The sequence below is a fragment of the Ceratotherium simum genome, chromosome 39 (assembly GCF_057802395.1).
Source record: "Ceratotherium simum simum isolate JZ-2026a chromosome 39, ASM5780239v1, whole genome shotgun sequence".
Taxonomy (NCBI): domain Eukaryota; kingdom Metazoa; phylum Chordata; class Mammalia; order Perissodactyla; family Rhinocerotidae; genus Ceratotherium; species Ceratotherium simum.
In genome coordinates, this window is record NC_141938.1 from 8,169,156 (window position 1) to 8,241,244 (window position 72,089).

Genomic DNA, 72,089 nt, shown 5'->3' on the forward strand with positions numbered 1-72,089 from the left:
TCACGGTAATCACTAAACAAAATGTCAGAGGATAGCCACAATTCATAGAAAAAGAGAAAACTGAGATAACCTTCACAGAAAACCACCAAAATGAAATGGCAGTCAGAAATAGAAAGAAGAGAAACAATGGCAACATAGAACAACTGGAAAACAAGAGAAAAAATGGCAACATTAAGCCCTCACTTTTCAATAATAACTCTAAACATAAATGGATTGAATTCTACAATCAAAAGAAACAGGGTAGCTGCATGGATTAAAAAGCAAGACCCAATAATATGCTACCCCCAGGAAATACATCTCAGCTCTAAAGACTAGCATAGGCTCAGAGTGAAGGGATGGACGACAATACTCCAAGCAAATATCAAACAGAGGAAAGCAGCTGTGATACTTACATCAGACAAAGTAGACTTCAAGATAAAAAAGATGATGAGAGACAAAGAGAGGGAGTATATAAGGATAAAAGAGACATTCCACAAAGAGGTCATAACACTTATGAATATATATGCCCCTTACTCAGGGAAACCAAAGTACATAAAGCAATTATTAACAGAGCTAAAGGGAAAAATCAACAGGAACACAATAATAGTAGGAGACCTCAAGATCTGACATCATCATTGGACATGAATGGACAGATCATACAGACAGAAAATCAACAATGAAATAGTGGATTTAAACAAAATACTTGATCAGATGGACCTAATAGGTATATATACAGCATTTCATCCCAAAAAAGAAGAATACACATTCTTCTCAAGTGCATTTGGAACATTCTCAAAGATACACCATATGTTGGGAAACAAGGCAAGCCTCAATAAATTCAGAAGATTGAAATCATATCAAGTAGCTTTCCTGAACACAAGGCTTTGAAACTAGAAATCAACTACAAGAAAAATGCTAGAAAAGTCAAAATATGTGGAGACTAAACAACATGCTTCTGAACAACCATTGGACCAATAAAGAAATCAAAGGAGAAATGTAAAATACCTGGAGACTAATGAAAATGTAAATACTACATACCAACTCTTATGAGATGCAGCAAAACTGGTTCTAAGAGGGAAACTCATAGCAATACAGGCCCACCTCAATAAACAAGAAAAATCTCAAATAAGTATTCTTAAGCTGCACCTAACAGAACTAGAAAAAGAAGAAAAAACAAAGCCCAAAGTTAGCAGAAGGAGAGAAATAGTAAAAGTTATAACAGAAATAAATTAAATTGAGACTATAAAATCAGTAGAAAGTGTCAATGAAACCAAGAGCTGGCTTTTTGAGAAGGTAAACAAAATTGACAAACCTTTAGCCATATTCACCAGGATAAAAAGAAAGAAGGCTCAAATAAATAAAATTAGAAATGAAAGAGGAGAAATTACAATAGATCCTGCAGAAATACAATGGAATATAAGAGAATACTATGATGAACTATATGCCAACAAATTGAATAACCAAGAAGAAATAGATAAATTCTTAGACTCATATAACCTCCCCAACTGAATCAAGAAGAAATAGAGAATATGAATACATAAATCACAAGTAAAGAAATTGAAACAGTAATCAACAACCTCCCCAAAATCTAGAGTTCAGGACCAGATGGCTTCTCTGGAGAATTCTACCAAACATTCAAAGAAGATTTAATACTTATCTTTCTCAAACTATTCCAAAAAAATGAAGAAGGAATGCTTCCTAACTCATTATATCAGGTCAACATTACCCTGATACCAAAGCCAGACAAGAAAAGCACAAATAAGGAAAATTATAGGCCAATATCACTGACGAACATAGATGCAAAAATCTTTGACAAAATACTGGCAAACTGAATAAAGCTAGATGTTAAAAGGATCATACGGGGGCCAGCCCAGTGATATAGCGGTTAAGTTCACATGCTACACTTCTGCATCCCGTGGTTCATGGGTTCAGATCCTGGGCACGGACCTACACACCACTCATCAAGCCACGCTGTGGCGGTGTCCAATATAAAAAGTAGAGGAAGATTGGAGCAGATTTTAGCTCAGGGACAGTCTTTCTCAAGAAAAAAGAGGAAGATTGGCAGCAGATGTTAGCTCAGGGCCAATCTTCCTCACCAAAAAAAAAAAAAGTATCATACACCATGATCAAATGAGATTTATTCCAGCTATGCAGGGATGGTTCAATATCTGCAAATCAATCAATGTGATATACCACATTAACAAAATGAGGAATAAGAATCACATGATCTCAATAGATGCAGAGAAAGCATTTGACAAGATCTAACACCCATTTATGACAAAAACTCTGAGCACAATGGGTACAGAAGGAGAGTACCTCAACATAATAAAGTCCACATATGACAAACCCACAGGCAACATCATACTCAACCTTGAAAATGTGAAAGCCCTGTCTTTGAGATTAGGAACAAGGGTGCCCACTCTCATCACTCCTATTCAACGTAGTACTGGAGGTGTTGGCCAGAGCAATTAGGCAAGAAAAAGAAATAAAAGGAATCCAAATTGGAAAGGAAGAAGTGAAACTCTCATTGTTTGCAGATGACATGATTCTATATAGAGAAAAACCCTAAAGAATCTGTCAGGAAACTATTAGAAATAATCAACAACTATAGCAAAGTTGCAGGGTACAAAAATCAGCTTACAAAAATCAATTGCATTTATAGACACTAACAACAAACTAGCAGAAAGAGAAGTTAAGAATATAATCCCATTTACAATATCAACAAAAAGAAGAAAATGGGAATAAATATAACTAAAGAGGTGAACGATTTATACCCTGAAAACTACAAGACATTATTGAGAGAAATTGAAGAAGATGTAAAGAAATGGAAAGATGTTCCATTTCTTTAAACATAGTTTTATGTTTTAAAAATTTCTATAAACATAGTTAGAATGTCTGTACTACCTAAAGCAATCTACAGATTCAATGCCACCCCAATCAGAATCCCAATGACATTCTTCATGGAAATAGAACAAAGAATCCTAAAATTTATATGTAACAACAAAAGACCTTGAACAGCCAAAGCAATCCTGAGAAAAAATAACAAAGCTGGAGGCATCACAATCCCTGACTTCAAAATTGACTACAAAGCTATAGTAATCAAAACAGCATAGTACTGGCACAAAAACAGACACACAGATCAAATGGAATGAAATTTAAAGGCCAGAAATAAAACCATGCATATATGGACAGTTAATCTTCAACAAAGGAGTGAAGAACATACAACGGAGAAAGGAAAGTCTCTTCAATAAATGGTGTTGGGAAAACTGGACAGCCACATGCAAAAGAATGAAAGTAGACCATTATTTTGCACCATACACAAAAATTAACTCAAAATGGATTAAAGACTTGAATGTAAGACCTGAAACCATGAAAATCCTAGAAGAAAATATAGGCAGTACAGTCTTTGACATCAGTCTTAGCAGCATCTTTTCCAATACTATGTCTACTCAGGCAAGAGCAAGTCAGCAAAAGTCGGATGTCAGCTACCACAATTGAAAATCCTGATTCTTCTCCCAGTCTCCAGAGCCAAGCCTGTTTACAGACTCAAAACCTAGAGATTAAAGGACATGTGGGTTGCCTTTTTAGAAGCCCATTATATTGTTCTTCAAAATTGTAATCTTCCTCAAGGACACCACTTGGTGGCAAGAGAGTCCATCAGACTCCTTCCATCCTGGAGCCTTTTCTTCTGGCAGTGCCTTGACAAACACCACACTGCAAAGACTTAACACATTATCCAATTTCTTTATATTTAAAACACTTATCAAGAGATCCACTGGTCCTCACCATTCTGCATCACCTGAAGCTCATCAAAACATACCCAAAGGGCAGCAAATCTGTGATTCAATTCTTACTCTCCTGAATTGTAATCCAGTGCTCTGTCCTAACAACATAGTTGAAGATATGTCCCCTTTCAGCTAGATTTTGTCACTCTCTGAACTCCTGTGTTTGGGCCTTGGTGAATTCACCTGCAAAATGAAGTAACTAGACCAAACAACATCTTGGAGCCTTATCACTTCTAATATTCTGGACTCTGTGGTTTTTCTGTCTCTAGTGATATATTTTTGTAGCTTCTTTGGAAATGGACTAAACAAACAGATGGAGAAAAGTTCAGCCTTGCTAGTCACCAAATAAATAATGTATCCATCAAGGTATTTTCTGTTCAGATGTAAAATGCAATCTGATAAACTCTGAGATCCAGGATTTAAGCTCTATGAGGGCAATTATTTTTGACTGTTTTTACTTTTTTTTTCTTCACTACCATATTCCAGAACAGCTACAAGAGCCTGGCACACCAAAAGTGCTCAGTAAATATGGTCAGATGGATGAATTTGTTAAGAATTAGCAATGGTTGTCAATACAATGCACTATTTTGTAATTTTTAATCAACTGTTCCAAGTTGGTACTTGAAGTGGCTGGAACCAACCTGCAGGACTGGAAATCCAAGCTGAGGTGCAGTATTGGATAAGCAAAAGGAGGGATTAAGAGAGCAGAACTGAGAAAAACAGGGGAGTCACCATAAGAGGTTAAGACAAAGTACTCTCAAGGCAATTCTGACCAAAACCACACATGGAGGAGGGTGAGGACAAAATTCCATGTGATTAAGAGGCAGGATGTCTTCAACCAACTGCTGCTGCCACTGTCAGCTCAAAAATCTTCTCATTTTTGGATGAATGTTCTCCTCACTAAACATAGAGTGTTCTCCTGAGAACATGTTGTAGAGCCCTCTTGATGTCCCTGTTCCACAGGTTGAGCATTGGGTTGACCACAGTGTACATCAAAGAGGCAATCATGCCCGTCCAGGGAGATGCATCAGGACTGAGATACACACCCAGGCCTGTCCCAAAGAATAAAGAAACCAGAGACAGGTGAGACACACAGGTAGAAATGCTTTATATTTCCCAATAGCTGATGGAATTCTCAGGATTGAGGAGACAATTTGGGTACAGGAGATAATGATCCCTGAGAAAGGAAAAATGTCAAGAAGACCAGTCATCATATATTGTAGGACATGATTGATGAGTGTGTCTGAGCAGGCAAACATGAGGACCTGAGCAAGTTCACAGTAAAAGCGTGGAATTACCCAATTGGTACAGAAGGACAGCCGCAATATCAACAGAGTCTGGATCAGGGAGTATGACAGGCTGATGAACCAGGACACAAGAACCAGCAGGTCACAGAGGTCGGGGTTCATGATGACTGGGTAGTGCAGTGGGTGACAGATGGCCACAAACCAGTCATAGGCCATCACAGTGAGGAGAAAAGTGTCCATACCTCCAAAGACCATGAAAAAATATATCTGAGTGATGCAGCCTCCGTAAGTGATGGATTTGCTCCGTGTCTGGATGTTCAGCAGCATCTTTGGGACAGTAGTAGAGGTGAAACAGATGTCAGCAAAGGACAAGTTGGAGACGAAGAAGTACATGGGTGTGTGGAGGTGGGAGTCAGAGCTGATGGCCAGGATGATGAGTAGATTCCCAAGCACGGTGACCACAAACATGGACAGGAACAGCCCAAATAGGATGGGTTGATGCTCTGAGTCCTGCAAAAAACCCAGGAGTAAAAATTCAGAAACATTTGTTTGATTTCCTGGTTCCATGTTGCTGACACATCAGCTACATGGTTGAGGAAGGGAAATAATGTGAAATAGACACTGGACAGACTCTAGAGTCTCTCTACTTTTTTTATTTCTTGAAGTGAAGGATTGGGCATAAACGCCTTAACATGACAAAATTTAGGAATCCTACATGCTCTTATTTGTTACATGCAACATTTCATAATGTTGATCAACCCCTGTATGTTGGCCTCTGGGACACTCGTCTATCCTCTTTATTTTTGGCTTAGGATCATCAAATGTAAAAAGGTAAGAGCAACTTTGAACCTTAGAGATAAAATGGTCCATGCTCACTCTAACACAAATATGGAACATGAGGTCCAGTGAAGCTCAGTAACTTGATCTGGTCTCAGAGGTGAGAAAATTTGAGAGAGTATCGCAAGTATCTGGACAGAGTATTGCAGGATGAGTAGAATGTAGGTTTACTTCTCAAGGGGAAAAAAAATAAAGAAAGAAAAATGTTTTCACCAAATACTAAACCACATTCTCAAACACTTAATGCATCTTGTACCAGGAACCATCAACATCCTGCAGGAACAAGGCCAGATACTTCCTAGACATTTACCACCTGACAAACCACCCTTCATCTGTGAAGTTAATGGATTCATTAAACGGTCCAAGGAAAGCATGGATATCAAGGCTTAAACCATTTCAGTACCATAAAGTAAGATCCTACAAACGTCACAAACAGAATTTGGAGTAAAATCCTCTATGGTGCTCATTAAATACTGGAGGGAGAGAGAAATTGCAGCAGGGTGTTTGCATATAAGCCTGAAACGATGAGGGTCAGACATGCAACTCATATTAAGTTGGTGCTTAGAATGGGGCTAGAAATACGGGGACACTCATGAGAGCCCACCCACCCTCTGACTCTCCCACCTCAAGATCCTGAGAGTCCTATATCCTAATACAGAGGAATGGGTCATGTAACCAGGGACAAGAAAAACACAAGATCATAAAATGACCTTCAGTGTTCTGTTTTGCCTTGTTAGAAATATTTTTGCATACTTCCTTTTTTGTAATGCCCCAACTAGAAACGAAAAAGGCCACTATTGGCTGTCATCACTGTCAGTCTTCATAGGTATAAAATACCAAAGCAGATAGCAACTCTAGAGTGATAAAAATAGCCATGTCTTACACAATTATTTAATAAAAGGATGAACATCTTTGTTCTAACCCTTTGGGGCATGGACAGTTTGTAATCATCTCCGGTGGTTTCTGATCAGTTGAGAGATATTCTAAGCAATTGGAATGATGCATCTTCAAAATACGATAGTTTGTAAAAGATTCTCTTGACTTTTAGTGAATGTGACTTGCTCTCATGCATTCCAATTTGTTTTATTGAGCAGAAAAAGTAGAGTGCATGGGTAATACCCAAGATTCTGGGTCTTCCTTGGAATGTGCTGTGCATGTTAATGGCATCAATTGCATTGGAAAAGAGGAAATCAATTTCATTTCCTACTAGATCTATTGCAGGGCTTCCCTCCTGGTTGGAAGTCTCACCTTCAATTCCCCCACAGCCACTTGACTGGTATTTCCAAAATGAAAATCTTATCATATCACTACTCTACTTAAACACTTAGAATGCCTTCCTGCCACCTTTTGAAAACATGCAAATGCCCTGGTGTATCACAGCTCCACTCTGACCCTCTAGCCTTATTTCTCCACACTTCTCATCTCTTACGCTAAATTCTGTCATTGAGAAAAGCTTCCCTCTGCCCAAATGGATCATAAACTCTGAAGTCTCTGCAATTTTTCAAGACCTACTCCCTCTACCTAAACCTCTCTCTACTTTCTTCTCTTAATTCCTACCTGTCATTCTATATTGGCACAGCTCTCACCTGTTTAGGTGATTCCTGACCTCCTCAGGTCTCAAGACAAGCTGAGTTCTTAGCACACAGAAAACTCTCCATATTGTTTTGGTGGCTGAGTTAATAAATTGATAAGAAAACAAACCAATATTTTTCCATTACTGCAGCTCATCATATAGTCCCTGGGTGTCTATTACTCCAAAACTTTCAGCAACATTTGCCTTCAAGGAGGTTACTATATGGAGAGGATAAAAGAAATAAGATGGTGATGGAAGAAAGGTAGAAAGAGAGACAGAAAGAGAATATAAAGTTTCTGCTCATTAAATAGCCAGGCCCTCCTCTTGCATCTACCAACTCTCTCACCTGGGCTCTTTAACCGTAGAAGTGTCAGCAACTGCTTTTCCCTAGTCTTTGTCTGAAATACCTATACGCATGTCCCTGATTTCTGTCCCAATTATCTAGAGGCACAAACAGGATGTAACTGAGAAACTATGTAGGGAGATTACACGTTTCCAAGATATTTTGTAAAGGATTAATTGTCACAGTTATTTTTCTGGGATTATAAATAAGGACCCTCATTATTTCCCAAATTCCCTTCCTGGAAATTTCTCAACATTCATTTTCTGAGTCCTTTCACTTGCAAGTAAATTTCTAAGCACCCTCCATCCCTGAGTGACGAGACTCTGTGTCCTTTGTGTTCTCTCCTCAAACACTTGCAGATGCACTTTCCACAAGAGAGCAACAGCAGGAAAGTGGATAAAGACTCTCGTTCCTTTATCTCTGGTTACAGGACCCTCAGGGCCTGGAAAGGAGAGAGCCAGGGGATGGGCAGACATTGGACAGATGCCCTCTTGTTACCGTCCAAAAAGGAGGTTCATCTGCCCACTGCAAGACAAGCCAATAGTCAAGAGACAAGGTGGTAGGAGAAAAAGGACTTTATTTTATTACAGCTTGCTAGCAAGAGGGAAGATGGCCGACTAATGTCCAAGAGAACTATCTTAAAAGGGCACAAAATCTTACAACAGTTAAACGGGCCGGTGGGTTATAGGGGAGGGAGTTAGGAATGTTGACATTCTAGTGTTCCTGACTGAGAGTTGCCACCCCAGATCTTTTGGTTTTCATTGGTGATGGCTATTAGCATAGATTCTCTATTGGGGGTCATCACATTCCTAAGGAACTCAAAAGAACAAAGTTATCATCTTATCACAGCTGGGAGGTATAAGCATAGGCAGGGGTTGTAAAATCAACATAGCAGTTAGATCTCCCTGAGGGTGCATATCCAGCTTGGTTAGTTTGTCAGAGGTCATTCAAAGTTACAATAGGTTTCTTTTCTACAACATGGCTTCCCTTATGTCAACCTTGTCTTGAGCCAGTATCACACTCTCTTTTCCTCCCTGGTGATATTCTAAGCATCGCCTCAGGTCTGTCCCTCATCCTTTTGGGCTCATGTGTAAACATTCTGGTGCAATATCTCTCTTAGAAGTATTTAATGAGCACCATAGAGGATAGTGCTGAAAATTCTCTTCATTACCTTTGCTAATGTAAGAAATAGTTAAAGAAGGACTCAGCCTCTGAAGCTGGAATGTGTTCTCAGCTGCATATTGCTTCCCCTGAGAAAGAGATAGACAGTCCATGAAACCCTTCAAGGTTTAGAAAGTAAGTGTGTTTGGCGAAAGTAAATAGATAATGATTTGGCCAGAGAGATGGTTTTATTCCTAGGATAGTCAAATATTACCTCCTCAAGCCAAATAAAAAGATTGAGACAATGAAAAATAGTCAATGAAAAAATTAATGGGCATGAGGGAGATAAATCAGTGAGAATCAATCTTGTTCTGCTGGACAAAGTTGGAAGTCTGTCTGTTGCAATGTTTGTCCTTAGGTTCTCAGCATTCAAATCCACTGCAATGATTATTTCTTTCATAAAGTCCCACCTGGGTTTGCAGCAGTGGCCGAATTGTGATTCAAATGGGTCATGAAATTATGAATAATAACATTCATCTTAGAAAGAAGATTCCCACAGGTTAGAAACCTTTTACATTAGGACCAGAGGTTAGAAGCTAGAGTGGAGGATACAGCTATGTGACACTTGCACTTGCCCCTTTATCCATGCACCAAATAAATATGTCCTATTCTGTTTCTAGTGTCTAGTGTTAGTGCACAATTTTGTTGAGCTATCCTGGAAGTAGAGAAGAATTGAAATAGACTATTTGTCAGTCACTGAAAAAGTCCTGGATGTCCTTCTGCAAGAGGGGCTTCTTTGAGACCGGATGAGTGTTTGCTGTTGGGGATGTGAAAATTACTGGTATGATCTTTTTCTTCAGGCAGTCCACCTTCCGAGTAGAGATGGAGGCAGAAACCAGTTATTGTAATAGTGAAATAAAAGCTAAAATAAAGGAAGTCTGGAGAGTAGTATACAGAGAGGAGTCGTAAATCCAGCCTGGATTGATGGAGTCAGGGAAGGACTTTTGGAGAAAGAGATCCCTGGACAAGGAGTTATCTAGGTAGATGATTGAGTAGAGACTTTTCTGGCAGAGAAGACAGCAAGAGAAAAGGTTCACAAACAAGCAGCAGGAGACAGAATGCTCCTAGCAATTTGCTGAAGCACAAAGTGGGAAATGGGAATGGTGAAGAATGAGGTTGGAGAGGCGGGCAGGGACCACATCTCTGGGACCCTTGAAATGAATAATGGATAAAGGATGGGAGCTCTGTAGGGACTGCAACCAAAAGAATAATATGACCCATATCACAATTTTCTCTGGTGTCTGGAGTTAAAGACGGATTTAAGGCAGGCAAAACTAAGGGCAAAGGGAATTTGTTGGGAATCCTCACATCATTAGAGTTGAAGGGACCAAGCCACTCATTTTTTGGAAGGGGAACAAAGGCCAGAAGTGGTGAGGAAATGATTCTAATGTCTTGCTAATGATTCTACGTCCCTGATTAAGGATAAGATCTGAGACCCAAGAGGAATTAAGGAGAACTATGGGGAAGGGATATGTGAGTTTCAATGTTTCCCAAAATGCTCCCAGATTAAACGGGTGAGATATCAAGTGGGGCCTAAATCTTGGACTTTTCTGTGTCCTTCACTTTCCCTCTTTCATCCACCCCACCCTAGAGTTTAGATGTTGAAGCCCTACATACCAGGAAACACAGATCCTCCTCTTTTGGAGGTCTCTAATCAGAACTCTGGATACAGTGCAGAAGGAGGAGGAAGGACAGATTCTTTTGGAGAAGGAGGAAATGTTCCCAAGCAAATGAGGGTGACAAAAAGAAGTCAGAAAGATTTGTGTAGGCTGAGTGAAATGGAGGCTCTGGAGTTCTTCGGCTAGGTAGTAGAAGAAAATGACAAGAAGAGATAAAGACTTCATTGTGAAGGATGGAAAGCTCTATCAATACCTGGTGGCATCCATTTGTACACCTCAGACTGGGAAATATATCACTATACAGTTTGGTCCTGGGAAGAGCCATGGGGTCAAAGAATGGATTGGAGTTTAACCTCTTACTGCCGCTCCACATAATCTCCATCAACCAAGGAGACTGTAAAATCTCACTATGCCATGGCAACTTCAAACAAGGAGTCTAGCCATTCACCATCCCAAACAATTAGCCCTTAGAGCTCCTTCTCCATAGACAACATTAGGTTTCCCCTGCCTTCTGCTTAACAATAGTCAATGCTCACTTTACTCAGCCACCTCTTTTCCCTATTTCACACAACACTTACTGGGCTATACACTTGGCAATGTGGGCCCACTGTGGTGACCAGCTCTTCTGAATCTTTCTGGTGGAGGGTGGGTGATGAAGAAAGAAGGTCTGTGTCCCAACAGAGCAAGGACATAGAGCCAGGCATACGATATGAGGCCTGACTGATTTCTCCTGGAGAAGGCATGAGTGTCTGGAGCCTAGTACAGGGAGGCCTTGGTAACTGTAAGTTGATGTGTTACAAGTTTTGTGGCCCTGGGGGTCTGGGTTTGGGTGTGATCCCCTCCGAAGCTTGTTAGACAAATTGAGAAATGGATCTTCCATACCTTGATAAGTTTGACTTCTCAAGGGCAGGAACCACACAGGAAGAGGTCTCTGACTTGCCAAGTCCTTATCCCTGGGAGACAAAGAGTGGGGTCAGCTGTGATTCCTGTCTCCTGGGTCTTTTTCCTCTGGAAAGAATCACTCTAGTCTTCCTTGGACCTCCTCTTGGGGACAAGCGTCAGCATTTTCTGACTTGCAGTTTCCTCCTCAGGAAGATGGCTGAGTAGCAAAGGGTCCCAAGATTCACTAGAGTAATGCTTCTCAAACTTCAGCCTTGACCAGGATGAACTTGAGGATTTGTTTAAACACAGACTTCTGGGTCCAACCCCCAAGTTTCTACTTCCTATTTCAGTGGGTCTGGGTTTGGGTGTGATCACTTTGATTTTTCACAAATTCCAAATTCTGCTGGTATCCATGACAATCTTTTGAGAACCATTGCCATAAGGCAATGTTTCATCATTTTAGCTTTGTCAAAATTATTAATTGAGGCTTTTGTTAATATATAGCTTCTCACCTTCTCCCAGACTTTACTGGTCAACATCTCCAGGGAAATGGCCTCAGAATCTACTTTAAAAAAATTACAAGAGTTTTTATTTGTTTTGTTTTTTATTTATATTTTATTTTGTGTATATATATATGTATGTATATGAAAATTTACTATTTTAACCATTTTGTAATTGTACAGTTCTGTAGCATTAAGTACCTTCCCAATGTCGTGCAACCATCACCACTATGCATCTCCAGAACTTTTTCATCATCTCAAACAGAAACTCTGTCTCCATTAAACACTGACTCCACATTCCCTCTCCCCCAGCTCCTGGAAACCTCTATTTACTTTCTGTCTCTATGAAATTGCCTATTCCAGGTACCTCATCTAAGTGGAATCATATAATACTTTTCTGCCTTTTGTATCTGGCTTATCTCACTTAGCAGAATGTTTTCTAGGTTTAACCATGTTGCAACATGATGAGAATTTTATTCCTTTTTAAGATTAAATAATATTTCATTGTATAGATATACCACATTTTGTCTATTCATTCATCTGTTGACGGACACTTGGGTTGTTTCCTTATTTTGGCCGCTGTTATTAATGTTATAAACATATCACATAAACATTGGTGTACAAGAATCTATTTGAGTGCCTTCTTTTAATGCTTTTGAATATTTACCTAGACATGGAATTGATGGATCTTGAGAATCTACTTTTAAAAGCGTGCCAAATGATCAGACATTCTTGGACTGAATAGGAGAAACACTCTCCTAGGACACTGAATAACAAATCCTGGAAATCCCCAATGACACCTATTCTGCCTTTGGTAGTCCTTAGGAGAAAGTGGAAGAGGCAAAGTGTCAAGATGTTCGATTAGCAGGTTTGAAAGATTTTGATAGGGGCTTTGCACCTAGGTGTCATCAATTAATTAATTAGTCAAATCTTTACTGAATGATTTAAGCCAAGTACTGTGTAAGATCCTAGCACTAAATGGTAAATAATACACCACATGGAACTCCACCATAAAATGAAGAAAGATCACTGTCTAATTCCTTGAGAGTGTTTCTCAAAGAACAATTTGTGTTCAAATGGCGACTTCTCTAGTATATGTCAGATAGAATTTTTCTTTATTAAATCACAGCAAAATTCTAAAAGTGAGCAAAAAATACACTTATGGGAGGCTGAAATGACAGAGGATATTGTACAGTGGGAGAAAGAAAGTACAGCAAATTATCACAGGACTCCAAGACATCTAGGCATGTCTAAGTAATTCTCTCAGATGCCCAGGATGTGTTTTATCTTCAAATCGCAAACCACCAAGATAAGCGCAGATATCTCATTGTCACGGAAGCAAAGGGATGAGTTTACTGAAAGGATGATTATACCCCATAGGTTACAGAGACAAAACCAGGCTATGTAACCCAGCTGTAGATCACCAATCTATAAATTTTCAGTACAAGATGGAACAAAGCTGATACAGGGGCTTCTGAGGAGGTTTCTGTATTTTAAACAGCACATTATAAATAATTACATAGCTATATTTCATTTCTGTCTTGGACAAGAGTTAACATCTTGATTCCAACTGACCCTGGAAATAGACCTCATTCTAGTAGTATTACCAGTTACAAGTTAATCCCATCCTTCCATGCCCATCGACAGAGAAATAACTGAATAAGCTGGCAATCATACTTTGGAATTCTGTGTAGCATGTTGATGAGGAAAAACAGCCAAACAATATAATCAATGCAATTCCATCTGGGTAAAAAAAAAAATACAAAATTACACATTTTCCATGGTTATACATTTATGTATGTGGAAGGATAAAAATGTTGTCAAACTAGATGAGAGTTGGCCACGCCTTCCCTCCAGCATGCAGGAGGTTTGGAAAGTGTAATTGATGTCTAGAGAGGGCTAGGTTGGACAGTATATGAAACAGAGGGACCATCTCTTTCCTATCTCTCCCTGAGAGTTTCATCTCCTAGGATTGGGCAGAGAGAAGAAGGAACTGGATATTTTGAGCTGTGGAGATTGCATCTTGCTGTGATGTGATGCCCTAGAAATAGAAAGACTTTTAACTGGCGTAATTAATTCCTATTAGGGCTAGAATGAAGTCAAGCCCTGTAGCCTTGGGGAAAATTGCAGAGACATCGACAGGGAAGGAGTGCAAATTCAGGTGAGGCAAAGGTGGGGCCATAATGTCCAGAAACATGGAAGGCCATCTACTTCATGGATAGAAGATAAAGAAAGTGGAATCTAGTGACTGCCTTTATCACCTTCTCCCTTTCTTTCTGTCTCCTTCTATGTGTTAATTATTTAAGAGCTACTCAGGCACACTATGATTCTCCATGCTGCACCCTCAGTAAAAACATGTAGACTCAAATTGTAGCAGTTTTAAAACATGGCTCTCAAATAATACCTCCTATTAAGAGGTTATTTTAGATATTCCTCTCAAATATCATGTCCACTGTTTTGACTCTTAACCTGTGATGCTAAGTTTGAGTCATAGTTGAAACTACTTACCACGTCTGTAAACTTTGGCTAAGTTCCAGCCTCTCAAAACATCAGTTTCTGAGTTGTAAAATGGGACCAATAACAATTACAATTGTCCAGACTTTTTTTTTTTAATTGAGAATCAAATAAGGTGATCACCGAGCTGTTTATTCCCACATCACAAACCAAACCAAACCAAAATTTAATTGCTTAACGAGAACCACTTTTTGTTTACCTCATGGGTTTGTGGGTCAGGAGTTCAGGAAGGGCTCAGCAGTTCCTCTGCTCTACATCACATGGTGCTGTTCAGCTAGCAGTTTGGCTGCTTGAGAAGCCTAAGATGGTGACACTCACATGTCTGGTGCCTAACACGGAGGAACAGAAAGTTGACCTTAACTGAGACAGGAACAGAACACCTTCACATGACCTCCCTAGTAATCCAGTCTCAGAGTAGTCAGAACTCTTATTTGGTGGCTTAGTGCTGCCAGAGTCAACAGTCAAAAAGCCCAAGGATTTAATAACTTAGTCTTGTAGGTGAGGCAGCATCACTCTTGCTGAACTCTCTTGGTTCAGTCACTTGCTATTCCAGATTAAAGGAGAGAAGAAATACACATCACCTCTCTATAGGAGACAATTTGTAGCCATCTTTAATTTGGCACAAGTAATGAATGTGGTCTTAGTATTAAATGTAGCACATGGCAAATAATTAATAAATGTTGGCTCCATTAGTATTATAATGGTCTTAATCACCGTATGTTCAGAAATAAAAATGTATAAATGGAAGCACCATGCATAAAGGCACACTCAATTTTTAAAGATGTAACAAAAGCACTAATTAAGATTTAAGTAATACTTTTAGGTCATTATTACTATCATCATTATGATCATTATCATAATTTGAGATACTTTTTTTTTTTTTTTTTTTTTGAGGAGGACTAACCCTGAGCTAACATCCAATGCCAATCCTTCCTTTTTTTTTTCTTGAGGAAGACTGGCCCTGGGCTAACATCTGTGCCCATCTTCCTCCACTTTATATGGGACACCGCCACAGCATGGTTTAACAAGCGGTGTGTCAATGCGCGCCCGGGATCCGGGCCTGCGAACCTCGGGCCTCCGCAGCAGAGCGTGAGCACTTAACTGCTTGCGCTACCGAGCCGGCACCCAATTTGAGATACTTTTATTTCATGGCATGCCTAGAGATGCTTCAAGTCTAAGCTTGGTATCTCACTGGTGTAGATGCAGTAAAGTTGATCAAAGATAGAAATCTACAGCAGCAGAAATGATAGTAATCTTAAAGAAATTACCTAAGGAAATCTTGATTTTCCTAATGTATAAAAATAAAGTTGTGTGGCCAGCCTGATGGCATGGTGGTTAAGTTCACACACTCCGCTTCAGCAGCCTGGGGTTCATGGGTTTGGATCCAAGGCCTGGACCTACACACCGCTCATCAAGCCATGCTGTGGTTGCATCCCACATACAAAAAATAGAGGAAGATTGGCACAGTTGTTAGCTCAGGGCCAATCTTCCTCACCAAATAATAGTAATAATAAAGTTGTAGATGCCCAAGGAATAGTGGGCAAGAAGCAAAGGTATTGAAAGATGAGCTAGGTTTTACCATTGCTACCTACTGATAGGGTCCACTTAAGTCCCAAATTCCTCCTGGACAAGAGGATGATCTGCTGAGGAATGTTCCCAATGCTCCCATGCAGAATATTAGTATGTTTCTCCAGCATTCCCAGCCCCTGGCATGCATACTTTCTTCCAGTTATTCAATCAAACCCTAATCGCTTCTGTGAAGGGAGACTGCAGATGAAATGAAGGTCCCTACTCAATTGACCTTAAAATAGGAGATTATCTGGATGATCTTAATCTAATCATACGAGCCCTAAAAAAACAGAGTTTTCTCCAGCTTGTCTAAGAAGAGGAAGTTAGAGATTTAAAATGCCAGAAGGATTTGACATGCCATTACCTGCTTGAAGAAGGAAGGGTAAATGTGTTGAGGAATGCTGGGAGCCTCTAGGAGTGGAGAGTGTACCTTAGTTGACATCCACTAGGCAATAGGGACTGTCGCAGACAGAATAATAGAGCCCAAAGATACCCATTCCAGAATCTCTGAAACTTGTGAATATATACCTTACATGGCAAAAGGGACTTCGCAAATGTGACTAAATGAAGGAACTTGATATGAGGAGATTATCCTGGATTATCTAAGTGGGCCCAATTCCAGTGTAATCACAAGGATCTTTGTAAGAGACATCAGGAAGATCATGGTGAGAAAAAGAGATGTGAAAATAGAAGTAGATGAGAGAGAGAGACAGAGAGACCACACTACTGGCTTTGAAGATGTAGGAAGGGGGACAGGGACCAAGGAATACCAGTTGCCTCTAGAAACTGGAAAATACAAGATAAGAGACTCTCTCCTAGAGCCTCTGGAAGGAGTGCAGCACTGTTGACCCAATTTAAACTTCTGACATCTAGAACTGTAAGATAATAAATGTGTGTTGTTTTAAGCCACCTAGGTTTTGGTAATTTTTACGGCAGCCAGAGAAAATGAATACAGGGGCCTCAGTCCTACAACTGCAAAGGACTGCATTCTGCCAACAACACAAATGCATTAGAAGTGATTTTTCTCTGGAGCTCCGAGTTGAGAATTCACTCTGGCTGTCATCTTGATTTTGGCCTTGTGATACCCTGACTAGGGAACCCAGTGAAGCCAAGCCAGACTTCCAACCTACAGAACTGTGAGAGTTTTAAAAAGTACATTGTTTTAGGCCAGTAAACTTATGGTAATTTGTTATACAGTCTGCTACATCTAGCTGTTGATGAAGGGTTTCAGCATGAACATGACCCTGGTACACATCACTCAATCTATTGAGCTTCTCTGGGAAGAATGGGTTACAGCAGAACTGAGGTAGAACCCCAGGCCTGTCCCATAGAACAAGGAGCCCCATAGACTTGACTCTCAAAATCCCATTGTAACAAAAATGAATTGCAGGAAAGTGAAATAAGTCAGAGGGAGAAGGTCAAATGCCGTATGATTTCCTTCATTAAGTAGTAGATAATAACAACAATAAACAAACACATAGGGACAGAGATTGGATTGGTGGTTACCAGAGGGGAAGGGGGGAGGAGGAGGGTGAAAAGGATAATTAGGCACATGTGTGTGGTGATAGGTTGTAATTAGTATTTTGGTGGCGAACATGATGTAATCTATGCAGAAATAGAAGTATAATGATGTACACTTGAAATTTTTACAATGTTATAAACCAATGTTACTGTAATAAACAAACAAAAAAAGAATATGATCACTGGAAAATGAAACAGAAAACAAAAATGAATTGCATGAGAAAGTTTCCTATTTCCAGAAGGACGAGGCCATCATTAGTGACATTGCTACTGAAAAATAAAGCATTTTGAAGAATGAAAATATCCCTTAGAATTTACTGGGGACATGAGGTCACTGCAGACAACAGGGAGAGCAATTTGTGATGGAGGGAGAAAGACTCCAGATGAATTGGTTGAAGAGAGAGTTAGCAGAGTGAAATGGAAGTGGCAAGTATAGAACAAATTATACAAAAGTTGGGAGCAGTACTCAAAGGTGGGTAACAAATGAAATGAGCTTCATTTTTCACTGAAAGGAATGAGAATGTGAAACATCCCCATGACATTGGAAATTATAACACTGCATGCAGATTTTGGAATATACAGGATAAGGAAAGAATAAGTGATTGTTTATGTTGCCCCAAATGTTAGGAACGGATGGAATTCAAAGTGCAGGTAGAGGTTTTTAAGGGGCAGTCATTAATAATATAATTATAGGAATAATTATTTAATTACAATGGCAGCCAATGTTGTGATGGATGGTGTAGTGTCCAGTGAAGGCTTACACCTGGTGGGGCGCTATAACTGAAAGCTGTAGTGTGATGGGTAGGATTCAGACCAGTTTCAGCTTGCCTAACTCCCAATTGCCTCAACAGGAACTTCTTCCTCTTTCTATACCATTAATTAATTCATACTGCCACCATGCAGACTGATGATCGTCAGACCAATATATTTGATCTCTAAGATGATAGCACCAATGGGGTGTTCAGTAGACCCTCAAGTCAACCTTTCCAAGTTTAAACTAATATATTATCTTTCCTAAAATGTTGTTTTTCCTATTATCCCATCTCTTTGAAAGCTAACACCATCAACTCTGGCACCCATGGAATTGTTTAACTCATGTCCTTAACTGGGCTAATTTTGCCCTCTCTGGAACAATTGGCAGTGTCTAGAGACATTTCTCATCATCATAATTTGGTGCTGGCATCTACTGTGTAGAGGCCAGAGATGCTGTTACGCATCATACTGTACAAAGGACCCTATGAGAAATAATGCAGGCCCCAAATGTCAGTATTGTTGAAGTTGAGAAACCCTAATCTAGACTGCTGAGGAATAATGTTAAAATTTTTATGTAAAAAGTCCCAATCATTCTCTATTATTTTGTAATGCTATTGAAAATATCTCAAAGAAATGTCTTTAAGATGAAATCAATCATATGTGTGAAGAAACGAGCACACTCCTGATGTGGTAAGCACTTGTTGTGAATACTGTATGAGTTTCAATCTCTTGTTCTGGAAAAGCAAGTTCACAACAAAATGAAGGTGAAGAACATGAACATTAACATTTGTGGGAAAATTTGGGGGGGAACCACATCAGCACTTGATATGATGAGTGCTTGAAGTCTAAAGTTGGAAATCTTAAGAATGGCTGCAAGAAACCTCACCAATCAGGGCACTTTAATCGACAACATATAAGGAAGAAAAGTCAAAAAGGAATTATTGAGGATGTTGCTCAGGAGAAACTGATAAAAAAATACAAACAAATTAATAAGTGCTTTGGGAATAGAAAAAAATCAAGCATGTGTTTTAGGGGATAAAAAGGAAAAAAAAAAAGGGATTTAAATTTTCAATACTTGACTTTGGGGCCCAAGACGTCCACTAAGTTCTAAGACCAGTGATCCATCATTAACAAGAGGTTGCTTGGCTGAGAAGCCTTTCCTGGGCCCCCTTCAGAGCCTTGTTTCTCAGACAGTAGATGAAAGTGTTCAGCATGGGATTGACAATTGTGTGCATCACTGAGGTGATCAAGCTTCTCTGGGAAGATGGGTCACAGCAGAACTGAGGTAGTCCCACAGGCTTTCCCCATATTAACAAGGAGACCACTAAGAGGTGAGACTCACAGATGGAAAATGCTTTATATTTTCCTCCTGCAGAAGACATCCTCATTAAGGAGGAGACAATTTGAAGGTAAGAAAAAAGGATCCCAGTGAGAGGAAACACACATAGGAGGACAATGGCCACATACAAGGAGATGCTATTGATGAGGATGTCAGAGCAGTCCACCTTGAGAACCTGAGCCAGTTCACAGAAGAAGTCTGGAATTTCAGTGCCTATCCAGAAGGTCAGCCTCACAATTAGTAGAACATGAAACAGGGAGACAGATAAAATGATGAACAAAGACATCACAACCAGGAGGCCACAGAGGTGTGGGTTCATGATGACCATGTAGTTCAGGGGGTGGCAGATGGCCACAAACTGGTCATAGGCCATGACAATCAGGAAGAAACCATCCATTCCAGCAAAAATCATTTAAAAAATATACCTGAGTGAGATATCCTGTGTGAGAGATCTTTACTCTGTGCCTAGATGTTCACTAGCATTTTCGGGACAGTGGTGGAGATGAAGCATGTGTCCACAAAGGACAGGTTGGAGAAGACCAAGTACATGGGGGTGTGGATGTGGGAATCAGAGCTGATGAGCAGCTACCCAAGCATGGTGACCAGTGTACATGGAGGGGAACACTCCAAAGAGCAGGGACTGCAGTTCAGGATCCTCTGAGAGACCCAGGAGGAGGAATTCTGGTATTTTGTGTTTTTTCCTGATTCCGTGTAGCTGGCATGTCTGCCAGGAAAGGAGGCAAAAGCAATGTTCAGTGAACATCCAACTGATACCTGAGCTAGTTAGCACCTTGTGATTCACCTTTAGGTAAACTTCACCCTCTGTTGAGTGTTTCCAGAGTGATTCATTGACTCAAGTGAGCCCTTTTCCATTTTAAATGTGTGTAATCATTCAGACATTCTTTAATTTAGCAGAAATCTGTCTGTCTGTCTCTCTTTCTTTTTATCTGCTACTCACTGGTTCAAAGTCCTTTGTTGAAATCTATGGAAATAAACCAATTTATTCTTTGATAAGTGTCTTTCAAATTATTAAAGACATCTAAGGTCTTTTCTATGGTAATCTCCATGCTACCTTGATTCTAATAACTCTGTAATAGTGATGAAGACATCAGTTTTCAACCCAAACAACCTCAATTCTGTGACCTTTTGATGTCATGGTTAACTCTCATGTGCCTTATTATTTCTTTATAAAAATATGGTTTCTGCTATTAACTTCTTTGTGAGGTTTAGAAATGACTTGTGCACAGTAGGAGCTCAATAAATGATAGCTATTAATGTCATTATTAATATGTGCGTTTTATGATGATTATTTTTTGCATATAAGTCTCCTCAAGTACAGTTTACAGATGTGATTTAGAAAATAGAATCTTGAGTTGACTTCGTAGAAAAGAATTTGGATTCACTAACATGCCATCTGTATGACATTGAGAAAGTTATTTACTCTCTCTTAGCTGCAGATACCTCACCTCTGCAATGGGAGTAGTAAATATGCCCTACACCATATGACTGATGAGTAAATTAAATGAGATGATGCATGCAATTTTTCTTGCGATTCCTGGGACATACAATGGACACTTGATAAATGTCAGCTTGTGCTCTTAACATCACAAAAAATCTGTCTTGCATAGTTATCATTTATCAGATTTTCCGTAAAAGAGGGCAGTCATCAAAGATGGAATTTTGATCGTTATAAACACAAGTCTGTTACCTCTTTTGGCCATCAGACAGTACTAGTTGATGAAGATCCTTATAGCTTTCTCTTTCAAAGACTGCCAGCCAGGAGGATTCTTCTTAGAAAAGGGAAAAAAAGCATGTGGACTACATAGATAAGAGGAGAAAACAAAATCACAAAACCATTAACTAAAATATAAACCATGTGAGAGTGTTTCATCACATGTACATGCTTAGAACTGAGAATGTGTTGTTTTAACAAGCAGCGGAATAATTACAAAATATATGATTGACAGATCTGATAAAAATATTCAAAGCTTCTATAAAATAAATCACCCTAAAAATTGAAAGAAATTTAAGATTTGAAAAATAAATGTTTACAGTCTCCATGATAGAAAAAAGATTTGGTGTTATTAATATCTGGAGAATGCTAATCAATTAAAGAGTGAAGAAATCATTTAGGATACATTTAGTCTGGGAAAGTGGGTTGAAATGGCTTCTCTGAAATATGAACATTTGAGCTGTGAGAGGAAGGATGGGTAATTGTTAACAAGGGGCAATAAGGAAAGGGCAAGCATTTTTGGGCTGAGAGAACAGAATTTACAGTTGAACTGTGGATCAGTGAGCTTGAGAATGGAAGGGATTTGAGACGCCAGTGAGATGGAGAACAGAGAGTGAGGATCAGGAGGACAGAGTGGGTGAGGCCCACAAGTCCAGCATCCTGTACTATTTCTTGATGTGCCCCTCATTTTGGTAATTTTATGTTTATTCACAGGTCAGAGGACACTAGTGTTTTTGCTTGCCACTGTCTTTCCAGGGACTCACATTGTGCCTGGCACATAGTAGGAACTCCACACATACAAAAGTTAGATGTATAATAAAGATTGAGAACCAAAGCGTCAACAATAACATACAAAAGAACTCCTTGAGATCTTTTGCCTGAATATAGACACAAAATGAAATAAAATTAAATCAAATGCATTCGTATCTAATTTAAGAGAATAATACATCATGAATAAGTAGTATCTATTCTAGGAAAGAGAAGCCGGTTTAATACTGTGATGTTTGGTAACATAATTCATCACAAGAATAGGTCAATGAAGAAAAATCATAACCATAATCACAATAGAAAGTGCACTTGGGAAAATGTAACAAATATTACTTTGTTTAGCAGCCAGGACAGAGCCTCTCACTGAATGAGGTCACTCAGGAAAATTTCTTAGCTCAACAAAGAATGGTTCTTTTAAAAGTGTAGCCAACAGGATATTCTACATTAAAGCACTAAAATATTTGTGTTAAATTCATGAACAGACCAAGGCCGTCTACAACTTTAATCACTCGATATTTTCCTGAACATTTAAAGAGACTGGTAAGATGACAAAAGGAAATAATTGAGCTGGGTACCAAACATCAGAAATAATTATGTTAGTTGTAACTGTGAAAATTCTAGAAGAAAACATAGGCAGTACGCTCTTTGACATCGGTCTTAGCAACATATTTTCAAGCACCATGTCTGACCAGGCAAGAGAAACAATCGAAAAAATAAACAAATGGGACTACATCAAACTAAAAAGCTTCTGCACAGCAAAGGAAACCATCAACAAAACGAAAAGACAACCTAACGATTGGGAGAAGATATTTGCAAACCATACATCTGATAAGGGCTTAATCTCCTAAATATATAAAGAACTCATACATCTCAACAACAAAAAAACTACCAACCCAATTAAAAAATGGGCAAAAGACCTGAACAGACATTTGTCCAAAGAAGATATACAGATGGCCAACAGACACATGAAAAGATGTTCAAAATCACTATCTATCAGGGAAATGCAAATCAAAACTACAATGAGATATCACCTCACGCCCGTGAGAATGGCTATAGTTAACAAGACAAGAAACAACATGTGTTGGAGAGGATGTGGAGAGAAGGGAACTCGCATACACTGCTGGTGGGAGTGCAAACTGGTGCAGCCACAATGGAAAACAGTATGGAGATTCCTCAAAAAATCAAGGATAGAACTACCATATGATCCAGCTATTCCACTGCTGGGTATTTATCCAAAGAACTTGAAAACACCGATTTGTAAAGGTACATGCACCCCTGTGTTCATTGCAGCGTTATTCACAATAGCCAAGACTTGGAAGCAACCTAAGTGCCCATCAAGGGACGAATGGATAAAGAAGCTGTGGTATATATACACAATGGAATACTACTCAACCATAAGAAATGATGAAATCCAGGCATTTGTGACAACATGGATGGACATTGAGGGTATAATGCCAAGTGAAATAAGTCACAGGGAGAAGGTCAAATACCGTATGATTTCCTTCATTAAGTAGTAGATAATAACAACAATAAACAAACACATAGGGACAGAGATTGGATTGGTGGTTACCAGAGGGGAAGGGGGGAGGGAGGTGGGTGAAAGGGATAATTCGGTACATGTGTGTGGTGATGGGTTGTAATTAGTATTTTGGTGGTGAACATGATGTAATCTATGCAGAAATAGAAGTATAATGATGTACACCTGAAATTTTTACAATGTTATAAACCAATGTTACTGTAATAAACAAAAAATTTAAAAAAAAGAAATAATTACGTTATTTGTAGATCATATGGCTGACTCTAAGGCAAAACAACAGCAACAATCAATACAGAACTATAAAGTGTTACCAGTAAGTCGAATGTAATGCAAAAATAGGGAATATAATAGAAAAATCCAATCATGTGAGGAACAAAATAGACAATTCCTGGCGCATAATAGATCTCCAGTGAGTAGTTAGTGAATAAACAATCGGACACAGGAAATACAACTGTAGCCTACAATTATGGGAAAGAGTAGAGAAGAGGTGGAGACTCACCAGAAAATAACTCATTGAAGAAAGCCTCTAGATTGCAAAAAGAGAGAGAGGGAAACAGAATAAGAGCTGGAAAAGACTGGTTTCAGTGGAAATTAAAATACTTTGTAGACTAAATAAATATGGGACTGTCCCAGTCTCATTAATCTAGAGGTAAAGCCCAGAAGCCACTTTCTCTCCTCGTTTCCTTCTTACTCCACCAGCCCTCACTGGGACACACTGGCCCTCTCTGATGGCTATCGCTAAAGCTTTTTGTTCTCTGAGCTCTGTCCTTGGGAAGCCCAATTGAGTTTGCTTTTGGCTGATATCAGAGAATTATACATAAGAGGCAACAGAAACATGTTAAAAGTTTCCAGAATCTCAAGCGTTGAATTCTCAGAGCTTCTCACTCAATAAACTGTTCTATTGACTCCTTTCCCCAAACAATTCAGCTCCCTTGGGGTACAAAGATTAGAAAATGGATGGTTTTCAGACAATGTTGTGTCTGTGCAAGCAGCAAAGGGGGAAATGAATTTATTTCCTTTAAGGAGAAACCCTTCTTTCTTTGATCTGACATAAAAATTACAAGATGTCCCCTAAAGAAATTTTAATTTCTATAAGAAATGAAACCAGGAAACACCTTTATTGATGTTCTTCTCTTAAAAAGTCTTTGGAGATTTTATGGATCACTTGGCGTACACAATGTGACGGAAAAAAAGAGGTTCTTTCTGAAGAAAAGCAGAGTACTTAATAGTTTTGTTTCTGTTGAAAGACTAACCAAATGAGAACTGAAAAACATCCCTTGACCATGGCTGGTAAAACAGAGGCCTTTTTTGATATTAGGGAGGGCTCCATTTATTACCACTAAATAGAGGAGTACGGGCAGAAATAATCCGAGTAGAATGGGTTGAAGATTGATTATTGAGGAAATACAGGTGACAAATATAAATCATATATAAAATTTGTCAGAGAAGAGGAGGACAGAGGTAAAACATAACCTAAAGACAGTATCATATGGGAGAGAGTTTAAAAAAAATTAATAGAAGATACAGAAAGGCATTTCATTTCAAAGAGTGTGATGATACTTCATGTTGGTATTTGAATACACAGGAAATGCTGAAGAGATAATTCACATGATGCAGTACACACTCTAAAACAATGACTATAATAATGTGCTGTATCTCCATTTAGAGAATACATGGGTCTAGAAATCAAGGGTTGGCGTAGAAGCAGCCTCATCCAACATCACTCCCAGTGAGCCACATGGGGAGTTTGTGCTTCAGTTCTCCACAGCTCTGGCCTCTGCAGGTTTAGAGGGCTTGACTCCTAAAGAGATAACACTTCCAGACACATGGCAAAATCCCATTGAACTTCAACCTATTGACCAAAATGTTAAAGGACAATACAACGTGGGTCAATAATTATTATCCCAGGAAACTAAATATGCTTCAGCTTTAGGGAATCTATTTACTTTAATTTATTTCATAAATATATCAATACAAAAGCTGGCAAGTCCAATAAGAATAAAAATGTATTTGATAATTTTTAACAGCCTTTGCTGCTTATGGTGGTACGTACGTGTGTGTGTGTGTGGGGTGGGGGATGCAGGCTCTTAAAGTGGGAAAATAAGGATGTATCATTCAAATGATAAATAATGTGGGTTCTTCAATGAGAGCTAACATTCAGTTGAAGATGGAAGCATTAAGAAATGACAACGAGGGGCCGGCCCGGTGGCTTAGCTGTTAAGTGCCCGCACTCCGCTTCTGGCGGCCCGGGTTCGGATTCTGGGCGAGCACCGACACACTGCTTCTCCGGCTATGCTGAGGCCGTGTCCCACATAGAGCAACTAGAAGGATGTGCAACTATGACATACAACTATCTACTGGGGGCTTTGGGGAAAAAAAGGAGGAGGATTGGCAATAGATGTTAGCTCAGAGCTGGTCTTCCTCAGCAAAAAAAGAGGAGGATTAGGACGGATGTTAGCTCAGGGCTGATCTCCCTCACCAAAAAAAAAAAAAAAAAAAAAAAGAAATGACAATATTATTCTGATAATTGAAACAAATGCAGAAGATGACAAAAGAAAGGGACATAAGCATTGTACAGTCAAAGACAAATGTATCATTGTTAGTAGATAACATTTTGGAGGTGAAGAGCCCTGAGATCTCTGAAGATGCAGCCCTGTGTGGGTCCTTCATCATGCATTTCAATAAATCTCCTAGGACAGTTGTTATCAAATGTTAGCCATGCATGAGATCCACCTGGATGGCTTATTAAACACAAATGGCTGGGCCTGTCCCTGGATTTTCTGATTTAGTAGATCTGGGATGAAGGACATGAATTTGCACATCTAACAAGCTCCCAGGGGATGCTGGTGCTACTGGCCTAGAGACACTTTGAGAAACACTTTATTGCGTCCCTAGTACTCTGGTTTAATAAAAGATTTTCCTCCACTGTTTACATCTCTCCTCACCCTCCCCAACCTCCAGCATTTACTAGGATACACTGGCTCTTTCTGATGGCATCATGGATACAAGAGGAGATAAAAAACAAAGACAGAGATCACCAGGGCTCTCTCCTGTGTATGTTTCCTACCTGGTTATGGCAAGGTCATTACTGGAGGAGAATAGAAAAATAATCTAAAATACTGCTTTGTAAAATCTTCATAGAAGCTTTCTGACAATGCCTGGAGCAATGCCCAACTTCCATGGCCTTGGGAATGTCACGTGTTGAACAATATCAAAGGTTCCTCTGACAGATGGTCTCTCTCTTTGCAGAGCACAACTCTGGCCCTGTCAGGGAAAGACATACCCCTCATAAGGGGTTGCAGCTCTTCCTATTAAGAAAAATTACTTCTCTCTTTGCCCCAGCCTTTCACTGATGGTCTTTCTCCACCAGGCTTTCAGTACACCAGCTATCCCAGTTTCCTGCTACCTCACTGGTCTCTCCTACTCCTTTACTTTACTCCTCCCAGAGCATCCCAGGGCTCTGCCTTTGGTCCTTCTCCATATTCACACTTGCTCCTTTGGTTATCTCAACCAGCTGGCTGGCCTCAAATATTACCTCTACAACTATGACCCTCCAATTTTTAGGTCCAGTACTGACCTCCCTCCCAAACTCAAGGTTCCACTGAGATGTCAAACAAACATCTCCATTTTTTTTAAATTGTGGTAAAATATACATAACATAAAATTTACTATTTTAATTACATTGAAGTATATAGTTCTGTGGCATTATCTACATTCACTCTGTTGTCCAACCATCACCACCATTCATCTCCAGATCTTTTTGATCATCTCCAAATGAAACTCTGTCCCCATTAAACACTAACTCCCTTATCCTCTCTCCCCCTAGCCCCTGATAATCTCTATTCTAGTTTCTACCTCTATGAATTTGACTACTTTAGTCATCTCATATATGTTGAGCCGTATAATATTTATCCTTTGGACTATCTCATATTTGACATTACAAAACCTGAACTTCTGATGTCCCCTTTCTTTCCAAGTTTGCTCTACCTATAGCCATCCCTGTTTCAATTGATGCAATTCCACTGTTTCAGTTGTTCAGGCCCGAAACCTGGAGTCATTCTTGTCTCCTCTCCTTTCTCACACCCTGCCTCTCATATCCTGCCTCATGACAAATCCACTTGGCCCAACTGACCACTTAAGAACTCTTACACTAGTACCACCCTCCATCCCCACCCAAGGTCTTAGCCTCCTATATCTCACCTGGCTTGCTGCAGTCAGCTCCAATCAGGTTTCCCAAACACTACAATCCATTCTCAACTCAGCAGCCAGAATGATCTTTTAAATCCCAAGTCAGATCATGTCATGTGTCTTCTCAAAACCCAGCAACGCCTCCCCACGTCACTCAGATTAAATGAATGCAAAAGTCCTTCGATGGCAGAGAAAGCGTCACGTGATCATCCCCTATACCTATTCTCCACTTCTGCTATGCACTCCCTCATTCTCTATGCTCCAGTCACACTCCCCCCAGGCCACCTCCCACCTGAGGGTCTTTCTATTATCCTTACCTTCTGCCTGGGCACTCTTTCCCCAGATATGCTCTCACCTAAGTCATTCACTGTCTTCACAAATGTAACTTTCTCAATGAGGTTTATGAAGACCATCCTTTATGTCATGATACCTGTCCTCCCCACACACCTGATCTTCTTTATCCTGTAGAGATGAACCTAAAATAATGACTGACATATAGTAAATACTCAGGAAAATTAGATTTGATAAATTCAATAAACAGATGTGGTTTTGAAGGGGTGGCCAGTGACATCGTCTCCTGACAACAGTTGGTGGTCCAAGGTGAAAGGGCACATGATTGTGTCAATCACAATCCATCTCTGAGATATTTTTTTTCAAATGAGAAGCTAAAATAAATCCAGTTTCTCTTTAATACTGAAGCAACTAAAAAAGTGCTTCACTAACATGAGGTGTGAGTTGTGAGAGCTGCTGGTTTCTGTGTCTCACCTATTTGCAAATAGTCGGGCTGAGAAAATAAAGCTGATAATCTGAAAGAAAATCCTTGCAGTGTTTGAGCTTCTGTATCCAGTTGTGCCAGTGTTCCTCTGAGCCAGCTATGTTCAGCCATGAACAGATGAATCAGGAAATTCTTTTCTATCACTTGTCAGCAAAGCAAACCTGAATAGTGCAGCCTTATATTTGCAACAACCAGGACCATGAGCTGATTATGCCCAGTGAAAATCAGCAAGGAGTGCCAGACACACCCTCCACCTTCTCAGCTCAAGGCCTTACTCATCAATTTTTGGCAAATTCTAACTCACACACATCTCCCTTGGCAACGTGAACAATAGCTGCCCAAGGACGTCCATGTACTAATCTCCAGAATTTGTGAATGTCTTACCTTAAGATGATGAAAGGTGTTTTGCAAGTGTAATTAAGTAAAAGATCTTAAGATGGGAAATTTATCCTGAATTATCTGGTTAGGCTCGATGTCATCACAAGGGTCCTTATTAGAGGAAGCCAGGAGTGCTACAGAGAGATTTGAAGATGCTCTACTGTTGACTTTGAAGATAAAGGAAGGAATCACAAGCCAAGGAATGCAGGGAGCCTCTAGAATTTGGAAAAGGCAAATAAACAGATTTGCCTCTAGAGCCTTCAAAAGGAAAGTAGCCCTGTTGACACATTTTAGACTTCTGATTTCCAAACTTGTAAGACAATAAATTTTTCTTATGTTAAGCCACTCAACTTATCTTAATTTGTTACAGCAGCCATAGGAAACTAATACACCTCTCTTCCAAGATCTGCCTCTCTTATTGCCACTGGCTTAGATCGGTCCCCATCATCTCTCCCCTGGACTACTTCCACAGCCTCCTAACTGTTCCATCTGCTTTCAGTTTCTCCCACTCATAGCAATCTTAAATTCCTCCTATTATATGTATGATTACAGCATGGCCCTGGTGCTCAATTGCTTTTAAAATCCTTAATATGTCAAATTACACTCTCAATAATCTGCTCTCCAACTACATATCTAGGCTTATTTCTAACAACTCAGTGATAAGTTCCATACATCCTCCTGAAATGCCTTACTCTTGAATTTCTCCATGCTTATGTGCAAGTGGTTCCTTCTTCCTCTAGATCCCACTGTCTTATCCTCCTTGCTCCCAACCCAAACCCATTTTCCAATTAAATTCTGTTGATTAGTTGTTACCCAATGCTCAAGTACATTCTCCCATTAGAAGTTTTTCCTATATCCCAAGTGTTGGCAAAGATCTGGAAAAACTGGAACCTTCATTCAGTGCTGATGAAAAAGGGGGAAACCACATTGAAAACATTTTGGCAGTTTCTTAAACAATAAACATAAATTTACAATATAGCCCAGTAATTACACTCCACATTATCTACCCAAGAGAAACAAAAACACATGTCAACACAGAGACGTGTATGCAAATATTCATAATAACCCAAACTGGAAAAATCCAAACACCTGTCAACTGGTAAGTGGATAAAGAGAATATGATATATCCATACATTTGAATACTATTCTGCGATTTTAAGGAACAAAACACTGATACGTGTCTCCACAGGTATTACCCTCAAAACCGTTATGCTAAGTGGAAGAAGCCTGATACAAAAGATCACACATATTGTGTGATTCCATTTATATAACATATCTAGAAAAGACCTATTTATAGAGACAGAAAGCAGATAATTGTTGCCTAGGATGGAGGTGGGGGTGAGAATTAACTGTAAGTGGGCACAAGGGAACTTTTTGGGTTGACACAAACGTTCTAAAACTGAATTATGATGATGGTTGCATAACTATAAAAGTATTGATAGTATTGAATTACATTTTCAATGGGTAAATTTCACGGTATGTTAATTAAATATTAATGAATCTGTAAAATCAACTTTGTAAAGTTTTCTTTGGAATTACTCAAGGTGATTGAACACTTTTACCTTTGTTTTCAACATGCTCTATTGCACCCCAGTATTATTATGCTCACCACTTTGTGTTGCAATCCTGGCTACCTTTTTGGGCCCCTCTTCAATTTGTATACAGTAGACAAAATACTCACTGGATTAAAATTAACAGAATAAAAGTGAATGAAAGCCACATCAAATAGGCTTTTCCTCATTAAGAAATTATGATTTCTAGGTAATGTGAAGATCTTCTAGATACACAATTGTTGGTTTCTTTATTTCTTCTTTTCCCAAAAGTCCAAAGTTCCATTCATGATATTGTTTTGATACCCTTCACAGCCTGTATCAGCTGTTTTGGTTTCTTACCCCAGAAGCAGACACTGAGCCAAGGATTCATATACAATCACTTTATTGGAAGGAGTAGAAAACGTGGAACATGGGTTAGAGAGAGAAGTGATATAGGGAAGAAAATGCGTCCAATAAAGCTTACTTTAAGTCAGCTCCCACAATAACTGAGAAGAGTTTTCATCCTGTATGGAAATCATGGAAAATGGCACTAAATCCAAACTTCAAAATGATTCCAGCAAAGGTGTGAAGGAGATGGTATACCCTTCACCTCTCCATCAAGAGCTGTTTCTGGTGGGCATAATTCCCTGTCTTCTGCCATCATGCATTGCAAAATGTAGGTTCCACCTGCTATGAACCATTGACAGTCAGGTAATTATGTAATGGAGATGGTGAAAAGATCCCACGGAACATGGGAGAAATGCTGACAGCTTCTAATACTTCACCCTTCACTGTAGACTCAGTTCTATCAATATTATTCTCAAAAAATGAACTAAATTCTGAATGCATCCCACAAGTGTTTAACTATCATTCCTGACGGCACTAACAGAGTGCATCTTCCCCCCAAAATAAACGATGGGAGAGAAAAAGTCTTACTCTATTATATTCAGTATTATGTGTGTTTGGATCTTTGGGTGTACAGTAAAACCGAAATGATGAGAAATAAACGTCCAATAACACAGGAAAGAATAGGAAGAAAAGAAAGAAGCAGGAAGGAAGGCAAAGTGTGAAGTGATATCTCAGAGTTGTCCTATGTAATATATTCCTGTGAATCACCTGGAGAAAGTAGCTTTCAAATCTAGATTCCTACTCTTGAAGTTGAAAATCACATCACAGTTTTCAAGAAAAGTATGACAGCAGAGTTAGAATGTGGGCTCAGTGTCAGGTTTCCAGATTAGAGTCCATCCCAATTTCAATCTCTTTCTCTGAAAAATGGAGTAAATGAGAAAAAAAATCTCAAAGAAATATTGTCGGGATTACTTAAAATGGTACATGTAAAGCAACAAGAAAAGATTGATATGGTCAGCATGTTGGTCATGACTATTGTATGATTTACTTTCCATTTCTTTCAGGAAAAACGAAAACACAATCAAATTAAAGTGAAGATATCAACATTTGAGAAGACAATTTTGGGGGGAAACGATGCAATAACATGATATAACTGCTTCAGATCTAGTTTTGGCAATCTCAGGAATGGCTGTAAGAAAGCTGACCAGAGATAGAACTTCATGGGCTGCAAATAGGGAAGAAAAATAAAAAAGGAATGACTGAGGAGGTTATTGAGGAGAAACTAACACAAAAACAAATAAAAGGACAGTCATAGGTGCTTTGGGATTGAAAGAAATGAAGCGTGTCTTTTAGGGGAGAAAAAGAACAAGGAGATTAAATTCATAATATTTCCTTTGGGTACCAACATGTTTACTTTGTTCTGAGGCTGGGGACCCATGACAGACAAGAGGCAGCTTGGCTGAGGAGCCTTCCCAGGGCCTCCTCTAAATTCCTGTTCCTCAGGCTGTAGATGAAGGGGTTCAGCATGGGGCTGACAACGGTGTACATCACTGAGGTGATCGAGTTTTCGTGGGAAGAATGGGTCACAGCAGAACTGAAGTAGACACCCAGGCTTGTCCCATAGTACAAGGAGATTGTAGAGAGGTGAGACCCACAGGTGGAAAATGCTTTATATTTTCCTTCTGCAAAGGAAATTCACATTATAGAGGAGACAATTTGAGAGTAAGAGAAGAGGATTCCAGTGAGGGGAAATACACCTAGGAGGACAGTTGCCACTACATGGTGATGTTAATGATGAGAGTGTCCCAGCAGGCTAATCTGAGAACCTCAGCCAGTTCACAGAAGAAATGTGGAATTTCAGTGCCTGTAGAGAAGGTTAGCTGCCTCAACAGTAGAATAAGAAGCAGTGAGACCCAGCAAATGATAAAGCAGCACATCAGAACCAGGAGGCCACAGAGACGTGGGTTCATGATGACCATGTAGTGCAGCGGGTGGCAGATGGCCACAAACTGGTCATAGACCATCACAGTCAGGAGGAAGCCTTCCAGTAAAGCAAAAATCATAAAAAAATAGACCTGAGTGAAGCATCCTATGTAGGAGATGTCTTTTCTCTGTGCCTGGATGTTCACCAGCATCTTCGGGACAGCGGTGGAAGTGAAGCAGATGTCGACAAAGGACAGGTTAGAGAGGAAGAAATACATGGGAGTGTGGAGGTGGGAGTCAGAGATGATGGTCAAGATGATGAGGAGGTTCCCAAGCACGGTGACCAGGTACATGGACAGCAACACCCCAAAGATAAAGGGTTGAAGCTCAGAATCCTCTGAGAGGCCCAGGAGGAGAAATTCTGATACTTCTGTGTGGTTTCCTGTGTCCATGGAGCTGGTGTGTCTGCTGTGGAAGGAGGCAAAAGCATTGTTCAGTGAACATCCAACTGGCACCTGAGCTAGTCAGCACCTCTTGATTCCACCTTTAGGTGGCAAACGTCACCCTCTGTTAAGTCTTTCCAATGACAGTGATTCACTACGTCATGTGGGAGCCCATTTCCTTTTGAAATGGAATTATATAGCCTTTTTGAAATTAAGAGAAATCTCTATTTGTCTCCTACTCACTGGTTCTAATTCCATTTGAAGCTATGGACATAAAGAATTTCTTGTATGATATGACTGTTCCAAAATAGTTCAAGGCATTTAATATATTTTCTTTGATAATCTTCATACTTTCTTCATTCAAATAGCTCTGATACTTATTAAGATGTGGATTCCTAACTCAAACAACTTTAATTCTATGACTTGATGCTTGCTATCCACGTCATAGTTAACACTGAAGTGCCTTATTTATTTTATTTCTAAAAATATGGTTACTTCTATTACATTCTCTGTGAGATTTAGAAATGCCTTTGTGCACAGTAGGATCTCAATAAATGATAACTATTTTTGTCATTATTAATATGTTCCTCTTATGACCATTATATTTGATATGTAACTCTCCCAAAGTACAGGATAGAGATGTGATTTATCAGATGAGATCTGGGGTCAGACTTCCTAGAATAGAATTTTGCTCCACCAAATCACTATTGGTGTGAACCTAACAAAGTTATTTAATCTTTCCTTGCAGCAGACACCTCGCCTCTACAATGGGAGTAGTGAATATTCCCTACAATGTAAGACTGATCAGAGAATTAAATGAGATGATGCATGTAGTTTTTCTTGTGGCACCTGTGACATACACTGGACACTTGATAAATGTGAGCTTCTGTTCTTAACATCACAATAAATTAGTCTTGTGTTTCTGTCACTACAGATATTCCTCTTAAACGGTGCCAGTCAACGAAGGTGGAATTCTGATTATCATACACAGAACAGATATGTTACCTCTTTTCACTGCCATGCAGCACTTCTAATTAATGAAGATCCTTATGGCTCCCTGTTTCAGAAACTGCCTGCCAGGTGGATTCTTTCAAGAAGAGAGAAAAGTATGTGAACAATCAAGATAAGAGGAGGGAACAAAATCACAATGCTTTAAATTAAAATGCAAAGTGTGTGTTCTCATGTGTGCCCATGTGTACATGCTCAGAAGTGGGGATGTGTTGTACTAAAAACCAGTAGAATTAATTGTAAAAAAATATGGTTGATAGATTTGATTAAAAAATATTCAAACTACTATAAATCAAATCATCCTAAAATTTGAAAGGAAAATTTAAGAAGTGATTGTAAATGTGTAGAAGCTCCATGATAGAAAAAACGTTCCTGTTTGTAATGCATAGAGAATCCTAATTAATTAAAGAGAGCAAAAATCATTGAGGGCAAATTTAATCTGGGTAGGTGGGTGAAGAAGTCTTTTTCTGAGATGTGGATATTTGAACCGTGAAAGGAAGGATGGGTAAGTGTTAACCAGGGGAAATAGGAAAAATCAAGCATTTCAGGCTGAGAGGACTGAATTCTTGTTTAACCTGTGGGTCAGAGAGCTTGTGAATGAAGGGACTTGAGAGTCCAGCGAGATGGAGAACAGAGAGGGATGGTCAGGAGGACAGACAAGGGGAGGTCCACAAGTCCATCATCCTGTGCAATTCCTTGATGTGCATCTCATGTTGCTAATGTTATGTTTATTTGTGGGTCAGAGAATGTGACTCTTTTTGCTCACCATTGTCTTTTCAGGGACTTCCATGGTGCCTGGCACATAGGAGGTGTTCAACACATACAAAGGTTACATGTATAATAAAGAATGAGACCCAAGTGTCAACTATGACACAAAAAAGAAATCTTCAAACTCACATATGCCTGGATATAGACACAAAATTCAATAATGAAGTTAAATCAAATTTATTCACATCTATATTAAGAGAATAATACATCCTGTATAAGTAATCCTCCTTCTACGAATGGGAAACTGGTTTAATGCTAGGATTTGTGCTAACATAATTAATCACAAAAATAGGTTAATGAAGAGAAATCACAACCATAATCACAATAGAAAATGCATTTGAGAAAATGTAACAGTCATCACTGTGGTTAGTAGCCAGGCAGGACAAGCCTTTTGCTAAATGAGGAAACCAAGGACAATTTCTAAACCAAATAAAGAATGGTAGTATTAAAAGTACAGCAACCAGGATATTCTACATTAAACACTAAAATATCTGTGTTAAATTCATGAACAGACCAAGGCAGTCTACTCCAATTTGAATCAATAGATATTCTCCTGAACATTTAAAAGACATTGGTAAGATGAGAAAAGGAAACTGGGCTGAGCCTACAATTACGGGAAAGAGTGTAGAAGAGGTGAGGATTCTCCAGAAAATAACTCTTAGCACAGAAAATCCATAGATTCCAAAAAGACAGACAAGGAAACAGAACAAGCACTGGAAAAGTCTGGGCTCAGTGAAAAATAAGTATCCTCAAAGTACAGAGACTTCATCACTGTAGACTAAATAAATATGAGACTGTCTCAGTCTCATTACTCTAGACTAAACCCAAGTGCCCACTTTCTCTCCTCTTTTTGTCTTACTCCACCAGCGTGGATACACTGACCCTCTCTGATGGTTATCACTGAAGCTTTCTGTTCTCTGGGGTCTGCCCCTGGGAAGCCCAGTTGGCTTATTTGGCTAGGATCAGAGAATTATTGGCTAGGGGCAACACGAACAAGTTTAAAGTTTCCAGAGTCTCCAGGGTTGAATTCTCAGAGCTCCTCCTTATATAAATTGTTCCATTGACTTACTTTATTCCAAATAATTCATCTCCCTTGGGGTGCAAAGATAAGAGAATGGAAATTTTTCAACCAACATTGTGTCTGTGCAAGTGGCAAAGGTGGGAAATGAATTTTTTTCTTTCAAGAAGAACCTCTTCTTTCTTTGATTTGACTTAAAACTTACAAATTGTCCCCTATGGAAAGTATAATTTCTACAATAATCCATCCCAGGAACCAACTTTCAATGATGTTTCCTCAAAGAATTTTGGGAGATTTTATGAATCACTTGGTCTCCACAATGTCATGGAGGCAAAGAGATCCTTCTAAAGAAAAGCAGAGTGGCTAATAGTTTTGGTTTTTTAAAAAGGACTAACCAAGTGAGGACTGAAAAATATCCGTTGACATTTGCTGGTGACATGGAGGCCTTCATTGATATTTCAGAGGGCTCCATTTATTACATCTAAATTGAGGGGCAGGGGCAGAAATCATCCAGGTAGAGTGGGCTGAAGAGTGTGTATTGAGACAACTTAGGTGACAAATATAAATCATATATAAAGTTTGTTAGAGAAGGGGAGGGCAAGGTTAAAATGTCGTCTAAAGGGAGTGACAAATATGAGAGAGTTCAGAAATTTTTATATTGGAAAGTAAAGAAAGACATTTAATTTCAAAGAGAATGATCATATTTCACGCAGGTATTTGAATAGACAGGGAGTGCTGAGTACATAATTCGCAGGATGCTGTATACACTATAAATCAAAGAATCATAATGTGCTGTATCTCCAATTTAGAGAATACTTGAATCCGTAAACCAAGGGTCAGAAGTAGAAGCAGATCCATCTAACATCGCTCCCATGAGCCACTTCGGGAGTTTTTGCTTCAGGTCTCCACACATCTGGCCTCTGCATGCTTAGAAATTTGATTTCTAAAGGGGCTACACTTTCAGAGACATGGCAAAAGTCCCATTAAACTTCAAGCTGTGCTGCTGCCTGGCACTTCAGGTCCCTCATGCCAAGAAGAGGAGTCACCTTCCTGTGATCATCAGCATAATTGTGTGACCATGGCAATGGGCATGCACTGGTACCTGCTGTGCTCAGTCACTGGCTGGGAGCAGCCCAGGAGCAACCTCAGTACAAACTCAGTGAAGGATGCAGATGGTTGTTGGTCAGTTATGCTCCCAGAGCAAGAGATCTCTGTGTTGTTGAGCTTGAGTGAGGCAGCTTCCTTTAGCTGAAGGCAATTCTCAAACAGGGCTGAGGGCCGAGAGCTGTCAGAAGTCTGCACCCCCTGCATTCATCCAGAATGAGGATAGGGGCAATGCAGCACAGCATTCACTAGAGTCCATCCCTTGGGACATTTGTATCAACTTTTCTTTTGATTTAAAAGTAATTGACATATAACATTATGTTCTTTTCAGGTGTACAACATAATGATGCAATATTTGTACGTGTTGGGAAATTATCACCACAATATAACAATATAGTCTATATAACATCCATCACCACATGTAATTACAAGTTTTTTTCTTGTGATGAGAATTTTTAAAATCTAGTCTCTTAGCAACTTTCAAATAGACAATACAGTATTATTAACTCTAGTCACTATTCTGTACATTACATCCCATGACTTATTTTATAATAGGAATTTGTGCCTTCTGACCACTTTCACCCATTCTCGTCCACCTGTGTAACCATCATTTGTTCTCTGTATCTGTAAGTTTGCTTTTTGCCTGTTTGATGGCTTGTTTGCTTTTAAGCCTGTCTTGAGCAGTATGTAAAAGAATAATATACAATGGGTCAATAATGTTCATCCCAGGAATGTAAATACCTTTTAACTTTAGGAAATCTATTTATATTCATTTATTTCATAAATATATCAACACAAAAGCTGCATGTTTAAAAGGAATCAGAATGTGTTTGATAATTTTAACGGCCATTGCTGAAAATTGTGTGGTATATGTGTGTGTGGATGTAGGATCTTGAAAAGGAAAATAAGGGTATATCTTTCAAATGATAAATAATGTGCACTTTACAATGGGAGATAATGTTCTTTTGAAGTGGAAGCATTCAGAAATGACAATTAATGAACATTCAAGGATTGCTGCTATGAACCGTATTTAATATTATTCTAAAAATTCAAATAAATGCATAGGATGAAAAAAGAAAGAGACAAGCAATGTGAACTAAAAGACAAATGTACGATTATTTGCAGATAAGATTTTGGAGGTGGAGAGGCCTCACATCTCTGAACGTGCAGTCCCACGTGGGTCATTCATCATGCATTTCAACAAATCTCCTAGTGCAGTTTTTTTCAAATTTTAGCCATGCATAAGATCCATCTGGATGGCTTACTAAACACAAATGGCTGGGCCTGTCCCTGGAGTTTCTGATTTAGTAGATCTGGGATGATGGACAAGAATTTGCATGTCTATCAAGCTGCCAAGGGACGCTGATGATCCTGGTCTGGAGACATTTTGAGACATACTTGTTTGTGTCCCTTGTACTCTGATTTAATAAAAGATTTCCTCCACTGTTTACATCTCCCCTCCTGCACCCCACCCCCAGCCTTTACTAGAACACACTGGCTCTTTCAGATGGTGTCATGGAAACCCTGGGGACCCTGGTTCTTTCTCCTATAATAACTTTTCCCTAGAAAGTGCTGGGAGACGTTCCAGGCAGGGAATTCATAACCCATATCTCTGGGATGCCCAATGTGGTTTGCCTTGGGGACAATGGAACCTTATTTAAAGTTTCCAGGGCCTTCCAGGAAGTGAATTCTCAGACCTCCTCATTAAATAAATTGTTCTATTTTCATTGTACTCTTTAAACTGTTAAGCCCCCTTGGGGTAGAGAGAGAATAATAGAAACAAAAGTTTCTATCACTTTCCTTTCCCTGAAGATAGCTGTGGAGAGACGAATTTCTTTCTTCCAATTATTCCTTCTTATCTGGTACATTTAAAATTTGCAGTCAACAAGATCATTCTCCCAGAGATTAAAAAATTTCCCTCATCTTCCTTCAAAGAAGTCTCCCAGGGTTCCTTAAGATACTGCCCTAATTCTCGCCTCCTCTTCACAGGATTTAATTTCAAAGTTAGGAGTTTCTTCCTCATGGTTGTGTTAATGTTACAAGGAGCACAATATACATGTGCCTCAGAATCCCATTGTCACAAAAATGAAATGCATGAGAAGGGTCCCAGTTCCCAGAAGGAGAATGCAACCATGGGTGATGTTGCTACTGAAAAATCAAGCATTTTGAAGAATGGAAATATCCCTGAGAATTTATTGGAAATATCACAAGAGGTTATTGCAGACCTCAGGGAGAACAAACATGATGGAGGTAGAAAGAGTCCAGAAGAATTGTTTGAAGAGAGAGTGAACAGAGTGGAAATGGAAGTAACAAGTATAGACCAAATTCTCCAAAACGTTGGAGAATTATTTGAAGGGCAGTATGGCTCAATACTTGAGTTTCATTTTCACTGAAAGACATGAGAATGTGGAACATTCCCATGACATTGGAAGTTATAACATTGCACACAGACATTGGTATATACCTGATAAAGAAAGTAGCAGGGGTAGCATAATTTCCCCCAAAAGTTAGGAATAGATGGGCTTCAATGTTCAGATGGACATTTTTAAGAGGCAGTCATTAATAAAATAAATATACAAATAATTATTTAATTACAATGTTGGCTAATGCTGTGATGGATGCTATTGTGTCCAATGAGAGCATATATGAAGTGGGGCCCTATAACTGAGAACTGAAGGATCATGGGTAGGATTCAGCCAAATATCAGCTTGTCTTTCTAGCTCCTGACTCTCTCAACAGGAACTTCTCTGTCTTTCTGTACACTTATTTGATTTATGTTGCCATCTATGGAGACTACTGATCACCAGACGAATACATTTGACCTACGAGATAATATTACCAATAGGATGATCTGTTCACTCCTCACCTCAACATTTCCAAGACTCAACTGATGTTTTATCCTCCCTAAAATATTGCTCTTCCTTTTCTTCCCATACTGTGAAAGCTCCCACCATCAACTCTGGCACCATGGAGTTGTTCTACTTCGGTGTTCTCAATCAGGCTGATTTTGCCCCCTACAAGACAACTGGCAATGTCTGGAGACATTTCTGGTTATCACAACTCAGTGCTGGCACCTAGTGTATAGATGACAAGGATCTGTTAAAAATCTTCCCATACACAGGACAGCCCCTCACAACAAAGAATTATATAGACCAAAATGTCAATGTTGTTGTGGGTTAGAAATCTTCATAAAGACTGTTGAGTACTAGTGTTAAAGTTTTTATCTGAAAAATCTCAGCCATTGTTTATTATTTTATAATGATAGTGGAAATATTATATGAAAGACCTCAAAATATTCTTCCATTTTTTTGTGCTACTTTATCTTTTTTATTGTGGTTAAATTTATATAGCATAAAATGTAGGATTCCAACCATTTTTAAGTCTACAATTCTGTACCCTTGGCATTAAGTGCATTCACATTGATGGGCAACAATTGCCCACATCTATTTCAACAAATTTTTCATTTTCCCAAACTGAAACTCTATCCCTATTAAACACTAACTCCCCATCCTCCTCCCACAACTCCTGACACCCACCATGCTACTTTCTCTCTCTTTGAATTTGACTACTCTTGGTACTTCGTATGAGTGGAATCATATAATATTTACCCACTTAAAATATTTCAGCTTTGACCTTTCCAAACCTAAACCTCTGATGTCCCCTTTCCTTCTCAAATTTGCTCCACTCACAGCCCGCCCTGCCTCACTGGATGCAATTCCATCCTTTCAGTTGTTCAGGCTCCAAACCCTGGAGACATTCTTGTTTCCTTTCTTACTCTCACACTCACATCCTGCCTGGCAACAAATCATCTTGTCTCTGCCTTCAAAATATAGCCCAACTGACCTCTTTTTATCCTTAAACTACCATCTCCTGGGTCCTAGCTACCTATGTCTCACCTTGCTTGCTGCAGTCAGCTCCAAGCAGTAATCCTCATACCCTACAATCCATTCTCAAACCAGCAGCTAGAATGACATTTTAAAATCCTAATCATATTACGTATCTCCTCAAAACCCTGCAATGACTGTCTATGTTAGTCAAAGTAAATGAAAGCAAAAGTCCTTTAATGGCAGAGAAAGCCTCACATGATCAGCCCCTGATACCTGTCCTCCTCTTCTACTGTGCTCCCCCTGACTCTCTCTGCTCCAGCCCAATTCCCCCCGGGCCATCGTCAACCTCAGGACATTTGCATTAACCTACTCTCTGGCTGGGGCACTCTTTCTTCAGGTAGGCACTCACCTAAGTCATTCACTGTCTTACCAAATGTAACTTTCTCAATGAGGTTTATTAGACCACCCTCTATAATGTGACCACCTGCTCTCCCCACAATCTTGATCCTCTTTATCCTATGGAGTTGAGCCTACACTAATGACTGACATATAATAAATCCTTGTTAAAAATAGGTTTGATAAATTGAATAAATACATATTGTTCTGAAGGGGCTGCCAGTGACATTGCCTCCTAACCATGGTTGATTTGTCTAAGGTGGGAAGGGGACAAGATTGTGTCAATTAGAATCCCTTTCTGAGATTTTTTTTACACAAGAGAAGCTAAAATAAATCCAGTTCCTCTTTAGTAGTGAAGCTGTGAGGTGTGAGTTGTGAGAGCTGTTGGTTTCTGTGTCTGTGTCCATGTGGGGATAGCTAGTCTGAGAAAAGAAAGCTGATAATCTAACAGGAAATCCTCACAGTGTTTGAGCCCCTGTGTCCAGTGTCCAGTTGAGCTTCTGCTCAGTTGTGATCAGATGAATCAGGAAATTCTCTTCTATAACTCACCAGCAAAAGAGACCTGTCTGTACAGCCTTATCTTTACATGAGCCAAGACCATGACATGATTGTGCCCAATGAAAATCAACAGAGTGTTGTGATAGACCCTCCACCTTCTCAGCTCAAGACCTTATCAATCAATTGTTGGCAAATTCTAACACACACATATATCTTGTGGTAGGTTGAATAATACACTCCAAAAGATGTCCCTACACTAATCTCTAGAGCCTGTGACTATGTAACCATAGATGGCAATAGCACTTTGCAAATATGATTAAGTTAGGGTCTTGAGTTGGGAAAACCATCCTGAACTGCCTGGTTGGTCTCAATGTAACACAAACATTCTTAGAAGAGGAAGGCAGCAGGGCTAGAGTGAGATTTGAAGAGGCTAATCTGTTGACTTTGAATGGAGGAAGGGGCCATGAACCAATGAATGCAGGGGGCCTCTAGAATTTGGAAATGGCAAGGGAGCAGATTCTTCTCTAGAGCCTCCAGAAGGAAAACAGGCCTGTTTACACATTTTAGATTTTTGACCTGCTGAATTGTAAGAATAAATTTGTGTCCTTTAGCCACCAGGCTTATGGCAATTTGTTTACAGCAGCATTAGGTAACTTATACATCTTTCTTCCAAAATCTACGCATCTCATTGCTGCTGGCTTAGGTCAGGTCCACATCAACTCTCTCCTGGACTACTTCTACAGCCTCCTAACTGTTCCCTCTACCTCCAGTTTTCTCCACTCAGGACAATACTAAGGTCACCATATTATACATATGTTTGCAGCATGGCTCTGATGCTCAATGGCTTATAAAATCCTTAGAATGTCAAATTATACTCTCAAAGATCGCTCCTCTATCTACATAGCCAATCTTATTTCTAATATCTCAGTTATAATTCCATATATCTTCCTGATATGCCTCACTCTTGAGTGTCACCCAAACCTACTCTCTAGTTAAATTTCTACTCATTATTTCTTGTCCAACATTCAAGCATATTCTCCTATTAGAAGTTTTTTCCTGATAAGCAGGTGTTGGCAGATGTGGAAAAACTGGAACTTTCATGCTTTCCTTGTGGGAACGTGAATTGGTGCTGCCAATTGAGAAAATAATTTGTCATTTTTCTTAAAATTTAAACATAAATTTACCAAATAGCCCAGTAATTGCATTCCTAAGCATCTATGCAAGAGAAATGAAAGTGCATGTCAATACTGAGACACATGCACAAATAATCATAGCAGCATTATTTATAATAAACCCAAGCTGCAAATATCCAAATGTCTGTCAACCAGTAACTGGATAAGCAAATGTGGTGTATACATACAATAGAGTACTATTCTGTAATTAAAAGGAACAAGATATTGATATGTACTTCCACATGACTTAGCCTCAGAAACATATGCTAAATAGAAGAAGCCAGATAAACAGACCACATAATGTTTGATTCCACTTATATAAAATATTTAGAAAGAAGCAAATTTATGGAGACAGAAAATGATAAGTGGTTTCCTAGGGCTGAGATGGAATAGGAATTAACTACAAATGACACAAGGGTATTTTTGAGGTGATAGACATACTCTAAAACTAGATTGTGGTAATAATTGCATAACTCTATAAATGTACTAAAATCATTGAATTTAAATTGTCATGGATGAATTTCACGTATGTAAATTATACCTTAGTAAAAACATTAAAAAATAAATGTCTATGGGGCTGGTCCGGTGGCATAGTGGTTAAGTTCACACGATCTGCTTCACCGGCCCAGAGTTCACTGGTTCAAATCCTGGGCATGGACATACTGACTGCTCATCAAACCATGCTGAGGTGGCGTCCCATATACAAGACCCAGAATTCTACAACTATGATATACAACTATGTACTGGGGCTTTGGGGAGAAAAAAGAAAAAGAGGAAGTTTGGCAACAGATGTTAGCCCAGGGCCAATAATCCTCACAAAAAAATTAGTCTAAAGAACTTTTCCTGGAATTACTCAAGGTGAGTTGAAAGTTTTTCCTTTGTTTTCCAAAGGATCTATTACACAAAAATATTATTATGCTCACCCCTCTACTTGCAATTGTTTCTATCTCTCTGGTCCGCTCCTCGATTTGTACACAGTAGACAATAGATGCACATTGGATTAAACTTAATGGAATCAATGTGAATTGAAGCCACAAAAAATGTCTTTCATCTCTAGCAAATTACATTTTTGAGTAATTTTGCAGTACTTAATGTGTCTTAAATAATTAGTTCCTTTTTTTGCTCTCAAAGTGCCTAAATCCTTTCATGATATTATCTTTATATATCACAGTCTTTATCATCTGTGTTAGTTTTGGTTTCCACAGAAGCAGACCTTAAGCCTAGGATTCATATACAAGTACTTTATTGGAAGGACGAACAAATGGATAGGAGACAGGAGAAGTAGACACAAGAAAGAAAATACATCCAATAAAGCTTGCATTGTCAGCTACCAGAGGAAATGAACAGTTACATCCTGTGAGGAAATTCTGGAAAATGATACAAAATCCACCCTCAGAATTATCCAAGGTAAAATGTGAAGGAGATGACATACCCTGCACCTCTCCTTCAACAATTGTCTCTGATGAAGCATAATCCTGTGTCACTTCTGCCACTACATATTGGGCAAAATAGGGTCTAGTTTGTGTTGGCCATTGGCAGTCATGCCATGGAGATGGTAAGACAATTCCAGACAATGTGTGAAGAACGTTGACAGCATCTACGACTCTATCCTTCCCTGCAGACTCAATTCCATCAACGTGCTTGTCAAAAAGGGAACTACGTATTCAACACCGCCAACATGTGTGTAACGAAGATTTGGACTGCACTTGCAGAGAGCCCCCTCCCGAAATTAAAACATGTGAGAAAAAAATTGTGATTCAATTGTATTCATTATTACATGTTTTAGGATCTTGGAGGGTATATCTCAAAATTTCAATAGTGGGAAATAAAAGTCAAATAAAAGAAGGAAAGGCAGAAAGTAAGGAAGGAAGGATCACAAAGAATGAAGCAACATCTCAGATACCAATATCTGTGGTTATTACTATGAATCTTCTGAAAAAAACAGCTTTTAAATTTACGTTCCTACTTCGAAGTTGAAAATGACATCACTGTTCTTATGAAACATATGATAGCAAAATCAGTGTCAGATAGCCAAGTTAGAGTCCAAATCAACCTCAGTCTCTTCTGTTGAAAGGTGGAATGAATGAGATAAAATATCTCAAAGAAATGTTTTCAAGATGAAATAAAGTCATACATGTGAAGAAACAAGCACAGTCCTGATGTGGTCAGCACTTCTTGTGACTGAAATATAATTTTTAATACATTTGTTCTGGAAAAACAAGCCTACAACCAAATGAAGGTAAAGAACATCAACATTTGAGAGGATTGTTTTGGGGAAAACCATGTCAGCACTTCATATGATAAGTGTTTCAAGTCTAAAGTTAGAAATCTTAAGAATGACTGAAAGATAGTTGAACAACATAGAATGTTATGGACAGTGTATAAACAAGAAAAGTCAAAGAGAATTTACTGAGGATGTTGTTGAAGAGAAACGAATACAAAAACAAATTAGGGAGCCGGCCTGTGGCTTAGCGGTTAAGTGCGCGCACTCTGCTACTGGGGGTCAGGGTTTGGACCCCGGGCGTGCACCAACTCACTGCTTGTCCGGCCATGCTGAGGCGGCATCCCAAATACAGCCACTAGAAGGATGTGCAACTATGACATACAACTATCTACTGGGGCTTTGGGGAGAAAAAGGGAAAAAAACAAGGAGGAGGATTGGCAATAGATGTTAGCTCACGGCTAATGTTCCTCACAAAAAAACAAACAAAAAAACATTAAAGGGGAATTTGGGAATTGAAGAAATCAAGCATATCTTTTGGGAGGGAAAAGAAACAGGAGATTTAAAGATGCAACATTTGTCTTGGGACCCAGAGTGTCCACTAAGTTCTGAGGCCAGTGACCCATCACAGAGAAGAGGCTGTCCGGCTGAGGATTCTTCCCAGGGCTCCCTTCACATCCTTGTTTCTCAGGCTGTAGATGAAGGGGTTCAGCATGGGGGTGGCCATGGCGTACATCACTGAGGCGATTGAGCTTCTCTGGGAAGAATGGGTTACAGCAGGACTCAGGTAGACCCACAGTCCTGTCCCATAGAACAAGGAGACGACAGACAGGTGAGACCCACAGGTGGAAAATGCTTTATACTTGCCCTCAATGGAGACCATCCTCATTAAGGAGGAGACAATCTGTGAGTAAGAAAAAAGGATTCCCGTGAGTGGAAACACACCCAGCAGAGCAGTGGCCACACACAAGAAGATGTTGTTAATGAGGGTGTCAGAGCAGGCTGATTTGAGAACCTGAGACAGTTCACAGAAGAAATGTGGTATTTCAGTGCCTATACAGAAGGTCAGTCTCATCATCAGTAGAATATGAAACAGGGAGACCCAGGAAATGATGAGCCAAGACATCAGAACCAGGAGGCCACACAGGTGAGGGTTCATGATGACTGTGTAGTGCAGGGGGTGGCATATGGCCACAAACCGGTCATAAGCCATCATGGTCAGGAGGAAATTGTCCAGTCCAAGAAATATCGTAAAGAAATACACCTGAGTGAGACACCCTATGTAGGAGATGTCTTTTCTCTGTGTCTGGATGTTCAGTAGCATCTTCGGGATGGTGGTGGAGATGAAGCAGATGTCTATGAATGACAGGTTGGAGAGGAAGAAGTACATGGGGGTGTGGAGCTGGGAGTCAGAGCTGATGGCCAAGATGATGAACAGGTTCCCAAGCACAGTAACCAGGTACATGGACAGGAACACTCCAAAGAGCAGGGGTTGCAGTTCAGGATCCTCTGAGAGACCCAAGAGGAGGAATTCTGATACTTCTGTGTGGTTTCCTGCTTCCATGGAGCTGGTGCGTGTTCTGGAGAAGGAGGCAAAAACAAGGTCCAATGGACATTCAACTGGCACATCAGCTAGTCAGCATCTCTTGATTCCACCTTTTGATAGACAAACTTCACCCTCTGTTGAGTCCTTCCAATAACAGCAATTCACTCAGTCAAGTGGTAGCCTATTTCCATTTTAATTATGTGTGATAATTCAGACTTTCTTTAATATAGCAGAAATGTCTTTCTTTTTGTCTTCTACTCACTGGTTCTAACTGTCTTATGCAAATCTATGGACATGAACCAATTCCTTCTTTGATATGACGCTTACAACATAATTGAAGTCATTTCAGGTCTTTTCTTTAGTAATGCCCATAGTTGCGTCTTTCTAATAACTATATAGTAATGATTAATACATGTTTTTTCAACTCAAACAACCTCAATACTGTGACCTGATGCTTCTTATTGATGTCACAGTTAACCCTCATGTGTATTATTAATTTTCTTTCTTGAAATACGCTTATTGCTATTACCTTTTTCGAAAGTTTAGGAATACCTTTATGCACAGTCGAACCTTGAAAAATGACAGCCATCATATTATTAATCTGTTCCTTGTATGACAATTATTATTGATATACAACTCTACCAAAGTACTGTATAGAGATTTGATTTAGAAAGTAGGATCTTTTTTTTTATTTTTTTAATTTTTTATTTATTGCAGTAACATTAGTTTATAACATTGTATAAATTTCAGGTGTACATCATTATACTGCTATTTCTGCACAGATTACATCATGTTCACCACCCAAATACTAATTACAACCCATCACCACACACATGTGCCGAATTATCCCTTTCGCCCACCCCCTTCCCCCCTTCTCCTCTGGTAACCACCAATCCAATCTCTGTCTTTATGTGTTTGTTTATTGTTGTTATTATCTACTACTTAATGAAGGAAATCATATGGTATTTGACCTTCTCCCTCTGACTTATTTCGCTTTGCATAATACCCTCAATGTCCATCCATGTTGTCACAAATGGCTGGATTTCATCATTTCTTATGGCTGAGTAGTATTCCATTGTGTATATATACCACAGCTTCTTTATACATTCGTCCCTTGATGGGCACTTAGGTTGCTTCCAAGTCTTGGCTATTGTGAATAACGCTGCAATGAACACAGGGGTGCATGTATCTTTATGCAATGGTGTTTTCAAGTTCTTTGGATAAATATCTAGCAGTGGAATAGCTGGATCATATGGTAGTTCTATCCTAGAAAATAGGATCTTGATCAGACTTCCTGGAATAGAATTTTGGTCCACCAATTTACTATCTGTGAGACCTTGAGCAAGTTCTTTAATATCTCTTAGCTGCAGATACCTCCCCTATACAATGGGAGCAGTAAATATTCCCTACATTACAAATCTGATGGGTGAATTAAATGAGATGATGCATGTAGTTTTGTTTTTTGTTTTTGTTTTTTTGAGGAATATTGGCCTTGCACTAACATCTTTTGCAAATCTTCCTTTTTTTCCTTTTTTCTCCCCAAAGCCCTAGTACATAGTTGTGTATCATAGTTGTAGAGTTGTAGCTCTTCTATGTGGGATCCCGCCTCAGCACAGATTGATGAGTGGTGAGTAGGTCCGCCCCCAGGATCCAAACCAGTGAACACTGGGTGGATGAAGTGGAATGTGCTATGTTAACTACTATGATACCGGGCCAGCCCCTGATGCATGTAATTTGCTAGTGTGGTTCCTGTGACATACAGTGGACACTTGACAAAAGGTGAGCTTCTGTTCTTAACATCACAAGAAATGTGTCTTGCATGGCCACCATTTCTCTATATTCCCTTTAAACTAAGGCAGTCATCAAGGATGGAATTCTGACCATTATAAACAGAATAGCTCTGTTACCTCTTTCGACGACCATGCAGCACTTCTGTTTAGTGAAGATCCCTGTGGCTCCCCTTTCGGAGACTTCCCGCCAGGTGAACTCTCCCAAGGAGAGGAAAGAGCATGTGAACTACATATATAAGAGAGGGAACAAATCACAAAACCATTAAAATAATGTTCAAAGCAGGTGTGAGCGTGTTTGCTCATGTGTACATGCTCAGAAGTGAGGGTGTGTTATATTAAAAATAGGTGCAGTTAATTTCAAGAAAGATATGGTTGATAGATTTGATAACAAATATTCAAAGCTTCTCTAAATAAAATCCTCCTAAAGGTTGAAAGGCAAATTTAAGATTTGATAATAAATGTTTACATTCTCCATGACTGAAAAAGGTCAGTGTTGTTGAATGCCTAGAGAATGCTAGGTAATTGAAGAGAAAGAAAAGTTATTGAGGAACAATTTAGTCTGGGGAGGTAGGTGGAAAAGGCTTATCTGAAACATGAACATTTGAGCTGTGAGAGGAAGGATGGGTAATTGTTATCCAGGTGGGAATAAGGCAAGCACTTGGGGATCAGAGAACAGAATTCACAGTTTCCTTGTGGGTTGGAGAGCTTGGGAATGGAAGGGATTTGAGAGGCCAGTGAGATGGAGAACAGAGACGGAAAGTCAAGCTTCAAACTTACATATGCCTGAATGTAGACACAAAATTGAATAGTAAAGTTAAGTATAATGCATTCACATCTATTTTAAGAGAATAATGTATCATGAATGAGTAATACATATTCTAGGAACGGGAAGATGGTTTAATACTATGATATTAGTTTACACCATTCATCACAAAAATAGGTCAATGAAGAGAAATCATAACCATTATCACAGTAGCAAATGCATTTGGGGAAATGTAACAGCCATTAGTGTGCTTAGTAGCCAGGACAGAGTCTCTTACTAAATGAGGAAACCAAGGACAATTTCTTACCCAATACAGAATGGTTGTTTTATAACTACAGCCAACAGGATCACGTACATTAAAACACGAAAGTATTTGTATAAATTCATGAACAGACCAAGGCAGTCTACTCCAACTTCAATCACATGATAGTTTCCTGAACATTTAAAGAGATTGGTAAAATGAGAAAAGGAAATTGGGCTGAGTACCGAATATCAGAAATAATTACATTATTTGTAGATGACACTGTGGACACTGAGGTGAAAGAACAACAATCAATACAGAACTATTAATTGCCATCAGTGAGTTGTATTTGCTGCAAAAATAGGGAATATAATAGAAAACTCCAATCACATAAGGAATAAAAATAGAAAATACCTGGTGCATAATAGATCTCCAGTGAGTAGTCAGTGAATAAACAGTTGGACACAGGAAGTCCAACAGGAAACTACAATTTACGAGAAAGAGTAGAGAAGAGGTGAAGACTCTCCAGAAAACAACTCTTATTGGAGAAAGGATCTAGATTCATAAAAGAGAGAGAAGCAAACAAAACAAGAGCTGCAAAAGACTGGATCCAGTGGAAACTAAAGTACCCTCAAAGTACAGAGACTTCACCATTGTAGACTAAATAAACATAGGACAGTTCCAGACCTATTACTCTAGAGGCAAAACACAGTATCCACTTTCTCTCCTCTTTCCTTCTTACTCCACCAGCCCTCACTCGATACACTGACCTTCTCTGATGGTTAACACTGAGGCTTTCTGTTTTCTGAGGGCTGCCCCTGGGAAGCCCAGTTGGTTTTGCATTTGACTGGGATCAGAGAATTATAGGTAAGGGTCAAATGAAACATGTTTAAAGTTTCTAGTCTCTGAAGGTTGAATTCTCAGAGCTTCTCATTAAATAAATTATTGTATTGACTCTCCTCACTCAAAACAATTGAGCTCCTTCGGGGTGTAAAGATAGGAGAGGGGAAAATTTTCAGCCAATGTTGTGGCCGCACAAGCAGCAAAGTGGGGAAATGAGTTTATTTCCTTCAAGGAGAGACGTTTCCTTCTTTGATTTGACTTAAATATTATAAACTATCCCCTAAAGAAATTTTAATTTCTACAGGAACCAAACCTGTGATGTTCTTCCCTTGAAAAATCATGGGAGATTTTATGGATCACTTGGTGTCCACAATGTTGTGGAGAGAAAGAGGTCCTTTTTGAGGAAAAGCAGAGTGGTTAACAGTTTTGGTTTTGTGGAAAGGACTAACCAAGTGAGGACTGAAAAATATCCCTTGACATTTGCTGGTGACATTGAAGCCTTTGTCAAAATTAGGGAGGGCTCCATTTCTTACATCTACGTAGAGGGGAAGGGTAAGAAATCATCCAGATAGAGTGGGTTGAAGAGTGAGTACTGAGGAAATATAGGTGGCAAGTATATATCATATATAAAATTTGACAGGGAAAAAGAGGACAGAAGTAATACGTAGCCTAAATGGAATATTGAGTATAAGAGAGGTAAAAAAAAAAATTAATGGCAGACATAGAAAGTCATTAAATTTCAAAGAGAATGGTCATATTTCATGCAGGCATTTGAATACTCAGGACGTACTCACTACATAATTCACAGGGTGCAGTCTACACCCTAAATCAATGACAATTGTAATGTGCTGTAATGTCAATTAGAGCATACATGGCTCCAGAAATCAAGGGTTGAAAGTAGAAGGAACCCCATCTAACATCTCTCACAGAAAGCCATTTGGGGAGTTTGTGCTTCTCTCCACACCTCTGGCCTCTGCAGGTTTAGAGGTCTTGACTCGTAAATGTGTAACACTTCCAGCGACACAGCAAAATCCCATTGAACTTCAACCTACTGATCAATATGTTAAAGAACAATACCCCATGGGTCAATAATTTTTATCCCAGGAATCTAAATATGCTTCAGCTTTAGGAAAGCTATTTACATTAATTTATTTTGTAAATATATCAATACAAAATCTGGCAAATTCCATAGGAATCAAAATGTAATTGATAATTTTTAACAGCCATTGCTGCAAATGGTAGTGTGCACATGTATATGAGTGGAGTGCAGGCTCTTTGAGTAGGAAAATAAGGATGTAACTTTCAAATGACAAATAATGTGGATTTTTCAACGAGAGCTAACATTCAATTGAACATGGAATCATCAAGAAAGGACAACTAATGACCATGCAAGGATTGCTGCTATGAACCATAAGTATATAATATTATTCTGATAATAGAAACAAATGCATAAGATGAAAAAAGAAAGTGGACATAAGCATTGCAAAGTCAAAGACAAATGTATCATTTTTATTAGATAACATTTTGAAGGTGGAGGGCCCTGAGATCTCTGATGATGCTGCCTGGTGTGGGTCCTTCATCATGCATTTCAATAAAACCCCTAAGACAATTGTTTTCAAATGTTAGCCATACATGAGATCCACCTGGATGGCTTATTGAACACAAATGGCTGGGCCTGTCCCTGGAGTTTCTGATTTAGTAGATCTGAGATGAAGGACAAGAATTTGCATGTCTAACAAGCTCACAGGGCATGCTGGTGCTACTGGTCTAGAGACACTTTGAGAAACACTTTTTGTGTGCCTAGTACTCTGATTTAATAAAAGCTTCTCCTTTACTGTTTACATCTCCCTTCCCCCACCCCACCTCCGGCACTTACTAGGATACACTAGCTCTTTCTGATGGCATCACGGATATAGGAAGAGATACAAAACAAAGACAGAGATCACCAGGGCTGTCTCCTATGTATGTTTCCTACCTCGTTATAGAAAGTTGGTGGTTACTGGAAGAGACTAGAAAAATAATCTAAAATACTGCTGCATAAAACCTTCATGGAACCATTCTGACAATACCTGGAACACTGCCCAACATCTACGGCATTGGGAATGCCACATGTTCAACAAAACGTAAAGTTCCTCTCACCAGATGTTGTCTCTCTTTGCAGAGCACAACTCTGGCCCTTTCTGAGAAAGGATATACCCCTCACAAGGGGTCACACCTTTTCCTCTTGAGAAGAATTGTTTCTCTCTTTGCCCCAGCCTTTCACTGATAAGCTTTCTCCACTAGGCTTTCAGTACACCAGCTCTCCTAGTTTCCTGCTACCTCTCTGGTCTCTCCTATTCAGTCTCCTTTGCAGTTTACTCCTCCCAGAGCATCCCAGGGCTCTGCCTTTGGTCCTTCTGCATATTTACACTTGCTCCTTTGGTGATCTCAACCAGCTTGCTAGCCTCAAATACTGCCTCTATGTCTATGATGCTCCAATTTTCACCTCCAGTACAGCCCTCTCTACCAAACTCCAGTTCCCAATGGGATGTCAAACAAACATCTCCTTTGTTTTTTATTATGGTAAAATATACATAACATGAAACTTATCATTTTACCTATTTTAAGTGTATAGCTCTGTGGCATTAACTACATTCACATTATGTCCAACCATCACCACCATGCATCTCCAGATCTTTTTCATCATCCCCAAATGAAACTTTGTCCCCATTAAACATTTAACTCCCTGATCCTCTCTCCCCCTAGCCCCTGGTAATCTCTATTCTAGTTTTTGCCTCTATGAATTTGCTGACTGCAGTCATCTGACATAAGTTGAATCATATAATATTTATCCTTTGGAATATCTCATTTTTGACATTTCAAAACCTGAACTTCAGATGTCCCCTTTCTTTCCAAATTTGCTCCACCCATCGCCCTCCTATCTCTATTAATACAATTCCACTCTTTCAGTTGTTCAGGCCCCAAACCTGGAGTCTTTCTTGTCTCCACTTTTTCTCTCTCACCCATATCCTGCCTGACAACAAATCCTCTTGGCCCAACTGACCACTTATCAACACTTACACTACCACGCCCCACCCTGGGTCCTATCCTGCTATAACTCAGCTGGCTTCCTGCTGTAAGCTCCAATCAAATTTCCCAAATACTACAATCCATTCTCAACTCAGCAGCCAGAATGATCTTTTAAAATTCCAAGTCAGATCATGTCATGTGTCCCTTCAAAACCCAGCATCATGGCGCTGGTGCTCAATTGTTTTTAAAAGCATTAATATCTCAAATTAGACTCTCAATAATCTGCCCTCCATCTGCATATCTAGGCTTATTTCTAACAAATCAGTCATAAGTTCCATACTTCTTCCTGTAATGCCTTACTCTTGAATTTCTCCATGCTTATGTGCGTGTGGTTCCTTGTTCCTGTAGGTCCCACTGTCTTATCCTCTCTTCTTCCAACCCAAACCCATTCTCAAATTAAATTTCCATTTATTACTTGTCACCCAATGCTCAAGTACATTCGCCCATTAGAAGTTTTTCCTGAATCTCAAGTGTTGGCAAAGATGTGGAAAAACTGGAATGTTCACTCAGTGCTGATGAAAATGTAAAATAGTGAAGCCACTTTGAAAACATTTTGACAGTTTCTTAAATAACAAACATAAATTTACAATATAGTCCAGTAATTATACTCCATATTATCTACCCAAGAGAAATAAAAACACATGTCAACACAGAGACATGTACGCAAATGTTCATAATAACCCAAACTGCAACTGGTTAGTGGATAAACAGAATATGGTATATCCACACATTTGAATACTATTCTGCAATTATAAGGAACAAAACACTGATACGTGTCTCCACAGGGATGACCCTCAAAACAATTATGCTAAAGGAAAGAAGCCAGATACAAAAGATTACATATTGTATGATTCCATTTATATAAAATTTCTACAAAAGACCAATTTACAGAGACAGAAAGAGATAAGTTGTTGTCTAGGATGGAGGTGTGAGTGGGAATTAAGTGTATATGGGCACAAGAGAACTTTTTGGGATGACACAAATGTTCTAAAACTGAATTATGATGATGGTTGCATAAATCTAAATTTATTGAAATTTTTTTTCTATGTGGGAAGTTCTTAATAATTTTATTTATTTATTTTCCCCCAAAGCCCCAGCAGATAGTTGTATGTCACAGCTGCACATCCTTCTAGTTGCTGTATGTGGGATGCGGCCTCAGCATGGCCAGAGAAGCGGTGCATCAGTGCGCGCCCAGGATGCAAACCCAGGCCGCCAGCAGTGGAGCATATGCACTTAACCACTAAGCCATGGGACCGGCCCTATTGAAATTACTAAATTTATATTTTCAATGGGCAAATTTCATGGTATGTTAATTACATATCAATGAGTCTGTAAAGTCAATTTTGTAAAGTTTTCTCCGAAATTACTCGAGGTGATTGAACACTTTTCCTTTGATTTCAACATGCTCTGTTGCACCCCAGAATTGCTAGACTCACGACTCTGTGTGGCAATCATGGCTACCTCACTGGTCCCCTCTTCAACTTGTATACAGTAGACAAAAAATAACACTGGATTAAACTTAATTTAATCAAAGTGAATTGAAGCCTATAAGATAAATTTTTCCTCACTAACAAACTAAGAGTTTTTAGTAATGTGAAGATCTTACTAGATACACAATTCCTGGTTTATTTATTTTTTCTTTTGCCAAAAACCCGAAGTTCCATTCATGATATTGTTTTGATACCCTTCACAGCCTGTATCACTTGTTTTGTTTTTTTCCCATAGAAGCAGACACCGAGCTTAGGATTCGTGTGCAAGCTCCTTATAGGAAGGAGAGGAGAACATGGAACATGGGTTAGAGAGAGAAGTGATATAGGGAAGAAAATGCATCCAATAAAGTTTACCTCAAGTCAGATCCCACAATAACTGAGCAGAGTTTTCATCCTGTAGGGAAATCACGGAAAGTGGCACAAAATCCAAACTTCAAAATTGCCCCATAAAAGGAGTGAAGGAGATATTATACCCCAAAGCTCTCCATCAAGAGCTGTTTCTGGTGGTCATAATCCCTTGTTACTTCTGCCATCATGCATTAGGAAAAGTAAGTTTCACCTACTGTGAACCATTGACAGTTAGGCAATCCTGCAATGGAGATGGTGAAAAGATCCCAGGGAACATGGGAGAAATGCTGACAGGTTCTAATTCTCCACCTTTCACTGTAGACTCAGTTCTATCAATATTCTTCTCAAAAAGTGAATTAAGTTCTTTTTTTTTTATGTAATATATATTTTTTAAATTTTTTGTTTATTGCAGTAACATTGGTTTATAACATTGTAAAAATTTCAGGTGTACATCATTGTACTTCTATTTCTGCATAGATTACATCATGTTCACCACCAAAATACTAATTACAACCCATCACCACACACATGTACCGAATTATCCCTTTCACCCTCCTCCCTCCCCCCTTCCCCTCTGGTAACCACCAATCCAATCTCTGTCCCTATGTGTTTGTTTATTGTTGTTAAGTTCTTAATGCATTCCACAAGTGTGTAACTATCATTCCTGATGGCACCTCCAGAGAGTATCTTCCCCCCTAACAAACCACTGGAGAGAAAAAGTCTTACTTTATTGTATTCACTATTATGTGCTTTTGGATCTTTGAGTGTATCCTAAAAGTGCAATCATGAGAAATAACGGTCCAATAACACATGAAAGAAGAGGAAGAAAGGAAGAGAGCAGAATGGAAGGCAAAGAGTGAAGCCATATCTCAGAGTTATCCTATGCAATATATTACTATAAATCTCCTGGAGAAACTAGCTTTCAAATCTAGATTTCTACTCTTGAAGTTGAAAAATCACATAACTGTTTTCATGAAAAGTACGATACCAGAGTAAGGGTGTGGGCTCACAGTCAGGTTTCCAGATTAGAATCCAGCCCACTTCCAACCTCTTTCCCTGAAAAATGGAGTAAAAGAGAAAAAAAATCTCAAAGAAATGTTGTCAGGATAATTCAAAATTATACAGGTAAAACAACAAGAAGAGTCTTGATATGGCCATCACTTTGGTCATGACTGTTGTATGATTTTCATTGCATTTCTTCTAGGAAAAACAAACACTCAACCAATTTAAAGTGAAGATATCAATATTTGAGAAGACAATTTTTGGGGTAAACGATAAAATAAGTATTCAGATTGAATGTTGGCAACATCAGGAATGCCTGTAAGAAAGCTGACCAAAGATAAAAGTTTATGGGCTGCAAATAAGGTAGAAAAATCACAAAGGAATGGCTGACGAGGTTGTTGAAGAGAAACTAACACAAAAACAAATAAAAACAGAGTCATAGGTTCTTCTGGAGTAGAAGAAATGACGTTGTCTTTTAGGGGAGAAAAAGAAACAGGGCATTAAATACGTAATATTTGCTTTTTGAGTCCACCATAGCCACTTTGTCCTGATGCCAGTGACCCATCAGAGACCAGGGGCAGCTCGGCTGAGGAGCCTTCCCAGGGCCCCCTTCACATCCTTGTTCCTCAGTCTGTAGATGATGGGGTTCAGTATGGGGGTGACCATGGTGTACATCACTGAGGTGATCGAATTGCTGTGAGAAGAATTTGTCACAGTGTAACTTAAGTAGATGCACAGGCCTGTCCCATACGACAAGGAGACTATAGAGAGATGAGATCCACAGGTGGAAAATGCTTTCTATTTTCTTCTTGCAGAGGAAATTCTCATTATAGAGGAGACAAGTTGAGAGTAAGAGAAGAAGATCCCAGTAAAAGGAAACACACCCAAGAGGGCAGAGGCCACATATAAGACTATGTTATTGATGAGGGTGTCAGAGCAACTCACCTTGAGAACCTGAGCCAATTCACAGAAGAAATGTGGAATTTCAGTACCTATACAGAAGGTCAGCTGCCTCAACAGTAGAATATGAAGCAGGGAGACCCAGAAAGTGATAAACCAGCACATCAGAACCAGGAGGCCACAGAGGCGTGGGTTCATGATGACCATGTAGTGCAACGGGTGGCAGATGGCCACAAATAGGTCATAGGCCATGACAGTCAGGAGAAAACCTTCCAGTAAAGCAAAAACCATTAAAAAATAGACCTGAGTGAAGCATCCTATGTAGGAGATGTCTTTTCTCTGTGCCTGGATGTTGACCAGCATCTTCGGGACGGTGGTCGAGGTGAAGCCAATGTCAAGAAAAGACAGGCTGGAGAGGAAGAAATACATGGGTGTGTGGAGATGGGAGTCAGAGATGATGGTCAAGATGATGAGGAAGTTCCCAAGCACGGTAACCAGGTACATGGACAGAAACGTTCCAAAGAGAAGAGGTTGAAGTTCAGGATCCTCTGAAAGACCCAGTAGGAGGAATTCTGATACTTCTGTGTTGTTTCCTCCTTCCATGGAGTTGGTGTGTCTGCTGGAGAAGGAAACAAAAGCAATGTTCGGTGAACCTCCAACTGGCACCTGAGCTAGTCAACACCTCCTGATTCCACTTTTAGATGGACAAACTTCACCCTCTGTTAAGTCTTTCCAATGTCAGTCATTCATTAAGTCAAGTGGGAGCCCATTTCCTTTTTAAATGTAATTATTTAGCCTTCTTGAAATTTAACAGAAGTCTCTTTTTGTCTCCTACTCACTGGTTTTAATTCCATTTTAGGCTGTAGAGATAAACCAGTTTCTTCTATGATATGACCTTTCCAAAAGAGTTCAAGTCATTTAGTAACTGTACTTTGATAGTCTCCATAATTTCTTCATTCAAATAGCTCTGACACTTATCAAGATGTGGATTCTCACCACTTTAATTCTATGACTTGATGCTTACTATCCATGTCATAGTTAACACTGAAGTGCCTTATTTATTTTATTTCTAAAAATATGGTTACTTCTATTGCCTTCTTTGTGAGGTTTAGAAATACCTTTGTGCACAGCAGGATCTCAATAAATGATAGCTATTATTATCATTATTTATGTGTTCCTTTTATGACAAGTATTTTTGATGTGTAACTGTCCCATAGTAAAAGATAGAGATGTGATTTATAAAATGGCACCTGGAGTCAGATGTCCTAGAACAGAATTTTGCTCCACCAAATCACTTTTGGTGTGACCTTGACAAAGTTATTTAACCTCTCCTCACTGCAGATACCTCTCCTCTACAATGGGAGTAGAAAATATTCCCTACAATGTAAGACTGATGAGTGAATTAAATGAGATGATGCATGTAATTTTTGTTGTGATTTCTGTGACATACAGGGGACAGGTGATAAATGTGGGCTTCTGTTCTTAACATTACAATAAATCAGTCTCATGAGGCTATCATTTTCAATATTCCTCTTAAACTGTGGCAGTCACTCAAGATGGAATTCTGATCATTATACACACAACAGATCTGTTACCTCTTTTAATTGCCATGCAGCACTTCTAATTAATGAAGATCCCTATGATTACCTGTTTCAGAAACTGCCTGCCGTGGGGATACTTTTAAGAAGAGAGATAATAACAACAATAAACAAACACATAAGGACAGAGATTGGATTGGTGGTTACCAGAGGGGAAGGGGGGAGGGAGGAGGTTGAAAGGGATAATTTGGTACATGTGTGTGGTGATGGGTTGTAATTAGTATTTTGGTGGTGAACATGATGTAATCTATGCAGAAATAGAAGTACAATGATGGACACCTGAAATTTTTACAATGTTATAAACCAATGTTACTGCAATAAACAAAAAATTAAAAAAAAAAAAAGAAGAGAGAAAAGTATGTGAACAAGAAAGATAAGAGGAGGGAACAAAATCACAAAGCTTTAAAATAAAATGCAAAGTGTGTGTTCTCGTGTGTGCCTATGTGTACATGCTCAGAAGTGGTGATGTGTTGTACTAAAAACCAGTAGAATTAATTGCAAAAAAATGTGGTTGATAGATTTGATTAAAATATATTGAAAGCTTTTATCAATCAAGTCATCCTAAAATTTGAAAGGAAAATTTTAGAAGTGATCATAAATGTCAACATGCTCCATGACAGAAAAAAGGTCCATGTTGTTAATGCCTAGAGAATCCTGATTAATTCAGAGAGAAAAAATCATTGAGGACCAGTTTAGTCTTGGCAGGTGGGTGGAAAAATATTATTTTTCTGAAATATGAATATTTGAACTGTGAAAGGAAAGATGGGTAACTGTTAACAAGGGGAAACAGGAAAGGCCAAGCATTTTGGGCTGAGAGAACAGAATTCATGGTTAACCTGTGGGTCATGGAGCTTGGGAATGAAGGGACTTGAGAGACCAGTGAGATGGAGAAGAGAGAGGGAGGGTCAGGAGGACAGAGTGGGGGAGCCCCACAAGTCCAGCATCCTGTGAAATTCCTGATGTGCCTCTCATGTTGGTAATTTATCTTTACTTGTGAGTCGGAGAATGTGACTCTTTTTGCTCACCATTGTCTTCCCAGGGACTTCCATGGTGCCTGGCACGTAGTAGGTGCTCAACACATACAAATGTTACAAGTATAATACAAATAAAACCCAAAGTGTCAACTATGACACCTAAAAGAAATCTTCAAGCTCACATACTCCTGGATAAAGATGCAAAATTCAATGAAAAGGTAAATTAAATTTCTTCATATCTATTTTAACAGAATAATACATCATGAATAAGTAATATCTATCTAGGCATGGGAAGGTAGTTTAATACTAGGATGTTTGCTAAGATAATTCATCACAAAAATAGGTCAATGAGGAGAAATCATAAGCATAATCACACTAGAAAATGCATTTGAGAAAAAGTAACAGTCATCACCGTGGTTAGCAGGCAGGCAGGACAGAGGCTTTTGCTAAATGAGGAAACCAAGGACAATTTCTAAACCCAATGAAGAATGGTAGTTTTAAAACTACAGTAAACAGGATATTCTACATTAAACACTAAAATATTTGTGTTAAATTCATGAACAGACCAAGGCAGTCTACTCCAATTTCAATCAGTAGATATTCTCCTCAACATTTAAAAGACGTTGGAAAGATGAGAAAAAGAAGTTGGGCTGAATACCAAGCATCAGAAATAATTACTATAGATGATATTGTGAACACTGAAGTTAAACAGCAACAACAATCAGTACAGAACTAAGTTCTATCAGTAAGGCAAATCCCCTGACTAAATTGTTAAGAAACAGAAAAATCCAGTCATGTTAGGAATAAAGTAGACAATACCTCGCGCATAATAGATCTCCAGTGAGCAGTCAGTGAGTAATGATTGGATGCAGGAAATCCGACAGGACTCTACCATTATGGGAAAGAGTAGAGAAGAGGTGGAGACTGTCCAGAAAATAACTCTTATCACAGAAATTCAGTAGATTCCAAAAAGACAGACAAGGAAACAGAACAAGCACTGGAAAAGACTGGGCTCAGTAGAAACTAAAGTATCTTCCAAGTACAGAGACTGCACCATCGTAGACTAAATAAACATGAGACCATCTCAGTCTCACTACTCTAGAGGTAAACCCCCGTGCCCAATTTCTCTCCTCTTTTTTTCTTATTCCATGAGTCCTCATTGGATACACTGACCCTCTCTGCTGATTATCACTGAAGCATTCTGTTCTCTGAGGTCTGACCCTGGGAAGCCCAGTTGGCTTTGCATTTGGTTGGGATCAAAAAATTATTGGTAAGGGGCAACAAAAATACGTTTAAAGTTTTCAGAGTCTCAAGGGTTGAATTCTCAGAGCTCCTCATTATATAAATTGTTCTGTTGACTTACTTTATTTCCAACAATTCAGCTCCCTTGTGGGGCAAAGATAAAAGAATGGAAAATTTTCAGCCAACATTGTGCCTGGCAGGCAGCAAAGGTGGGAAATGAATCATTTTTTTCTTTCAAGGAGAAACTCTTCTTTCTTTGATTTGACTTAAAATTTCCATATTGTCCCCTAATGAAACAATAACTTCTACAAGACCAAACCCAAGAACCAACTTTCGGTGATGTTCTTCCCCTGAAGAATCTTGGGAAATTCTATGAATCACTTGGTGTCCTCAATGTCATGGAGGCAAAGAGATGTTTCTAAAGAAAAGCAGAGTGGCTAATAGTTTTGGTTTTGTTGAAAGGACTAACCAAGTGAGGCCTGAAAAACATCCCTTGACATTTGCTGGTGAAATGGAGGCCTTAATTGACATTAGGGAGGGCTCCATTTACTACCACTAAATGGAGGGGCAGGGGCAGAAATAATCCAGGTAGAGTGGGCTGAAGAGTGTGTATTGAGACAACTTAGGTGACAAATATAAATCATATATAAAGTTTGTTAGAGAAGTGGAGGACAAGGTTATAACGTAGTCTAAAGAGAGTAATAAGTATGAGAGAGTTTAGAAATTTTTATAATGGAAAGTAAGGGAAGATGTTTAATTTCAAAGAGAATGATCATATTTCTCACAGGCACTTGAATACACAGGGAGTGCTGAGTATATAATTCGCAGGATGCTGTATACACTATAAATCAAAGAATCATAATGTGCTGTATCCCCAATTTAGAGAACACATAAATACTTAAACCAAGGGTTGGAAGTAGAAGCAGGTCCATCTAACATCACTCCCATGAGCCACTTGGGGAGTTTTGCTTCAGGTCTCCACAAATCTGGCCTCTGCATGCTTAGAAATTTGATTTCTAAAAGGGTAACACTTTCAGAGACATGGCAAAAGTCCCATTAAACTTCAAGCTGTTCTGCTGCCTGGCACTTTGGGTCCCTCATGCCAAGAAGAGGAGTCACCAACCTGGCAGATGTAATTGACTGCTGTCTTCAATGTAATTGTGTGACCATGGCAATGGACATGCACTGGTACCTGCTGTGCTGAGTCAGTGGCTGGGAGCAGCCCAGGAGCAGCCTCAGTACAAACACAGTGAAGGAAGTAGATGGCTGTTGGTCAGTTATGCTCTCACAGCAAGAGATCTGAGTGGTGTTGAGCTGGAGTGAGACATCTTCTTTTAGCAGAGGGTAATTCTCAAAGAGGGCTGAGGGCTGAGGGCTGAGGGCTGAGGGCTGAGGGCTGAGGGCTGTCAGATGGCTGCACCCCCTGCACCTGGAGAATAAGCCCTTAATCCTGAAGGAGGATCTGGGCAACGCAACATGGTATTCACTAGAGTACATCCCATGGGACATTTGCATCAACTCTTTTGGTTTGAAAAATAATTGTCATATAACATTATATTATTTTCAGGTGCACAACATAATGAAGCAATATTTGTATATGTTGGGAAATTATCACCACAGTAAGTCTATTTAACATCCATCACCACGTGTAATTATAAGATTTTTTCTTGTGATGAGAACTTTTAAAATCTACTCTCTTAGCAACTTTCAAATAGACAATACAGTATTAGTAACTCTAGTTAATATTCTGTACATTACATTCAATGAAGTATTTTATAATAGGAATTTGTACCTTTTGATCACCTTCACCCATTCTCCCCCCACCCCTTGTGACCACCAATCTGTTCTACAGCTGGTAATTTTGTTTTTTGCTTGTTTGTTGTTTGTTTTTAAGGCTATCTTGACCAGTATGTTAAAGAATAATACAGAATGGGTCAATAATGTACATCCCGCGAATGTAAATATGCTTCAAATTTAGGAAATGTATCTATTTTCATGTATTGCATAAATATATCAATCAAAAAGCTGCATGTTTAAAAGGAATCAAAATGTATTTGATATTTTTAACAGCCGTTGTTAAAAATGGTGGGGTATATGTGCGTGTGTGTGGATGCAAGATCTTGAAATGGAAAATAAGGATATATCTTTCAAATGATAAATAATGTGCACTTTTCAATGGGAGATGATGTTCTTTTGAACATGGAAGCGTTCAGAAGTGACAATTGATGAACATGCGAGAATTGCTACTATGAACAACAAGTATTTTATTCTAATAATTCAAATACATGCATAAGATGAAAAAGGAAGGGACATAAGCCTTGTAAAGTAAAAGATAAATGTATGATTATTTGTAGATAAGATTTTGGAGGTGGAGAGCTCTCAGATCTCTGAACGTGCAGCCCCATGTGGGTCCTTCATCGTGCATTTCAACAAATCCCCTAAGGCAGTTGTTTTCAAATATTAGCCATGCGGAAGATCCACCTGGATGGCTTACTAAACACAGATGGCTAGGCCTGTCCCTAGAGTTTCTGATTTAGTACATCTGAGACGAAGGACAAGAATTAGCATGTCTATCAAGCTCCCAGGTGATGCTGATGCACCTGGTCTGGAGACATTTTGAGACACACTTGTTTGAGCCCCTTGTACTCTGATCTAAGGAAGATTTCCTCCACTGTTTATATCTCCCTTCCTTCTCCCCACCCACAACCTTTACTAGGATACACTGCCTCTTTCAGATGGCATCATGGAAACCCTGTGGGCCCTGGTTCTTTCTCCTACAGTGACTTTTCCCCAGAAAGTACAGGGAGATGGTCCAGGAGGGGAATTCATAACGCATATCTCTGGGAGGCCCAAGATGGTTTGCCTTGGGGACAATGGAACCTTATTTAAAGTTTCCAGGGCATTGGGAGTTGAGTTCTCAGACCACCTACTTAAATAAATTGTTGTATTTTTCTTCTACTGCTTAAACTATTAAGCTCCCTTGGGGTAGAAAGAGAATAATAGAAACAAAACTTTCTGCCACTTCCCTTTCCCTGAAGATAGCTGTGGAGAGAGATGAATTTGTTTATCCCAATTATTCCTTCTTATCTGGTACTTTTAATATTTGCAGTCTACAAGATCATTCTCCTGGAGATTAAAATTTCTTTCATCTTCCTTCAAAGAGGTCTCCCAGGGTTCCTTAAGGTACTGCCTTAATTCTTGCCTCCTCTTCACAGAATTTAATTTCAAAGTTAGGAGTTTCTCCCTGAGAGATGTCTTAATGTTACAAGGAGCCCAATATACATGGCCTTCAGAATCCCATTGTCACCAAAATGAAATGCATGAGAAATGTCCCTATTTCCAGAAGAAGAATGCAGCCATTGGTGATGTTTCTACTGAAAAATCAAGTATTTTGAAGAATGGAGTATTAATAGAAATATCCATGCGAATCTATTGGAACTATCACAGGAGATTTCTGCAGACCTCATGGAGAGCAAATGTGATGGAGGTAGAAAGACTCCAGAAGAATTGGTTGAAGTGAGAGTGAACAGAGTGGAAAAGAAATAACGAGTATAGACCAAATTCTCCAAATTTTGGAGCAATACCCTGAAGGGAGTATGGGTCTATAAGTGAGTTTCATTTTCACTGAAAGACGTGAAAATGTATAACAGTCCCATGACATTGGAAATTATAACATTGCACACAGACATTGGAATATACAGGATAAAGAAAGTGTAAAGCATAGCATAATTGCGCCCAAAAGTTAGGAATAGATGGGTTTCAATGTTCAGATGGAGGTTTTTAAGAGGCAGTCATTAACAAAATAATTATGCAAATAATTATTAAATTACAATGGTGGCTAATGCTGTGATGGATGGTATTGTGTCCAATGAGAGCACATATCCAGTGGGGTCCTATAACTGAGAACTGAAGGATCATGGGTAGGATTCAGCCAAGCATCAGCTTATCTTTCTATCTCCTGACTCTCCCAACAGGATCTTCTCCTTCTTTCTGTATAATTACTTGATTTATGCTTCCACCTGTGGATACTGATGTTCACCAGATCAATACATTTGACTTCTGAGATAATAGCACCAATGATTTGTTCTGTAGACCCCTCAACTCAACCTTTCCAGATTAAACTAATGTCTTATACTCACTAAAATGTTGCTTTTCCTATTTCCCCTCTCTTTGAAACCTAACACCATCAAATTTGGCACCCATGAATTGTTTAACTCATGTTCTCAACTGGACTGATTTTGCCCCCTCTGCAACAATTGGTAATGTCTGGAGACATTTCTGGTTATCACAACTTAGTGCTGGCATGTAGCATGTAGAGGCCAAGGATGTGTTAAGCATCATAAAGTACACAGAACAGCCCCCTAAGAGAAATAATACAGACCCACAATGTCCGTATTTTTGAGGTTGATAATATTAAAATTATTATCTGGGGGCTGGCCTGGTGGCGTAGTGGTTAAGTTTGATGTGCTCCACTTTGGCAGCCCGGGTTCATGGGTTCATGGATACAGACCTATGCCACTCATCAGACCATGCTATGGCAGAGACCCATGTACAAAATAGAGGAAGATTGGCACAGATGTTAGCTCAGGGCCAACTTTCTTCAAGCAAGACAAAATGAAGAAAAAAAGAAGAGGAGAGCTGGCAACACGTTAGCTCAGGGCCACTCTTCCTCACCCAAAAAAAAAATATACATATAGATATAGATATATATATAGATATAAATAGATATAGATATAGACATAGACATAGACATAGACATAGACATAGATATAGATATAGATACAGATATAGATATAGATATATAATCTAAAAAATCCCAACCATTCTCTTTTATTGTATAATGATATTAGGCATATCGCCAAGAAATAACTTGAAGATGAAATAAAGTCATACAGGTGGAGAAACAAGCACAGCCCTGATGCGGTGAGTACTTGTTGTGACTACTGTATGATTTTCTTTTTTTTTTTTTAATTTTTTGTTTATTGCAGTAACATTGGTTTATAACATTGTAAAAGTTTCAGGTGTACATCATTGTACTTCTATTTCTGCATAGATTACATCATGTTCACCACCCAAATACTAATTACAACCCATCACCACACACATGTACCGAATTATCCCTTTCACCCTCCTCCCTCCCCCCTTCCCCTCTGGTAACCACCAATCCAATCTCTGTCTCCATGTGTTTGTTTATTGTTGTTATTATCTACTACTTAATGAAGGAAATCATGCAGTATTTGACCTTCTCCCTCTGACTTATTTCACTTTGCATTATACCCTCAATGTCCATCCATGATGTCACAAATGGCTGGATTTCATCGTTTCTTATGGCTGAGTAGTATTCCATTGTGTATCTATACCACAGCTTCTTTATCCATTCGTCCCTTGATGGGCACTTAGGTTGCTTCCAAGTCTTGGCTATTGTGAATAACGTTGCAATGAACACATGGGTGCATGTACCTTTACAAATTGGTGTTTTCAAGTTCTTTGGGTAAATACCCAGCAGTGGGATGGCTGGATCATATGGTAGTTCTATCCTTGATTTTTTGAGGAATCTCCATACTGTTTTCCATAGTGGCTGCACCAGTTTGCACTCCCACCAGCAGTGTATGAGAGTTCCCTTCTCTCCACATCCTCTCCAACACATGTTGTTTCCTGTCTTGTTAATTATAGCCATTCTGAAGGGCGTCAGGTGATATCTCATTGTAGTTTTGATTTGCATTTCCCTGATACTGTATGATTTTCATTCCATTACTTCTGAAGAAAAGAAATACACAACCAAATGAAGGAGAAGAACATCAAGATTTGAGGGGATAATTTTGGGCGAAACCACATCAGTGCTTCAAATGATAAAGTTCTTTCAGTCTAAAGCTAGAAATCTTAAGAATGTTTTCAAAAACACTGACAAGGCATGAAACTTTAATGGACAGTGTATAAGCAAGAAAAGTCAAAAGGAATTAATGAGGTAGTTGTTGAAGAGAAACTGATACAAAATACAAATAAACAGAAAAGTCAGAAGACGCTATGGGAATAGAAAAAATCAGGATTTTTTTAGGGGAGAAAATGAAAAAGCAGACTTAAATTAGCAATGTTTACCTTTGGGGCCCACAATGTCCACTATGATCTGAGGTAAGTGACCCCTCATGGACAAGAGGTTGCTCTGCTGAAGAGCCTTTCTAAGGCCCTCTTCACATCTTTGTTCCTCTGGCTGTAGATGAAGGGGTTCAGCATGGGGGTGACCACGGTGTACACCACTGAGGTGATTGAGCTCCTTTGGGAAGAATGGGTCACAGCAGAACTGAGGTAGATACCCATGCTTGTCCCATAGAACAAGAAGACCGCAGAGAGGTGAGATCCGCAGGTGGAAAACACTTCATATTTTCCCCCTGTAGAGGACATCCTCATTAAGGAGGAAACAATCTGAGAGTAAGAAGAAAGAATCCCAGTGAGAGGAGACACACACAGGAGGGCCGTGGCCACATGCAAGGAGACATCATTGATGAGGGTGTCAGAGAAGCACCTCAAGAACCGGAGCCAGTTCACAGAAGAAATGTGGAGTTTCAGTGCCTATACAGTAAGTCAGCTGCATCATCAGTAGAATATGAAACAAGGAATCAGATCAAATAATAAACCAAGACATCAGAACCAGAGGGCCCCAAAAGCATGGGTTCATGATGACCATGTAGTGAGGCTGGGGCAGTAGATGGCCACAAACCAGTCATAGGCCCTCATGGTCTGAAGGAAACCATCCATTCCAGCAAAAACCATTTAAAAAATATACCTGAGTGACACAACCTATGTAGGAGATGTCGTTTTCTGTGCCTGGATATTCACTAGCATCTTTGGAATGCTGGTGATGATGAAGTAGATATTGATAAAGGAAAGGTTGGAGAGGAAGAAATACATGAGAGTGTGGAGGTAGGAGTAAGAGATGATGGCCAAGATGATGCAGAGGTTCCCAAGCACGGTGACCAGGTACATGGACAGCAATACTCCAAAGATAAGGGTTTGAAGCTCAGGATCCTCTGAGAAACCCAGGAGGTGGAATTCTGATATTTCTGTCTGGTTTCCGGCTTCCATATAGCCAGTATGTCTAACAGGGAAGAAGGCAAATGCAGTGTTCATTGTGTTCAATGAACATCCAACTGGCAACTGAGCTGTCAGCACCTCTTCATTTCACTTTTAGGCAGAAAAACTTCACCCTCTCTTGAGTCTTTCCAATGACAGTGATTCACTCAGTCAAGTGGGAGCCCATTTCCATTTTACATGTGTGTAGTCATTCAGAATTTCTTAAATTTAGCAAAAATATCTCTCTGTTTATCTCCTACTCATTGGTTCTAATTCCTCTATTCAAATCTATGGACTTTTCTACAGGAACCAACGCTCTGTGATGTTCTTCCCTTGAAGAATCTTGGGAGGTTTTATGGATGACTTGACGTCTACAATGTCATGGGGGCAAAGAGGTCCCTTCTGAATAAAAGCAGAGTGGTTAATAATTTTGATTTTGTTGAAAGAACTAAACAAACGAGGACTGAAAAATATCCCTTGACATTTTCTGGCGACATGAAGTCCTCTGTTGTTATTAGGACAGGCTCCAATATCCAAAGAGAGGAGCATGATCAGAAATAATCCAGGTAGAGTGGGTTGAAGAGTGAATATTGAGGAAATATAGGTTGCAAATATAAATCATGAATAAAATTTGACAAGGAAGAAGAGGAAAGTGGTAAATCATAGCCTAAAGGGAGTATTAATTATGGAAGAGTTATTTTTTTAATGGTACATAAGGGAAGACATTTAACTTCAAAGAGAATGATCATATTTAGTGCAGGCATTAGAATTCACAGGAATGCTGACTACATATTTTACAAGATGCAGTGAACACTCAAAATTAATGACAATCATAATGTGCTATATCTCCAATTTGGAGAATAAATGGATTCAGAAATCAAGAGTTTCAAGTAGAAGCAGCGCTGTCTAATATCACTCCCAGTGAGCCACTTGGAGATTTTGTGTTTCATGTCTCCACACCTCTGGCCTCTGAAAGGTTAGACGTCTTGACTCCTAAAGGGAAAACACTTCCAGAAGCATGGAAAAATCCTTTTGACTTCTGCTGACAGACACCTCAGGTCCCTCATGCCAAAAAGAGAAGTCACTAACATGGCAGGGGTAACTGACCCTTGTCATCAATGTCGTGGTGCCACCGTGGGACTGGGCATGCACTGGTACCCTGCTGTGCTCAGTCAGAGGCTGGGAGCAGCCCAGGAGCAACCTCAGTGCAAATGCAGTGGTGGATGCAGATGACTGTCGGTCAGTTATGCTTCCACAACAGGAGATCTGAGTGGGGTGACCTTGAGTGAGGCATGTTCCTCAAACTGAGGGCAATTCTCAAAGAGGGCTGAGGGCTGTCAGATGGGTGCATTCTGTGCATCCAGAAGAATAAGCCCTTTATCCTGTAGGAGGATGTGGGCAATGCAGCACAGCATTCATTGGAATCCATTCCATGGGACGTTTAAATAGCCTTTTATTTTAATTGAGATATAATTCACATATAATCCTTTATTAGTTTCAGGTGGACAACATGTTTATTTGATATTTTTATATATTGGGAAATGATGACCATAATAAATTTAGTTAACTTCCCTCATGACAGCAAGTTAAAATTGTTTTTCTTGCAATGAGAGCTTTTAAGATCTACTCTTTTAGCAACCCATTCCTAGGCCCCTCTGGCATCTACCAACCTATTCTCTGAATCTGAGTTTGGTTTTTTGCTTGTTTGTTTTTAAAACTGACTTGATCAGTATGGTGAATAATAATACACCGTGAGTTAATAATGCTTATCCCAGGAATTGAAAATGATTCAACTTAGGCAAACTATTTATGTTCATTTGTTTCATAAATATAGTAAAACAAAAGCTGACAAGTTCAAGAGGAATCAAAATTGTTTGATAATATTCAAAAGTCATTGCTGCAAATGGTGGTCTGTACGTGTGTGTGTGGAGGGCGCATATCTTCCAAATGATAAATAATATGGATATTTCAATGAGAGACAATGTTCAAATGAACCTGGAAGCATTAAGAAATGACAATTAATGACGTGCAAGAATTGCTGCTATGAATCATAAGTATTTATATTATTCTGATAATTCAGACTAATGCACAAGATAAAAAAAGGAGACAAAAGCATTATAGAGTAATAGACTAATGTATCATTAGTAGATAAGATTTTGGAGGTAGATAGTCCTCAGATCTCTGCACGTGCAGGCCCATGTGCATCCTTCATAATCAACTACAACAAATCCCCTAGGGCTGTTGTTTTCAAATTTTAGCCATGCATAAGATGCACCTGGATGGCCTATTAAACACAAATGGTTGGGCCTGACCCAAGAATTTCTGATTTAATAGATCTGGGATGAAGGACAAAAATTTGCACATCTAAGAAGCCCCCAGGGGATGCTGGTACTGCTGGTCTGGAGACTCTTGGAGAGACACTTGTTTGTGTTCCTAGTACTGTGGTCTACCAAAAGTTTTACCTTGACTTCTTACATCTCCCCTCCCACACCACACCCTCAGCATTTACAAGGATACACTATTTCTTTCAGATGACATCATGGAAACTCCTGGTGGCCCTGTCTCTTTCTCCTGCAGTGACTTTTTCCCAGAAAGTAAAAAGAGATGCTCCAGTCAGGCAATTCATAACCCATAACTCTTGGAGGCCCCAGATGGTCTGCCTTGGGAACACTAAAAACTTATTCAAATTTTCCGGGACATTGGGGCCTGAATTCTCAGATCTCCTCATTCATAAATTGTTCTATTTTCATTCTATTCTTTAAACAATCAAGCACGCTTGGAGTAGAAGGAGAATAATAGAAATAAAACTTTCTGCCACTTCCATTCCCCTGCAGAGAGAATGGATTTCTTTCTTTCAATTATTCCTTCTTATACATTGAAATATTTGCAGTCAACAAGATCATTCTCCCGTGGATTAAAAAATTTCTTTATCTTCCTTCAAAGACGTCTCCCAGGGCTCCTTAAGGTACTGCCCTAATTCTTACCTCCTCTTCACAGGATTTAACTTCAGAGCTAAGAGTTTCTCCCGGAGGGATGTGTTAATGTTACATGGAGCTCAATAGACTTGACCTTCAGAATCCCATTGTCACAAAAATGAAATGCATGTGAAAGGTTTCTATTTCCAGAAGGATAGTGAAGCTATTAGTGACGTTTCTGCTGAAAAATCAAGCATTTTGAAGAATGGAAATATCCTTAGAATTTATTGGGCACATGTGGTCACTGTAGACTTCAGGGAGAGCAAATGTAATGGAGGTAGAAAGACTCCAGGTGAGTTGGTTGAAGACAGAGCGAACAGAGTGGGAATGGAATTAATAAGTATAGAACAAAATCTTCACAAGTTTGGAGTACTACCCAAAGGGGAGTATGGGTCTATAACAGAATTTCATTTTCATTGAAAGAAATGAGAATGTGGAACATTTCTATGACATTGGAGATTATAACATTGCCTGCAGACATTGGAATATACAGGATGAAGAAAAGGTCAGGGATAGCATAAGTTCTCCCCAAAGTTAGAAAGGGATAGATTTCAAAGTTTAGTTGAAAAGTTTTAAGAAGTAGTCATTAATAAAATAATTATACAAATAACTATTTAATTATCATGGTGGCTAATGTTGTGATAGATGGTATAGTGGCCAATGAGAATATACATCAGTTGGGGCATATAACTGAAAACTGAAGGTTCTGGTAGGGTTCAGCCAAGCATCAGCTTGTCTTTCTAACTCTTGACTCTCTCAACAGGAAATTCTCCCTCTTTCTGTATATTTACTTGACTTATACTGCTAATGGTGCAGACTGATCATCGCCAGGCCAATATATTTGACCTCTGAAATTATAGCAACAATGAGGTATTCTCTATGACCCTCACCTCAACCTTTCCAAGATTCAACTGATGTTTTGTGTTCCCTAAAATGTTGCTTTTCCTGTTATTTCCTTCTCTTTGAAAGCTAACACTATCAA

At 39.2% G+C, this 72,089-nt stretch overlaps 1 protein-coding gene and 5 pseudogenes across 1 annotated transcript; all 6 read right to left on the reverse strand.

The window, feature by feature from the left end:
* Positions 1-4,664: 4,664 nt before the first annotated feature.
* Positions 4,665-5,578, reverse strand: LOC101400890 (olfactory receptor 7C1-like; annotated as a pseudogene).
* A 13,832-nt stretch (positions 5,579-19,410) lies between these two features.
* On the reverse strand, positions 19,411-28,260 carry LOC101400626 (olfactory receptor 7D4-like; annotated as a pseudogene).
* Positions 28,261-32,234: 3,974 nt separating this feature from the next.
* On the reverse strand, positions 32,235-33,255 carry LOC101400367 (olfactory receptor 7D4-like; annotated as a pseudogene).
* Positions 33,256-45,883: 12,628 nt separating this feature from the next.
* On the reverse strand, positions 45,884-46,822 carry LOC101400096 (olfactory receptor 7D4-like). The gene has a single exon (XM_004434353.2). It carries the CDS (start codon positions 46,820-46,822, stop codon positions 45,884-45,886), a length of 939 nt encoding a protein of 312 aa, XP_004434410.1.
* A 10,092-nt stretch (positions 46,823-56,914) lies between these two features.
* Positions 56,915-57,853, reverse strand: LOC101399832 (olfactory receptor 7D4-like; annotated as a pseudogene).
* Positions 57,854-67,205: 9,352 nt separating this feature from the next.
* Positions 67,206-68,144, reverse strand: LOC101391334 (olfactory receptor 7D4-like; annotated as a pseudogene).
* Positions 68,145-72,089: the final 3,945 nt, after the last annotated feature.

What these genes read in the sequence shown, in the direction of transcription:
- LOC101400096 (XM_004434353.2), bottom strand. Translation starts at nt 46,822, where the DNA reads ATGGAAGCAGGAAACCACACAGAAGTATCAGAATTCCTCCTCTTGGGT.